Source organism: Pelodiscus sinensis, chromosome 3, assembly GCF_049634645.1.
Source record: "Pelodiscus sinensis isolate JC-2024 chromosome 3, ASM4963464v1, whole genome shotgun sequence".
Lineage (NCBI taxonomy): Eukaryota > Metazoa > Chordata > Testudines > Trionychidae > Pelodiscus > Pelodiscus sinensis.
Window position 1 is genome coordinate 38007407 of NC_134713.1, and position 72089 is coordinate 38079495.

The following is a 72089-nucleotide window of genomic DNA, read 5'->3' on the forward strand; positions in this document are numbered from 1 at the left end:
TTTCAACCATTTTACTTCTCTTTCGTGGGCTTGTTCACTGATTTCCCACCTCACTATGCAAAACAATCAGACAGTCTTCAGGCAGCAGTTCCTTCTCCCCAGAGCTGCCTTTATGAAAACGTATACAGAGTCCAAATGAAAACAGACCAGCATTAGAAAGATAAAAAAAACTTGTCTCCATACACAGAGTTCTGCCTGGATTCAACTGCTCCAGCTTTGTGGCTTGGTCTGCCAGCTAGATCACTATAGTTCTCCCCTCCCAAGGTGTCAAAAATCTTTCAGTACCCACTCTTCCAGGCAGTCCTTCCACTCCCTACCCCTTACTGTAGCCACTGCCAGTGGCTGATGAGAAAATATAGCTCTGACTTCATATTGTGGCTTCCATTCAAGGGCCCTTACAACAAGTAGTCAGGTTTGCACAGTCCTAACTCTTACATCTGTATCCCTGGGCTACTTCCTATCTTATCTTCTCCCTTCGGCTATGTCTAGACTGCAAGCCTCTTTCGAAAGAGGCTCTTTCGAAAGATACTTTCGAAAGAGCCTCTTTCGAAAGAGAGCGTCTAGACTGCACGTTGAACTTTCGAAAAAGCGGCTTGCTTTTTCGAAAGAAAGCATCCAGTGAGTCTGGATGCTCTCTTTCGAAGAAGCCCTATTTACATTGAAGAACGCCTTCTTTCTAAAGAGGAACTTTCGAAAGAAGGCGTTCTTCCTCGTGAAATGAGGTTTACCGCCATCGAAAGAAAAGCCGCGTTCTTTCGATTTAATTTCGAAAGAACGCGGCTGCAGTCTAGACGCAGGTGAGGTTTTTTCGAAAAAAGGCTATTTTTTTCGAAAAAACCCCTGAGTCTGGACACAGCCTTCCTGAGGGTGATTGTAGTTTCTTTTCTGCAGTGCCCCTCTTCTCTCACTTAGAACATAAGAACAGCCATATTGGGTCGGACCAAAGGTCTATCTAGCCCATTATCCTGTCTGCCAACAGTGGCGAATTCCAGATGCCCCAGAGGCTGTGAACACAGGTAATCATCATGTGATCCCTCCTGTCATCCATTTCCAGACAAACAGATGCTAAGACACCATTCCTATTCATCGTGGCTAATAACCTTTGATGGACCTAACTATGAAAGGTTAATGGTTTGTCAAGCCTAGAGGTTGAAGTCAAAGTTAGTTAGCCTGGTTGCCCCATCTCAAAAAACTTGTATTGGAATCAGAACATTTTCAGAAAAGGGGAGCAAAGTATGGAACAATGTCCATACGAGGAGAAATTAGTAAGAGCTAATTTACAGCTTGGGAAAGAGATGATTTAGGGGAGACATGAAAGAGATCTGTAAAATCATCACAGGTGTAAAGAAAGTAGATAAGGAAGTGCTATTACTCCTTTTCATAAACAAAAACTAGGGATGACAAATTGAAATGAATAAACAGCAGATTTAAAACAAACAAAAGGAAGGATTTCTCCACACAACCCACAGTCAATCTGTGGAACTTTTTACCAAAGGATGCTATGAAGGCTAAGACTATAATAGGCTTCAAAAAAGAACTAGATAATTCTGTGGAGGATAGGACCATCAGTGTCTTTTATCTAGGGTGGGCAGGGATGGTGTCCTTACTCTCTATTTGCCAGAAGCTGGGAATGATTGACAGAAAGTGGATCCCTTGATGATTACCTGTTTGTTCATGTCCTCTGGGACATTTGGCTTTTTGCCCCTGTCGGAAAAAAGAATACTGCTCTAAGTGGACCTTTAGTCTGACCCAGTATGGTCATTCTTATATTTTTATGGAGAGACTTACAAAACTTCCAAAGTAGTTAGGATCATCTAATATTTATAGACAAGTATTTTGAAAGGAAGCTTACAAGAATCAAGGGCTTGTACTAGCAACCTAGACACTGGCATTGAACATGTGTGTTCAGGAATGGCAGATTAGCGGGAAGCCCCTAACATTTCCTCTGGGGTCATGTTTCTATCATCCACTCCCATAATTCTGTGTGTGTATGTGTGTGACATCAGAATTTGCCCCTAGTTTTACTCCCTCTTTTTTAGTTGCTTTGAGGAAAGATCAATACAGATACTTTTAAAATATATATTCGAGTCTATTTTGAAATAGCTTATTTCAGAATTTTGCGCTGTCTATAGAGTGCCAAATTCTGAAATAAACTGCTATTTTGAGCCATCCCTTACTCCTTGCAGAATGAGGTTTACAGGGATGGAAAAATAGTTCATCCGCTATATTTCAAAACCGTGGGTGCATTCAAAAGATGTGGGGTATCCCCTAATAACCTTGCTGTGTAGACATACCCTAAGAAAATAAGTTTCCCTAAGATTCTCCATTTCAATACCAGAAACAATTCAGAGATATTGCCTTCAGCAAAATTCCAGAGAACTAGATGGACACTCCATTTAATAGGGTTTTCTATGTCAATCATCTCGTCTATTATGCACATTTCATATGCATTTCACTACACTCTCATCTGGCAGGGCAGTATTATTATTCCAATTTTAATGGTGAGAAAACTAATGAAGAAAGAGGTTTTAGGTGACTTTCCCCAGGACATCTCTAATGGCAGTGCTAGGAACAGAAACCAGTTCTCCTGCTTTACAATTCATTACCTTAACCATAAGACCATAAAAATTAAATAGTGTTCCTATAGTAAACAAATATTGAGTGCAATCCTGGCCTCACAGAAAACCACAGCAGCTCTACCACTTACTTCAATGAAGTCACGATGTATTAGTGTTGTATGGTTTCTATTAAAGTATTTGTTCATGTGGGGCATAGAGGTATTTAATATAAATAGAGAAAATAAAATAAAAAAGATTCCTCATAGTAGATGATGACAAAATGAATATACAGGCAGTCCCCGGGTTACGTACAAGATAGGGACTGTAGGTTTGTTCTTAAGTTGAATTTGTATGTAAGTCGGAACTGGTACATATTGTAGGGGAAACTCTAGCCAAATATTTCTCCAGAGCTCAGTTTTATTCTCCCACACCTCACTTCCCTCAGTACTTTATTCTCAAGCTGAGGAGTCTGCTGAGAAAAGCCGCTCCACGTCTCCCTGGTCTGCTGGGGGGGGGGGAGGGGTGCTAGCTTCCCGTCTCCCTGATCTGCTGGGGGGAAGCAGCTAGTGCGGGGTTGCCTCACCCCGTTTGTAAGTAGGGATCCGATGTAAGTCGGATCCATGTAACCCGGGGACTGCCTGTACTGTAAAGCTAAAAGTACCATGTACATCTGAATTTTTCTGACCATAGCTGAAAATATACTTTTGATTAATTTTTTCAACTTTAATAAATGAAATATTGATAGTGTTAAGTTGATTGTTATTCCAAACACTATTGTCCTTGTTGATTTTAGCTAAAACTCTCTTCTGCTGTCAAGATCAGTTTATATTCAAGTGTGTCATAAGATCTACTGACAAGTACAGACACTATTTAAAATATGTGCATTGTAATATAGTTTAAGCAACCAGTGACCTTGATTGAAGACTTGTCATCCTATCTATTTATTAATTTCCTTCCCTATTATCATTTCAAGTTTAAAGCAAATCAGGAATTGTTATTCCACCCACTATGAAATGTTCAGAACTGTGCTATGCTAGGTCTTTCTTACCATCCGTCTTTTCTTTTCAATGATGTGTATGCTTATGAAAGATGCTGGATTGACAGAACTGGGGGATTAGACTCTGTTTATCTATTAAACACAGCAAATACAACCCTGGCAGTGTTACTGCTCAGCTCTTATGTCTCTGTTTTGCTGTGTGGGTCCATACCTATATCTATGAGTGTGTTAGGGTCTCCAAACCATTCAACTCTTTATCTTTCTACAGAGACTGGCATCCAGGTATCAGTTCTGAGAATGTTATCTTTAATATTAATACCTCTTCAGTAGGAATTGAACAAGATATGACTGATTTATTTAGCATAGGCCAGAAAGAAGTTGGTAAGTTGTGGGTACTACTCTTCTGGGCTTTGCCATACATTGTGCAACAATATCTATCTATCTATCTCACTAGAGCTGGGGCCACAACTGTTGTGGAGACACCACCTTCCTATGCCCCTGCCAAAATTTAAATGGATAAATGGGGCACCTCCTGTCCCTCTGAGTGCCCCCCCCCCCTTGAACTTTCCTCCAGGTACCTGTCACGCCTGGTCCTAGATTCTGTAGCTATGCTGTTAATATGCAAGGTGTGAGTTTGGCAAATCTTACCCCCAGTAGGATGACATGGGGTTATAGTCACTGAAATCATGTCCTTGTTAGCTTCTCTGGCAGCTTTAGCATGGGAGGGGATTATCTGGCCTAATGATTCCAATAGTGCTTTAGCTAACATTTCAAAATGCTGATGTTTAGCTAGAGAGGATGGCTCAGTGGTTGCCAAGTGTCTAGGGACAGTTCCCTGGAATGACAGCCTCAAATCGAAGAAGAGCTGACTCTATCCTTTATTCTTTTCTTGTAGTTAAACCAAGTTCCATGAACTTTAATGCAGAGAAGTGTTTCAGCTAAGACACTGCATTCTCAGAATTAAAGATCATGTGTGTCTTTTTTTAAAAAATTATAACTCCACTATATTTTTATTCATGATGTCACACCAGATATCCAGAAGGGTGTCCAGATGCAGGTGAACTGATTCCTGTGTGTCATAAATGCTATAGGGTATGTCTAGATTGCAAGATTCTTTCAAAAGAAGCTTCTTTTGACAGAGAGCATCCACACCTCAAAACCGGATCTAAAAAGTGATCTGCTTTTTCGAAAGAGAGCATCCAGATTGCATGGACATTCTCTTGAAAGAAAGCCCTGATTGCTATTCACAGAATAGCCACCAGGGCAGCTGTGCTTTTTTCGATTGCCTCTTCTTTCAAAAAAAATATCCCTGTTCTGCATCCACACATGCCTTTTTTTTAAAGAGCTTTTTTGAAAAAGGTGTTCTTCCTCGTAATTTGAGGTTTATCAATGTTGAAAAACCCCGTGTTCTTTCAATTTAATTTTGAAAGAATGCGATTGCAGTGTGGATTGCTGGTGAAGTTTTTTTTTGAAGAAAGGGCAGTTTTTTAAAAAATACAATGTAGTCTAGACATACCCTTAGTTTCCTTTGGAATGGAAGGCACTATGTACATGTAGGCTACTGCTATAATGGGTACAACTGAGAAAATAACTTGTGGTTGGGGTAACTCATAAAGGGACACAAGACATTCATACTTCTCCTATGAATGAAGTGCCACACCAGCATGAATCAGAAACAAAGAAAAGGGCATTTGCTGTACCAAGTTATGATGAAGAGTGTTACCTGTTAAGACAAGTGTAACATCAGACTGTGATATATATTGATGTACAATTTTGAAAGTCTTAGCACTGACAGCTGCAGTTGTTTCATATCATGGAAAACATAAAAACTTCCAAAATAATAATCTAAAAGCTAAATCATATTACTGTATTTCATCATCTGATTTATTGTAGACACAGCTTTGCACATGCCTTTATCCAGTGCTTCACATTAAACATTAAAATTGGATGAAACATTTCTTATGTATCAATAAAAATCAAAATGAAGGCAAAGATACCTTTCTCTCTTTTAGATGCCTTAGAGAGTTTCCCAGCTTGAAGACTGCCTTTCCAGATGCACCCTCTGTTTTGACTAATTCTTATTATGCAAACACAATGTAATGAATATGCATTGCTTTTTAATAAGCACTGTGAAGGTCCCAGGGAGGAAAACTCATTCCTGATCTATGCAAGGTGCATTTAAGAGGATGACACTTTGTAGTCTCTTCAAATTGAACTTAAAAAAAAATCCTGCCTAAAGTAGTTTAAAAGGAGGGGGAGGGAGCAGTCAGCTAACAAATATGCTAAATCACCTAAGTCAGGAAGAGCTTAAGGGATCTCAGCAGGTATTGCAAGATTCTGTAATATATTACAGAGTTTCTATAGAATTCTTATGACCCAAATTCTGGAATTGATTTACACCTCATACAGTCTGACTATTATCACTGGGATTATATAGCATATAAATCAGTGCAGAGTTTGGCTTGTACAATTCTTCAATCTGGAGTGAAAATGTTTTCTGCTTGACATACCTTCCAATGGCTGCCACTGTCAGCTGAAATTGAATTACTTTTTTTTACTAAGTTACTCCGCTGACACACCTGACATACAAGTAATCTGCCAATTTGACCCATTTATCAGAAATAATGTGGCCTTCATGGGTAGCAACACGAATATAAAATGTCTTCTTGAGGGGGCACTAGCTAGCAGCTAGTAGCACTACCACAGCATGACAAAATGGAAAGATAGAGAGGAAGGAAACGTCATGTTCTCAGCTGCAAATGTGGAAGTAAGAGTACTAACAATGGAGTCCAGGGAAATTCTGCCTACCTATTACCTCAGTCTTCATTGACTTCAATGGAATTACTCCATATTTTCACCATTGTTAGAGATAATGGAATTTGCTCTATTGATTTACATAGGTTGAGACTGTCAAAGGAATTTAGCTTCCATTGTGAGTTAGATGCCTAAGTGCCTTTGAAGATTTATGGCAGAATCACAATTATTTTACCTATTATCTGATTGTGCATACCAGCTTGCCTTCTAATATTGCTGTGACTGTATATTTTGTTACTTATAAGCAGAAACAAATGCTTGTATGTTTGAGACAGAAGTTTTGTGTATATGTTTTGAAGTCTGTAATAAGTCCTGTCTGTATGGATTTGGTGGGAAGGGGGAAGGATCCTGAATATATGAGTGGAATCTGAGAGCAACTGCATGTTTTTATTGCATGTTAGTTAAGTATCTCTGATCACACCTGGTATTTATCTATTTCATGAAGCTTGAGCAGATGCAGACTAAACTGAGTGTTCCTGCAGTTAAGACAAAAATGCTGTGTCCTCCCTCTTGATATACTATAGCAAAGCCCCAACTTCTTATGAAGCATTGCAACTTAGAGATGATTTTACAGGCCACAGAGGTCTAGAGAATTCAGGTAAGCATTTGAATATTGACTGTTTACCCATCCCTATGTTTTTATGGGGTTTCATATGGATTAAGAGTTTTGTTGTCCTTTTATTTATTTTCTTCTTATATTTTTATTCCACTCCTTCTAAAGCACTTTTTAAATTATGGTTGCTTGGGTATGATGATTTTGAGTGTGAAATAGTCTTGGTTAGCTAAATAACTGATTCATGAATTAATGAATAATTCTACAGGACATTTCCCTGTTTTGCAATTGGATTAACTTAAAAGTCCCATATCTCTACTGCTCCGTCCAGATAGTGGGGCTATTTCGGGACACCAGAAGTATCCCGAAATAGCAATTCTGTATCTTTAAACATGCCCATAACGGGTGTGCTATTCTGGCATCCCTATAACACTCATTCCATGGGTATTTGTCGAAATAGCACTTTATTTCTTAATTTGGCGCTGTGTAGCCACTGCCAAATTTCAAAATAAGCTATTTTAAAATAACTTCAAAATAAGCTATGCAATTTGCATAACACAAATTACATAGCTTATTTCAAGGTAAGGGTGCTGTGTAAATGCACTCTATGTTACAGGCATGTGTCTATTCTTGGATATTTCCACTGGTGGTATTTCTATTTTAGGAATAAACCTTCCTTAAGATTTTATGCCATTGTTACTGTATATTTAGACCCAAATCATAATTTTTTGAAAACATGGGTGGTTGCATCTACTCTCAACAACAACAAAATTAATATAATTATACCAAAAAGCTGATGCTATGCACCTTTATTTTCTAAGGGATACAGATATACTGTGCTTTGCTTTAGAAATAGTTCTGGAGGAAAATAAGACTCTCCAAATTATAATCCTAATGTACTTTTCTCTCTCATATTGACAGACCTCAAATTCTCACAGGACAGCTGTCCAAACTGGGAAAAAAAACTCTAAAACTTTCATTTCACTGGCAACAAAAAGCTGTGATTTGAATAATAATTCAAAAGTGCAGAGTTTAAATTAATGGAAAGAATGCATTATTTACATATCAGAATATCTGATTTCTAATGATGTTGAGGATTTAATAGAGCAGATTGAAACAGGTGGCAGTAAACATTAACCTTGACAAACATATCAGTGCAAACCCAGCAAGGCTTTTTTGCTATGATTATGTTCTCACAAGTGGTGTCCAAAGATATATTAGAGAAATAATATATGTCATATCGTTATCTGTAATTAGTCCATGGCATCTCAGGAAGAAGTCAGATGAGAAAGAGTCACTGCATTAAGTGTTTTTGGAATTCAAGGGAAAATAATGAATTACTAAATGATCAGATAGTACATCTTTTTAAACGGTAAGTATCCGTGTTTGTTGCTCATGTTATTTTCACAATTTGCTATCCAAAATTTGGATATGATTGTGGTTCCTAAAGTTAGGTGCTTAACTGTCATCCTTCCCCACTGAGTGAAACCCAATCCTTCGTAGGTATCCTATGATTTTATTAAAACTGAAAACCAAAACACACAACACACAACTTCACCAGACATCACTAAAGAGCAAGTTGTGCTTCTGTCCATCTAATGAGAGAAGTTTAGACAACTCCATACACATCCAGTTTTCCAGAAGGCTATCAACCATGTCAGCTAACTAGACCAGATCCACCTACTAATTTCCACACATGTTAGTATACTTCTTCAGTGCCTCTTCATCAGAGTTGACTCCCAAAGGGGACATGATTCCCATAAACTATGTAGATGCATCACTGAATTCTACAAAACAATAATAAATATATGTCTCATTATTATTATTATGTAATGTATTTAATTTTTATAGGGCTTACATGGCAGCTCATTTGTTAACTTATATTACAAAGCAGTTTCCATTGCACTCCTGTATTTTCAAACTTAAACCTATCTGACATTTTTAAGTAGAGATTTTTCTAGACTTGGTCGCTTCTAGAGGGTAAAATGAATGGGAAAGTTTCAGCAAAATCCCTTTAGCCATATTTGAATTATAGAAAGGTGAAAATTGCGTAGATGCTTATGACCTGGATACATTCCATCAGGTCAGGAGATGGAAAAGATATGTTGTTGGTGACACTGATGGATGATCTTCTCTTGGCCATGGAGAAGGGCCACTAATGTGGGGACAAGGGCCACTAATGTGGCTGAACCTATCTGCAGCACCTGATATGGTTCACAATACAGTCCTGCTGTTTTGCCTTAGAGATAAGACATTGGTTAGGAAGATCACTTGCACTAGGCCAGAGGGGACCCATGATCTAGGGGGCAGAGAGGAACGGGAAGCAGCAACAGAGTGAGAGCACCCATCTTCAGCAATTAAAATCTAGGGGGACAATGACCCATCTAAGGGAATATGAAATGCTATATGAACTGCCCCACACATCAGCTATAAACTAGGCTATATCTAAATCTTGTTAATCTACTGAAACATTACTCTAATTGGATGCCTTCCTGTTGGGGAAGGGCAACCAATCAGAGATTCTTTTTCCCCTTCACCTCAGCACAGAGAATAGGAGTATTCTCTAGGCCTGTGATAGTTCTTGAAACATGAAATATGTTACTAAGTCAAGTTTTCTGCTCCCTTCTCCTCTCCAAGACCTAATTACAGTTGGGTTCCAGAGTGCCCCCTGATGAGGGAAAAGAGAGATTTCCCAGTTTAGTGTGTCTGAAGAGACTCCAAGGTATCCTCAATCTTCCTTGTGCTCACCTAATACCAGAGGAGAGGTCGAGGGTGACCGAGACACAGGAGTTGCCGGAGATATACATGAGGTTCAATGTTAAAGAGAAGAAGAGCAGTGAAGTCTGACTTGTAGTACTTAAGGAGAAAACCGCCTAGGGGGTATAGTAGTATTTTGCAATGCTTCCAGGGTCAGAACTGTTTAATTTGTGGAGAGAAAAAAAGGTGAGGGAATGGGGGAAACAAGAGACGGATTCAAAGTGGGGAAAGTGAGAAAATGGAAATCTCCCCGTTTTCTCTCGATGCTTCCTCCCAATTCTATTTGTCCCCTTTTGTTTTGTTATAAATTGGGAGGCACATGGATAAAGACAGCAACCTCTCACCAAAAAAGAAAAGAGACAGAACCTCTGCAAGACCCATCTGATTTATGCAAACAGAAATTAGAGTGCTCAGTGAAGGTATGCCAGCTTTCCAGATTTCTATCTCTAGTGTGATAGAGGAAGTACAAAGCATCTCCCCTCTAACTATATTGAGAGGACTTTTGGATAGGAAAAATAACTTGTAGATAGTTCAACTTGCATCATATTGATAATTTTAAAATGATTATTGTAGTATTCATGAAGTAGAAACCACAACAACAACAAATAATATATTTTGATAACACTTCAACCAAGTTGGGACCCCACTCTCCACCTTGCTAGGACAGGTAATGTACAAATATTTTGTAAATTAAGTATTATTGCAAGACTATATTTACTCGAAGGGGGATTGATCTACATTTGTGAATAGTAAATACAAATGTATGCCTTGATCCAGCAAAGATTTCCACTCAAACTTAGCTTTGAGACTACTCAGAGCACATCCAGTTACCCTTTTGCAAATTTGAGCCCTTAAAAATATCTCTATTCTCTATCTGTACACTACAATATATATTAATGTGAAAAATGAGCACTGGTTAAATTATGAAAAATATTAATAATCAATTTCACGACTGCTAGAAACAAATCACGTGCTACTTATTTCATTAATATTATTTGACTATCTATATTAGGGTATGTCTACACTAGCTTATTAATCTGAGCTAGGTAGGCAAATGAAGTGACCAGATTTGCAAATGAAGCCCAGGATTTAAATATCCCGGGCTTTATTTGCATGTTCCCATCTGGTCACCATTTTGAAATTTCACTAGCCCGAACTGCGCGGCTACAAGTGGCAGTGAAACATTAATTTGAACTAAGTCCTTAGTTCAAATTAACTGTTACTCCTTGTGGAATGAGGAGTAACAATTAATTCAAACTAAGGACTTAGTTCGAATTAATGTATCACTGCCGCGTATAGCCACGCGTCAGTAAGTTCAGGCTAGTGAAATTTCAAAATGGTGACCAGATGGGAACATGCAAATAAAGCCCGGGATATTTAAATCCTGGACTTCATTTGGAACTCCGGTCGCCTCATTTGCCTATCTAGCTCGAGTTAACAAGCTAGTGTAGACATACATTATTTGAAATTAAGTATTCATTTCTTAATCAGTTAGGGTATTTTACTACGGAAACAGAGAGTGGGAAAATTAAGTTCATTGTATATATTAGAGGATCTGCTCTTTAAACAAATCATTAAAGCTACAGGAATATTATTCCTTTAAAAAAAAGAAGGATCAAATCACTCTAAGTTGAATGTAGGTTAAGCAAAAATATTGGTAGAAAGTCAGCCATTGTTTCTGTGGTTATATGAAATCAGTACCTCAGAGAGCTCTTTAAATTCTCATGGCTTCTGCCTATACTTATAAGATGCACTCATGCTTACAAGTGTTCAGTGTTCAAAGCAGAGCAGTGGGATACAAGCTTGATTCTTATTCCTTATTTATCTTGAAGTAGAAACCTAACCTTTTACATATTTTCTTGTGTGAAGCAAGCACAGAAGCCGAAAGTTCTTTTAGTTTCTAGTGACAGCTCTTTGGTATGTCTGTACAGCATCCCTTATACTACGTTAACACACAGTTTGACAGAGGGTCTACAGTTTAATGGTGTTGTCCTCAGTCTTACAAGTTCAGTTCTTCGGCTCATCATCTGTATGCTTCAGAATTAACTGCAATATGTTGTCCCACTATTTGAAAACAGTTATGGACTAGTTTTTCTTCTTTTCAACCAACCTGAGCAAGGTCACAGGAATGACTTCTGTGTTTGGTCGACCTTGTGCATTTCTATAAAGAACTGTGCCTCAGAAGATTGTTAACTGAGGCCTTACAATGAGAGACAAAAGAAAGTGGAAACATTCTTAGAAAAACTTCCACATGTAACTGCATAACTTTTCCTTATAAGAAAACACCCCGAATAACATTTTGGATGTCTAGACACATTTCTAATTGAGCAATATTATAGGTTGAACCTCTCTAATCGGGCACCCTTAGGACCTGACCAGTTCCGAATGAGAGAACTTGTTTTTGTTAGTCATTCCGTAAACTCTGAAGGACATAACAAAAGGAGAATGATCACTTGTTGCTTGAAGCATAATCAAAACACCCATCAGATATTAAAATAACATCTTTTATTTCCATATGGCACTGTTCAATTAAACGTGTTGTGAATACATTTTTAAAATAATAGATAAGGCTGCCATAATTTATTCCTGTCATTTCTTTTCTCCGTTGATCCCCTCACCATTCTACTTAGTCTTTGTTCTCTTCCTCTTCCATACCAAGACACATTTTTGCCTTCATATTGTGCTATCATCTTTACTGCATGATCCTATAGCATTAATCAACTGGTAGTTTACAGATGACTTTGCTATAGTAGCAATTTGATACAGAAAAGTGCAGGAATGATTAAATATGGCACCGGTTGCCTAGCACAGAAGTTGCTTTCTATTGATTTATGCTGTTTAAGTTCAAATTAAGTGCTTAGTAACAAAATGACAAAAAATAGACAGTAAATCCCTTTCCCCACAATCATTTTCTATTTGCTTCCTTAACCTAGAGTGGACACCTTCTCTAGTAGAAGCTGTCTTTCTAATGAACCTTTGTACAGTGTGTAGTAAAATGGATTCCTGATCCATGAAAACATAATCCAAATAATAACAACTTATTGTGTTTTGGAGAAGAAAGCATTCAACCGAAGTGGGTTAGAGTTCATCTCCTGCTGTTTCTAGTGAGCTGCAGTGGATGAGAGAGGACAGAATTGATAACTCCAAGGCAGCAATTTCTAATGCAAAGGAAGCAGGGAAGAGTAGCAAAATGCAGCAGTACAAAAGAGGCCTTAAGGTATGTTGGATTCATTACACAAAGTGGGGGCCAGTTCTCATAAAATACAGGCTAGAATTGATCAGGAATATTATTTTGTGCTTTCTGGATTTCCTGACTTTAAGTGTTGTGTGCAGGCAGGGGAACTGACAGACTTGCCAGGACCCTGGGCAAGATGTGTGTGTGGGGGAGAGCTCAGTGTCATGCTCCCAGAAGGGGTGGGGCATTCGGTGGCAGGGACAGGGCCTTGGATGGAAGGGGTGGGCCTGAGAGCAACCAGCTGCCAGTGCCATCTGCATGTTCCACACTTGCCCATCCCCACCCTACAGTCACTCTGGAGAGATGTCTGGTGCACACTGTGCAGTGCTCCAGCACCAATTTAAAGAGCCCACGACCCTGACCCTGCCACCCAAGAAGACTAACAACATATTGGGGTTCATTAATAGGAGTATTGTCCCAGACCGAGGGAAGTGATTATTCCCTTTTATTCAGCACTGGTGAGACCACATCCAGAGTATTGTTTCCAATTCAAACCACCCATTACAGAAAGGATGTGAACACTTTAGAGAGCATCCAGTGAAGAGCACAAAAATGATTAGGAAGCTGGAGCATATGGTTTATGAGGCGAGGCAGAGGGATTTGGGTTTATTTAGTCTACAGGGCTACGTCTAGACTTTAAGCCTCTTTCGAAAGAGGCTTTTTCGACAGATACTTTCAAAAAAGCTTCTTTCGAAAACAAGCATCTAGACTACAATCAGTACTTTTGAAAAAGCAAGCTGCTTTTTCGAAAGAGAGCACCCAGGCATGGTGCTGAAGTCTTTATATCACACTTGAAGGGTAAAAACAAAGATGACATTGTGAAACAAGTTATCCTGGTCTGATTCCAGAGCAATGCAAAGATTAGAGGCAATTTATGCAGATTGTCATCACCTCTTTCTGATTTAAAAAAATGCCAGATTCATGTCTCTTGAATGAATCAGGCAATTTAAATGAAATTGCCCAGCTATCACTATTTGTTATATTTTGCGAGGTGAAATTTTAAAGGAAGAATTTTTGTGCTTAATACCTGCACAACACGTGAGATCATTTTGGAAAGGCTTTTTTGGGGGAAAAAGGTCTATATCTGCAAAAAGTAAACTTGCTTACAGATGGAGATCCCTCCATGACAGGGAAAGTGGAGGGCTTTGATTCATTTTTGGCAACCATACACCATACATTAAATAGATCTTATTATATCATTTAGCAGAATATCCTCCGTGGTAATTGTCTGGGGACTCAAAAAAATTGGTATTGTGATGAGATTAGTGGACTATATATCATCAACATTTTGCTTGCAATGCTGTCTTTTTAAAGTTTTCTTTAAAACTGAATACGGAGACAATCTGCAATGTAATTATGTTTGCTGGTTAAGTAGGAGGTTCATGCTGAAGAGGTTTTGTGCTCTTTAGAAATAAACAATAAAATTTCTTTCAAACCACGAGATTGAGTTCCTGGAATTTATGAATAATGTCTCTGCTATGTCACAGGAAGCTTTTCTATGTGTTATTACTGGCCACTTGAATTCCCCCAATTTACAGCTCCATGCCTTCACAAGCAGTGTCGGGAACTTGTTTGAAAAAGTGTTTCCCTTTCAGAGGAATCTTGTACTCTTTTAGGGTATGTCTACACTACAAAGTTAGTTCGAACTAACGGATGTTAGTTTGAACTAACTTTCATAGGTGCTACACTAGCGCTCCGCTAGTTCGAATTTGAATCGAACTAGCGGAGCGCTTAGTTCGAACTAGGTAAACCTCATTTTACGAGGACTAACGCCTAGTTCGAACTAGCTAGTTCGAACTAAGGGCTGTGTAGCCCTTTAGATCGAACTAGTGGGAGGCTAGCCCTCCCCAGGTTTCCCTGGTGGCCATTCTGGCCAACACCAGGGAAACTCTATGCCCCCCTCCCAGCCCCGGACCCCTTAAAGGGGCACGGGCTGGCTACGGTGCCCGTGCCAGGTGCAAGCCTGCCAGCACCCAGCTAGCAGACCCTGCACCTGGCACGGCACAGAGCCACCCACCCGATGCCCCCCAGCCCACCCCCTCTTCCCGGGACCAGGCTGGCGGCTCCCGGGAGCTTGCCCTGGACCGCAAGAGGCGGGCACCTTCCTGGGCTAGTGCGGACATCGTGGACCTCGTCCATGATCTCCGCACTAGGCACAGGAAAGTGGCCGTCTAGGGCAGGAGAGCTGCCAGCTTGGCCACCCAGGAGCAGGTGTGCATGAAAATCAAGGGGGTCCACTGAGACCCCCGACCCTGAGCCCTGAGCTTACAATGGCCATCCTGGGTCAGACCAAAGGTCCATCTAGCCCAGTAGCCTGTCTGCCGACAGTGGCCAACCCTAGGGACCCTGGAGGGGATGGACCGAAGACAGTGGCCAAGCCATTTGTCTCGTGCCATCCCTCTCCAGCCTTCCACAAACTTTGGGCAGGGGCACCACTCCTACCCCCTGGCTAATAGCACTCCATGGACCCAACCTCCATGACTTGATCTCACTTCCCTTTAAACTCTGTTCTAGTTCTATCCTTCATAGCCTCCTGCAGCAAGGAGTTCCGCAGGTTAACTATTTGCTTTGTGAAGAACAACAACTTTCTCTTACTAGTTTGAAGCCTGCTACCCATTCCTTTCCTTTGGTGTCCTCTAGTCCTTCTGTATGGGAACTCATGAAGAACTTTTCTGAATGCACCCTCTCCACTCCGGGCACTCCAAGCCAGGACTGCTTTGCAAGCGGGGCACCCCTGAGAACTGTCTGTCCGGGGTGGGGGTCGGTTTCTAGTTTTTTAGTCTGGATCCGTTAGTTCGAATTAGCTTAGTTCGAATTAACGTTGTAGTGTAGACATACCCTCAGTCCTTTATTCTCAAGCTGAGGTGTCTGCTGAGAAAAGCCACTCAATGTGGACATGCTAGTTCGAATTAGCAAAACGCTAATTTGAACTAGTTTTTAGTTCTAGACGCGTTAGTTCGAATTAGCTTAGTTCGAATTAACTAATTCAAACTAAGTTAGTTCGAACTAACTCTGTAGTGTAGACATACCCTCATTTCCTTAGAACAATTCATTTGTTATTGCAAAATTAAGTTGGGTGATAGCCTTAGGCTTACACTGTATGTGGTCTTACAGCTATTCTGGGTTGCTTCAGGCACCTGCTTCTGCCTTGCAGTCTGACCTGGAGGCACATCTTGATTCCAGTATCAGACAGAAATGTATTGCCTGCTCTCCCCATTTGCTTATTGGGTCCTTCATTTCTTCTCTGAACAGAAAATTCCTTGAGCTTTGTACACTCCTGCACATCCGTTAGATTGGCCCCCATAGCTTGATGCTGAATTTTACTGTACACCATTACATTTAGTATGTTTTTTCTTTTATTACCTAATTTGATTCTGCCAGCAGTTTGACATCTTGTACCAAGGGCATATTCACACTAGCCCAACTCTGAGATTCGGTTGCTCCTCAGTGAGTCCTGGCAGCAGCCAGCTGGATGACCTTGTTTCTTCTAAGTAGCTATGAGTTTGAGTTATTTCAGAGCTTGTGTCCCATGATGTGGGAATCAACAGTTGATTTGGGATATGAAGCAGATATTTAGTAATGAAATTTTACTTGACAGCTGTTGAGAAGCTATCAAGAAAATGTATATGCCATGATGAAGTAGTAATTCTTGAAGCAGAAACATGACAACTAGATGAAATGCAGCCAGACTGCGTGAAGATTTGAGACCAGTATGTATTCAGTGCTAACACAGATGAGTTTACAGTTTGACATTGTGATTTGATCCTTCCTACTTTATAGCTTAGAACTCCTACCTTTTCATAACAGACCTTTTACATCTGCACTTGAAAGGGAATCCTCTGAACTGTCATTCATGTTAAAATTCGACACTCTCCGAAAAGGAATGAACAAACACTCAAACTATCTTACCCATTACCAAGATAGCTTCCCCAATTATCACCTCTAATACCATTAGCTCACAGACATCCCACTCTCCCCACCTCTAATATCAACAATTCACAGACACTTACCTTCCTTCCTCCTGTTCTGAAATGTGATTTGTCCTTTTCAAATGTGTTCACTTTTTTAAATTGTATCCTTTGGTATATATGGTTGTGACTATTTTCTTCCACTATTTGATCTGAGGAAGTGGGTCTGGCCCACGAAAGCTCATCATCTAATAATCCATCTTGTTAGTCTTTAAATTGCTACATTGTCCTGCATTTTGCTTCAGCTACCCCAGACTAACACGGCTACATTTCTATCACTTTTCATAACACACATTTTCAGGATCCTTATGTGCTAAGATATAGATTTAAGTAATGAAACTAGAATAAAAAATTTCTTGATCACACTGCATACTATGTGCAACCTTTGGACCACATCCTATAGATCCTGGTGAGTTGGACGAAATGTGGGTCACAGCAAAATTAAGTTGAGTGATAGCCTTAATCTCAGGTGCTGATCTCTTCCCTTCTTCCCATTCTCTCCACCAACTGGGCATCACTTTCAGTTCTCAGTGTCACATCATCACCTCTCTTTTTACAGTAACAATAGTGGTACAATGCCATGAGTTTAGGATATCTCAACAAAGCAGTACCACTGCATGAAACCAGGTAGCTATTAAAGGCTTTGTTATTTATAGACATTAGAGCCTTTTGCAATTTCTTAGGTGTAGGAATTTCCCAGGTTTCATTACTGAAAATTCCCTCTTTCACTGAGAATGTATGCTGATTGGTTGCTTCTTTCCTTCCTAAGATTTGTTGCAGTTTTGTGGCTCTGTGTCTGTGTGTGTGTGTGTGTGTGTGTACACAAAACACACACACACACACACACACACACACACACACAGTGATACCAACTACAGCAAACTCTAGGAGGGAGTCTCAGTAAACTCACAAATATATATGTATAATTAAATCATTTCAGAACAAAGGTGCTATTAGAGAAAACTTGCTTAATTAGAACCCTGGCCACATCTGCTAATTATTGGTAAAAGCAGCTGCCTGCTTTTGAATGAAGCAGGCAGTGGGCAAACACATGGGAGTGGTGTCTGCAAATATACTGCCAGATGCTTCCTGAGACTCATATGGCAATTTCCTGCAATATCGTAGCCAAATCATACTGAATTAAGTTAAATATTATTGAATTAAGTTTCTGTATTTTGGAGTTCATTATATTAAAATGCAATGAGTATGTGTTATTATGAGATTGAATGTAAAATCTCAAGGGAGGGGATATGGCTAATGTAAGCACTGGGAAGTTTATGAGCTTGAAGGGATTCTGAAACAATCTGCTAGACAAAATTAAATGGGATGTATAAAAATACTTGGGCAAAAAGGAGAGCAATTTCTCACCTCTGAACCCATCTTTTTGAAACTATGACCAGAGAACCCCACTGATTGCTGGTGAAATCTTTATTTAGGTGGGGTATATCAGAATGGTATTGACATAAACCAGTTCCTGTCCAACATTATAATATGTTAAACAAGGGCCAGGATTTGCTACACAGAGACCAATGTCTGCTTAGTGCCATGGCAAACATATAATTACAAACTTTTAAACCCTTTACTACTGTGGCGGGCTCCCCAGCCCCGCCCTCTTCTCCCCAAGGTCAAAGCAGGCCCTGAGGCCTAGTCCACGGTCAAAGCAAGCCCTGAGGCCTAGTCCAGCACAAACGCAGGCCCTGAGGCCCAGTCCACGCTCTGAGGGGATTGGGTAGGGAGGTCCGGGCCCTCCCTCTCCACTGGACCCCAACCCAGGGCCCTATTAGTGGTGGGTGGTTCCCACCACCAGCGCGGCGGGGAGTTCGCCCCAAAACGAGCTGAGCCCACCGGGAGGTTCCCTGCCCCTTGTCCTGGGTTGCTTCCTACCCCAGCCCTGTGGCAGAAGGAGACCACGCCTGCAGAAGCTGGGCTGGCGGTGGCTGCGATGTTGGCAGGTCCCATGTCTGGGGCAGCCTCAAAGGGGTTGTTCACTGCTCGACCCGGGGATTGTAGCAGCAACAGCAGCGGTCCCGGCAGCTCTTGCTCCAGCGGAAGGTCCGGCTGTGGATCTGGAGGTTAGGCAGGAGCCAGAGTTCTTGTTGTTGTTTTTTAGTGATTTCTGGTAAGCTTCTTAATACGCATGTAGGTGCTTTTTATTGTTTGAATATATTTTCCTTACATATGCTTGCTTAGAAAGGTCCATATGTAATTATGTCCTTTAATAGCCTCTGAGAAAAGAAGACCTGCTGTGGCAGTCTGTCATGCTGGGAAATGTGCAATGTAGGCAAGAAGCTGTGAAGCTTGGAAACACTTCAGTCAGTGGGGAGATGACATTTGTCTCCACCCAAGAGAGGTGATAGCTGGGGAGTCAAAAGTCTAAGAATAGGGTGCCCTTACTGGACCACACAGGATGGAAATATAGGTGCATTCCTGGAAACAAAATGTCCTTTCTGCAGTGTGGGCTGAGGTTTGGGAGCATTCTATGTCTCCTTCCATTGCTTGCTTCTCTTATCCCGCACATCCACTTTAATCTTACCATAAAAAGACTATTGCCATGAGCTACACTCCTGCATAAGAAGGTGGCTAAAATGGCTTTTATCTTACATGTATTGTTACCACAACCAGTTGCCACTGTTACCAAAGGGTGGAAAGAATAGTAGAACAGGTGAGTAGGTAGCGAAGTACCTTTCTTCACATCCTAGAAGCAGGAGCCATGACTACAGATACTTTATTTGGGTATGTCTAGACTACATGCCTCTATCTGACATAGTCAATGAAGTGGGGATTTAAATATCCCCGGCTTCATTAAAATAAAAATGGCCGCCATGCTGTGCTGGCTCAGCTGATTGTCGGCACAGCGCGCACGTCAAGACCCAGATCGGTCAACAAAGGAAGCCTTATGCCTTGTGAAATGAGGTTTACAGGAGCGGTCGACCAAAGCTTCCCTTGTTGACCGATCCACATCTTGACTTGCATACTATGCCAATGATCAGCTGAACCAGCACAGCGTGGCGGCCATTTTATTTTAATGAAGCTGGGGATATTTAAATCCCTGCTTCATTGACTATGTCAGGTAGCCTATTTTACATGCTTCAGCGTATGTCTACACTACAAAGTTAGTTCGAACTAATGGACGTTAGTTCGAACTAACTTTCATAGGCGCTACACTAACGCTCTGTTAGTTCGAATTTAATTCGAACTAACAGAGCGCTTAGTTCGAACTAGGTAATCCTCATTCCATGAGGATTAAGCCTAGTTCGAACTTACTAGTTCGAATTAAGGACTGTGTAGACCCTTAATTCGAACTAGTGGGAGGCTAGCCCTCCCCAGGTTTCCCTGGTGGCCACTCTGGCCAACACCAGAGAAACTCTACTGCCCCCCCCTCCCGGCACCGGACCCCTTAAAGGGGCACGGGCTGGCTACGGTGCCCGTGCCAGGTGCAAGCCTGCCAGCACCCAGCCAGCAGACCCTGCACCTGGCACGGATCGAGCCACCCACCCGATGCCCCCCAGCCCTCCCCTCTTCCCGGGACCAGGCTGGCGGCTCCCGGGAGCTTGCCCGGGACCGCAAGAGGTGGGCACCAGCCTGGGCTAGTGCGGACATCGTGGACCTCGTCCACGACCTCTGCACTAGGCACAGGAAAGTGGACGGCTAGGCCAGGAGAGCTGCCAGCCTGGCCACCCAGGAGCAGGTGTGCATGAAAATCAAGGTGGTCCACTGAGACCCCCAACCCTGAGCCCTGAGCTTACAATGGCCATCCTGGGTCAGACCAAAGGTCCATCTAGCCCAGTAGCCTGTCTGCTGACAGTGGCCCACCCTAGGGACCCTGGAGGGGATGGACCGAAGACAGTGACCAAGCCATTTGTCTCATGCCATCCCTCTCCAGCCTTCCACAAACCTTGGGCAGGGGCACCACTCCTACCCCCTGGCTAATAGCACTCCGTGGACCCAACCTCCATGACTTGATCTCACGTCCCTTTAAACTCTGTTCTAGTTGTAGCTTTCACAGCCTCCTGCAGCAAGGAGTTTCACAGGTTGACTCATTGCTTTGTGAAGAACAACTTTCTGTTACTAGTTTGAAGCCTGCTATCCATTCCTTTCCTTTGGTGTCCTCTAGTCCTTCTTTATGGGAACTAATGAAGAACTTTTCTGTATGCACCCTCTCCACCCAACTCCTGCTTTTAGAGACCTCTATCCTGTCCCCCCTCTGTCTCCTCTTTTCTAAGCTGAAAAGTCCCAGTCTCTTTAGCCTCTCTTCATATGGGACCTGTTCCCAACCCCTGATCATTGTAGTTGCCCTCCCCTCTCCCAGCCTTTCTCTTCCCCTCTCCCACCACCTTTTCCCAGTCTCCCCCAAGTTTTGTTCAATAAAGACAGATTCCATTTTTGAACACAATTGTCCTTTATTTTGTACATCAAGAAGAGGGGCTAGATAAGGCTAAGTGAAAGGAGGTGAGGGAGGAATGGGGTACGTGCCCCCGATGGGGAGGACTGGGCTGGCTCTGTAGGCTTCTGGGGGTGGAATCTCTCCTACAGCCCCCCAATTGCCTCCTCTCCCCAGATGGTAGCCTGCGGCAAGTGCAGCCGGTCTGATGGCCGAGTGCTGTGATGTGCCCAGTGTGGGTACCCCGGGCAATCCAAGCCAGGACTGCTTTGCAAGTGGGCCACGCCTGAGAACTGTCTGTCCAGGGTGGGGTTTGGGACCCTTTAAGCACAGCCTTTGGCTAGCCTGAGACAGCATCTCCACGCTTTAAGTCCTCCTCTGATGCCCTGCTGGCACTGCTTCCGGCCATTCTTAAGCTTGGTTCTGGGTCCACTTAATGTGGACATGCTAGTTTGAATTAGCAAAACGCTAATTCGAACTAGTTTTTTAGTCTGGATCCGTTAGTTCGAATTAGCTTAGTTCGAATTAACTAATTCGAACTAAGTTAGTTCGAATTAACGTTGTAGTGTAGACGTACCCTTAGTCAGCAGAAGCATGTAGTCTAGACATATGCTTTCTGTGTTCTCTTCTGGTTCCCATTTCACAACTCTGGCTTTTCCTAGTGTTAGTTTCCTGCCTCTTTCCTACATGCAATCATCCAATGAGTGATACATCCCTTGTAACCTATACATCTAACCTAGGGCTTTTTTACTGTGACTCATCACTATGGTATCTGTGGATTTTTCACATAAAATCAGCTCCAACAGCAAAGTTCCTAGTAGTCTTCAAAGAGTCTATGGAACTTCTACCTTTTGGGAGTAAAAACTCTACAGAGTTTTTTTTGTTTTTTTTTTTTTGTTTGTTTTTTGCTGGGGAGGGTGTGTCTTATTGAGCAGAAGGGTGCTTCAGAGTTGTACTGAAGAGGAATGTTTGGTACCTATCTTGTGTAGGGTCATTTGCTACGTCATGTAGGTAAGTTAGCAATAACTTATAGCCAACAGTGTCAAAGCCCGCAGAGAGTAAAGCAGCATGACCTTTGGGATTTTTCCTGAGTTTATGACCATGAGCAGGTACTCTTTTTAGTGTCATCTGCATGGTGTACCTTTGTCTGGATCCTAATTGTGAGGCATCCAGGATACTGGTGAATGTCACTTTCTGTTGGAATTTTGTGACTGCTACTTTCTAAATAATTTTGCCTAGGACTGGGAGGCTGGAACTGGATTGGTAATCAAAGAGGTCTTCAGTGTTTGCTTCTTGAGGATTGGGCAAAGTATTGCATTTTTCACGAAGCTTACTGGATGTAAGTCTCAAAGGATATAGCCGTTACTAGTGGGCATAGTTGTTCCTTGCTAGATTTCCTCAGATAGGCTGTAGTTCTACTGTTTTTCAGAGTTCCTTGAGCTTCAGCATATAAAATGGGACCAGGCTCAACGACAGCTCCCAGGGTGGGGGCAGGGGAAGCAAGACTCCCACCAACAACTCTGTGCTCCCCAGGTGAATGCCGTATCCCCTACGACCCTCTAAAACCCATCTATCTCTCTTCTTTCAGGGTGTCCCTTATCCTGCTTTCCTAATGCATACTATGATGTAGAGAAATAAAACCTTTTTTCCCTATTTTCTGTAAATGTATTCAATTAAACTTACCAGCAAAATATGCTGACAACTCTTCAAAGCTGTCATCGAGTGTTTAGGTTATGCAATCTGGATTGAGTGCCCTGGGAATTTCTTCTGTGGTAGATCCTCCATGAATGATGATAATTTTCTCAAAGTGGGCTGGAGTGACCAGTTTGAATTCAAAGAATAGACATCAGGTGACACTACTGTTGTATCTCACTGCTTCTTTTCCATTGTACTTTGGTGGCTTTTTGTCCTAGGTAGGCCAAAAACCTAGAGATTTCAAGAGTCTTAGGAGCAGACCTGCTTTTATTCTTTATTACCCTGATGTGAAAAGAAGGTTCTGATCTTTCTCTATCAATGTGTAGTTTAATTATTATTTTTTAACTGAGAATATAATCTATCTCATGCCCACTGTGGGCGTGGTGGCAGGTGTTCTAAATATGATTAATTACATAAACAAAGTTCTATTAATTTTCTTATGTTTTAATTGATGAAGAAATCTCCAATTATACTTGTAAGCAAAACCATGTCTGTGGTTTTGAAACCATCTGGGCCACAACCTATGTAGAGGTGATATAAATAGTGATGAAAATCAGACCTCTCTGGGTTTCAGATAGACCAGGTCTACTCAACATGGACCACATGTGGCCGCAGCCCATTTGTTTGAAGCCCAAGGTGAGGTTTGGGTTTACGTGGGGCTCAACACCTGGCCTGCAGGTGGGATCCTTTGAATATGATCCTTTGAATATGAACACACTTCACAATGGGGAGGCATCTCCCAAGCAGAGTGAGCATTGATAGATGCAGGCAGATTAGCTGGTTGGAACAGAAGAGGGCAGGGTGTGGACATTTCTAGCCCCAGAGAGGAGGTGCTGGCAGTGCCAGGGCATTGTGGGAAGTGTTTTTTATTCATGGCCATCAGTGTTTTGCATTTATATGCAACCACACTTAAATTGCAGCCCTCGGCATGTGCTATGAGTAACATTGTGACCCCCGGGGCTTCCAAAGTTGAGTAATCCTGAATTAGACACTGTCAGAGTTGATCCCCATTCTGACACTCTATGTCTACACTACCACCCTAGTTCGAACTAGGGTGGTTAATATAGGCAACCGAAGTTGCAAATGAAGCCCGGGATTTAAATATCCCGGGCTTTATTTGCATCTTGCCGGGTGCCGCCATTTTTAAATCCCCGGTAGTTCAGACTCCGTGAATGGGAGAGGAGAGGCATAGATTTACAGAGTAGTTCAAACCAAACCACAAAATAAAGAAAAAATATCCTGATCACAACTAGATTCACTTTTTCCCTTTTATTTACTCACAGTCTTCTCTTGATTCAATTCACTTCCATGCCCCAAATTCCCTGGAGGCATGGTAGTACGGTCTGGGTTTAAATCATTGTGTGTCTCAACTTCTGGTTTAACTCTCCTACCCAAAGAAAGCAGGAAAGATATCTATATGCAATTCAAATTTCAGGACTCTATCCCAAATGGTTCTTCTGGCTCCCTCCCTTGCTAGCCACCTGAGTTTAACTACTTAGTCACCGGGTGCTGGCCGGCAATCCTCCTAGTCATTACAGACACAAAGGACCTTACTCTCATCTTATTTACACTAGTGTCAGTCTTAAGTACCAGTAATTCCATTATTTTGATTATAATTACATGGTGCAACTGAGTTTAGATTCCAGTCTTATGGAAGCCCTGTAGCAAGAAAAGAAATGAACAGCAGAATCTGTAACTGTAATCAATATATAAGATACCTAGATCTGGAATTTTTATTTTTGTCCATCTGTAATATATAAGTTGTAGTCTTACACATTTCATTACAATGAAATGGAAGTTCTGAAGTTTTCCATCAGGAAAACTAGTGACACGTCTCAAAATTGCAGGTGATTTATGACATAAATTCATTACCCTTCTTATTTCAGTATCATTTTCTTTCTGTAAGAATCCTGTGAGACTTTTCTCACTCAAAAATAGGAATTCAATAGTACTGGATTCCACTTACAGAAGAGGAAAGAATATACCAGCAAGACAAACAGCATTTTAATTTTCACTGAACTGTCAGTTTGTTGCAATCCAAAATGTATATTGTGGGTATGCACACTGCAAAACTTTGCACACATTTGTACTACTCCCTCTAGGATTAAACTAAACTATCAATGTGATCACATTAACATTCTTAGTGACATTTAATTAAAATACCAAACATGTTGTGCATTACTCTGTAATACTGCACACCCCATGGTACTGATACATAGTTTTGCTTAACTTTTTTTTACATATTTCAAATATTACTTTCATGTTATGCCAACCAGAAAATCTGGTTTTATAAGAATTTATACATCCAACAATCTACCCCCACTCCCAAATTGTCATGATATTTAACTGCTTCTGCTTTCATGCCTAATGGCCACCTGGAAGTACAGGTGCACAAGCAATGCAAAAAAAAAGATACCATTAACCAAGCTGTAAGCTAGTTGTGACAAGAAATATACAGAAAGTGTACATAGCCCAAACCTACTGCCTGCCTTACATTTGGATTTATCGGTAACAACAATAACAGTAATGGAACATAAATCTAAGCTATATTAGTTTGGCTGTGCCTAGGTTTTCCCTGCAGGACTTCTGCTGTTTTAGTTACTACTTCTTTTTGTCCCTGAAGCAAGCCCCCCAACTCTTCTTATGTGCTGGTTCAACATTAACAAGATGTAGTTGCGAATACAGCTCAACAATAATTACTCTGCAGTATCTAGTAGGAGTCAGGCTTCTGACAAGATGACCCAACAGAAGAGCCCTGCTTCCCTGTGGAGAGTCCAATTGTGTTATACAAACTTTTTTGGTGTGTTGAGGCCGATGTTTGATTTGAGTTTGGTTACTGAATTCGATTAGGGGAAGGTCTAAGAAAGTTGTGAACTGAGCCTGTGTGCTCATTCCTAAGAGAATTTCTGTGCTATCACTCTTTCAGTAATTATATTTGACAGTGTGCTCACAGGTACACAATAATATACATATTACTTTCTCTCATGAGTGACATACATTTCCAGCTTGAACATTTCTTTAAAGTGGGGAAATATTTGGATTTTAGTGATGCAGACACATTTGCAGATGACTTTCAGCGCACTTCATTTTAATTCAATACATGGCCTCTGATTCTCTTGTAAACAGGGGAAAAGATTAAAAACAGTTTTAAGGGAATGATAGAGCTTTGAAAAGATTGATTCTTTTTATAATTTATAAACTCAAGTTACTGTTGGAATTAATTTATTTTGCCTGAAGTGTACGAAAACAACCTACATTTATTTCTCTTTCTTGAAAGCAATTCTTTAAATGCCTGGTACAGGTTTTTTTTTTTTTTTTTTAGCTTTCTAATACGAAAGCAGTTGTTCAGGGTTTTCTCTATTTTTGTTCTTCTTTTACTTAAAAGGAAAATGATACATTTTAGACAACACTTCTTCATATGGCCTAAAGAATATTAGATCTTAGCACTATTCGGAGGTTATGTCTACACTACACATTTCTTGCGCAAAAACTTCTTGTGCAAGAGCGCGTCCACACCACAAAAGTCCATCGCTTTTGCACAAGAGTGCATCCACACTCATTGGAGGCTCTCTCGCATATAAAACCACTTGGAACTGGTCCTAGATGGGCTTTAGGTCACCAGTTGCTCTCGAGTGCTGTTGCCAGAGCCCTGCAGAGACATGCACTTAAAGAGATCCCCCTCGACAGCTGTTTCTCTGTTTCTGCTGCTTGCTTGTGGACCTCTGTTAAGGGACGGCAAAGCATCAGCAGTGCCTGCTGTGGTTGCACTGTTCGTTTTGGGGATGCCTGTTGTGTGCCATGGAGCTGGAGCTGCCCTGGGCAGGCAATGGCACCACATGGCCCACATGTAGGCTTCCAGCAGCCTACATGTTTATGCTGGATGTAGACTCGAAACTCCTCCTTATTACCCTCTGCGTGACTGCGGCTGCTCCACTCTGGCTGCTGCACCCCACCATACACTGGTGGGACTGGCTGGTCATAGAGTGGTGAGATGACGAGCAGTGGATGCACAACTTGTGAATGAGGAAGGCCTTTGTCCTCGAGCTCTGTGCCTGGCTTGCCCCTGACCTCCAGAGATGTGACACCCACCTGCAGCCCGCCATCCTCCAGCAGAAGCAAGTCAGAATCACCTTCTGGAAGCTGGCCACCCCAGAAAGCTACCAGTTGGTGGCCAGCCGGTTTGGGGTGTGGAAGTCCACCATCTGGGCCCTGCTTATGTAGGTAAGGAGGTCATGGGCTGCATTCCCTGCACAGGAGGGGAGGGGGGAAGAGTGTTGGATAAGGGGACCCTTGACGGGGGGGCTGGAGACTCTAGGGAGTGGACTGGGGGTGGGGGGAAAGCTCTGGCCCTGGGGGTTTGTGCTGTCTCACCCTTACACAGCACTGGTGCTGAGGGGGGGAGGGCATAGGCTCATAGGGGGTGGCTCCTGAGGCACTGGGGAGCAGAGGAGGAAAGGGGGATGGGCACCTCCCAAGGCACCTCTCATTCTCTGTTTTGTGTGTTTCTTTGTCTCTTTCTGCAGGTCATCAGGGCCACCAACTCCCTGCTGCTGTGCAGAGTCGTCCGTCTCAAGGACCTGGATGCAACCATAGCTAGATTTCTGCCCTGGGATTCCCCAACTGTGGGGGAGCCATTAACAGCACACACATCCCGATCTGGGCCCCGGACCATCAAGTGGCCCAGTTCATCAACCACAAGGTCTACTTTTCTATAGTCCTGCAGGCCCTCGTGGACCACCAGGGCCACTTTACAAACATTTATGGGGGGTGGTCGGGCAGTGCACAAGATGTCCGAGTTTTTAGAAATTCCAGCCTGTGCGCCAAGCTGGAGGCGAGCAACTTTTTCCCCCCGCCAGGACTTTGCAGTGGGTGACCAGAACATGCCAGTGTGCATAGTGGGGTACACAGCATACCCACTCATGCCCTGGCTGATGAAGCCACACACTAGCCACCTCAATCCCTGCAAGGACCTTTTCAATGCCCGCCTCAACTGAGCCCAGATGCAGGTGGAGTGTGCCTTCAGGTGCCTCAAGGGACACTTCCACTGCCTCCTCACCTGCCTGGATGTTGGGGAGCAAAATACCGTCAAGGAAGTGGCGGCGTGCTGTGTGCTCCACAATCTTGTGGAGTACAAGGGAAAGGCCTTCCTCCCAAGGTGGGGGGCAGAAGCTGGCTGTTAAGGCTATGCATTTGAGCAACTCTGGACAGCTGCCACCCACCATGCCCATCAGTTGGGGGTGCACATCCGGGAGGCCCTGAGGGAGAGGTTCTCTCAGGCCCCCCAGTAACTCTCTCCAGGGACTCCCCAACAGGGGCTTCTGCCTTTCCACTCTCTCCCTTTCCCCTCTTACCTCCTCCTCTTGCCCCTTCCCTGACCTCCTAATAAACACACCTGTTTGGTTTGAACAAAAAAGGAGTGTCTCTTTATTGAACATGAGGAGAAGGTGGGCAGGGGGAGAGAGATATCTGAACTGTGAGGGGGGATTGATCAGAGCTGGAAGGTGATCAGACCTCTTCAGGGTTCGGTAGGTCTGGGGACCAGAAAGGGAAAGGCAGGAAGGGTGGCTAGAGTGGGTCAGAGTTGGCAGGGGGGTCAGGAGGAAGGGCCATAGGAATCACTTGGGGAGGGGGCATGGACATTGGTAAGGGAGGTAGCAGAGTCTTGGCATGGGATAGGATCAGAGGCATAGCATGGTGGGCACATGGACGGGCAATGGCCATGGGGGGGGGGGGCGCAGGAAGGTGGAAGGCAGGAGCAGCAGCATCCAAGTGGATGTTCCCCCAGGCAGGACATGATGCCGCACACGGTGTCACACCATGCCATCATATCACTCCAAGCATGCTCTCGCCATTCCAGGTCGACGTTGAGCCTGCGGGACAGGGTATTGTGTATGTTGCACAGGACACCGATGTGTTGTCTCATGAGGTCCTCTGGCACCCTGGCTTATCTGTGGGTTCCCCTGACTCTAGCAGCTGGCTGTGGTGGTGGTGTGGCTCAGCCCTCTGTCCCAGCTTCTCTGGCTGTGGAGAACACACAAGAGGGAGAGGCCATCAATCATCCCTGCACACACATTCCCTGAAGTCGTGCCCTCCTTTTTGAGTGGCAACTGCAGCAGTCCACATCCCAGGAGGGGGATGTCCTGGGTACAAGACTATGTGTGGCCTGCACAGCACACCCTGTATCAAAGGGGCCCCAATGTGGCCAGTGGACCATGGTGCCCTTTTTCCCCCCTTCCCCTACAGGCAGGCAGGCAGGCAAGGGAAGTGTGCGGCCACAGTGGGATACCCTCATGGGCAGCAGAGGAGCTGCTAGCAGTGTGGCCCTCCCTGGGGTCTGCACTCACAGTTGCGGCTTGCTGTGTTGTGTGAGAGAGCAGCTGCTTCCTTGCATGTGCAGGCATGCCTGTGTGCTATTCACAGTACTTTGGGGTGTGGGTGAGGTCGTGCCTGCACCCTTGCAGCTAACCTGCTTACAGCTGGGTGCACATTCCTCCTTCCTGGGGGCAGTACGTGTGTGCCCACGCATGAGGCTGGCAGCAGGATCCCGGCCCTGTTCTGGGGCTGTCTGCTGTGACCGAGTGCTGCACCCTTCCAGAGCACATGGTTGCACGTGCACAGACTGCAGTACCATGTGCTGCCTGAGCAGCCCAAGCTACACTATGCCACCCACTCCCTGTGCTCCCACTTCCCCCGCTGTGTGTGTGTGCGCGTGTATGTGTGTGTGTGCCAATTCTCTTGAAGATCCCTCCCAGGTATCCGAGGAGACCTGGGACATGTTCTGGCTGGCAGGGACTGGCCCGAGGGACAGGGTGATGGTCCCTGGCTCCTGCTTCTCCTCCTCCTCCAGCTGGGGCTGGCCCTGGCCCTCTGGCTCCTCCTCGGAGGTGACCTCTGGGCAGGCGACTACCGGGGTGTCCAGGCTGGAGTCCACCATGATGGGAGAGGGGGAAAATGTTTCCCCACACCTCCAACATGTGGTGGAGCTCCTGATAGCAGGGGCAGGTGTAGGGTCCTGCCCCTGAATGTGCACTGTGCTCCGTGGCCCTCATGTACCACTGACAGAGCTTCTTCACCTTTGCCTGGACTTGCACCATGGGCTGGGCAGGGTGACCTTGCTCCTCCAGGGATACAACCATGTGGAAGAAGTTCTCTGCATTGAAGCGCTTGGCCCGGGGATCCTGGAGTGACTCCTCCTTGCCCCTCAATCCGAGGAGGGTCATAATCTCCAGGACACTCCAGGTTGGGGCACACCTTTTTGTCCCTCTGGGGTGGTCCTGGGACCACTGGACTGCTCCTGGAAGGTCCAAGGGGGGGGTATCGGGGAGCTTGCTGGTTGGCCATTGTGGCTGAAGCAGCGCCGCATGGTGAAGGGACCTGCTCTTTGCAACTTTCTGCCACAAGGCTTTCTGCCAAGAGGCCACCTGTTTTTGGGTTTTTTTTTTGCTGGAGGCCAATTCTTGCACATAAACTCCTGCTGCCCCTCCACAAATACCTTATTGCACAAGAGCTCTTGCATTAAAGGAGTTATTCCTCATAGAAAGAATACCTATATCACAAAAAGCCCTCTGTTCTGTTGATTGACTGTAAATTTACTTGTGCAAAAACAAGCCCAAGGTGTGGACGCTCCACGGCTACGTCTAGACTGGTCCCTATTCCAAAATAGCCATGCTAATTTCCAACTTTGGAATAGGGAAATCCGTGGGGGATTTAAATATCCCCCGCGGGATTTAAATAAACATGTCCGCCGCTTTTTTCCCGGCTTGGGGAAAAGCCGGAAAAAAGCGTCTAGACTGGCGCGATCCTCCGGAATAAAGCCCTTTTCCGGAGGATCTCTTATTCCTACTTTCAGGTGTGCTAAGCATTACCCGAGTATCTTTTCCATAATTGCTCTTAGATTTAATCCTACGTGTTGTTACAGCTTCTCTCTGAGCTCCTTTAGTTACAACTTTCTGTAACTTTTAATGATTACAGACCTTTGTCCTCTCTGACTGCCAGCCACCTCCTCTCTGAGATCCTGCAGTCATTATTTGCATACCTAAGTATATAATTTAATGACTCTTTGTCCTTACATTGCAAGAGTAGGACCCACCTTACAACACTCCAGTGATTCAATGGGCTACTCTTCTATAAGCCAGCAGAACTCAACCTATAATGATGAATTCTATCCTTAGTTACCCATGTACAAGCACATATACTTTTATTAGATGTCAGTATTTTAATTAAGGGCAGAATTAGGTTAACTATGCCAGCAGCAAACTTTGGCAACTTAATTGGCATTAGTTACAATCAGAGTAATTTCTGAGGCCTGGATTCTGACAATCTCATATGTGCTAAATCCTTCACTGTGCATGTAATTTCAGTAGCAGACCGAAGCCCTCAGTTAATTTTACAAGCCATATCTAAGTGAATTTCATAAGCAAGATATATGTTATCAGCAGCATATGGATGATAAAAATTAAGAGAAGCTGGAAAGAAATTCTCAAATCCCTAAAATTCCTATTTGCACCAGCACATTTAGTTTTATTTGTTTTGGAAGAATAAAAAGGAAGTTTTTTCCTTTGTCTTTTTACAGCAGGAGAACTGGAGACATATGGTAATTGGGGAACTACAGGTTAGACCTCATTGGTCTGGTACCCTTGGGACCTGATTGGTCCTGAAAGAGGGATTTGCTGAGCCAGGGAATGTTCCTCCCCTTCTGGCCTGTGCTGCCATTGGGTTAGGGCTCCAGCCTGTCCCCCTCCCCCCCAGGGATCTGTAAATACTGCAAGCACCGCTGCTTCCAGGGCAGAGCACTATGATCGGAGCTCTGATATCAGGGCAGAGTTCCTTAACCACCTGCTTCTGCAACCGGGGCTGAACCTGTGCAGCCAGGGCCAGAGCTGCTAAGCCAGGGCAGAACTCAGCAGCCACTTGGCTCCATGGCCAGGGCCAGAGCTGCACTCCTGGGGCCCGGGGTGGAAGGCCGGAATCAGAGCTCCAGGGCCACTGCTGGGGCTAGAGCTCCATGACCTCTGCTGGGGTCAGAACTCCCCGCAGTGTCGCCTGTTCCCACCCACACACTCTGTTGCCGGTGCCCCATAACACACTGGTTTGCCGGTGCCTCTTGCCCTACTGCCAGACTTCCCTTTTCCTGGACTCTGTGGTCCAGGAACATCTATGACGACCCACTGATGTAGCTGGACCAGGGAGTCCCAGTTTAGAGAGTTATAACCTGTTTAAAGAGAACACAACAAACAAAATGAAGAGACATGGTGCAAAGGTGGGAAGGGATGGAAAGAAGTCAGCTTTTAAATAAATGTTTGATTCAATACATACAGAAATGTAAGTGAATGTATATATATATATATATATATATATAAATGCATGAGCTAGTGAGCTAGTGATCTGAGCACAGAACAAAGAAAGAGGAATTCGTCCTGTATCATAGCCATGCTTGTGCTACCAACTCACCTTTGTGGATTAGGGTAAATCACTTTGGGTAAAATTCACTACGCCTGCACAAAGCCTGAGTATTTAAATTGTATGTGACTGGAATGTAGAAGGTGTTAGGCATACAACTTGATTGCAACTTTAGCTTCTGGGCTGGATCTGTGGCCACACACCATTTATTGCAGTGGTTTAGGGACACTTGAATCAAATAATTGTTGTGCCATTGGATAATTCTTTCCCATTTTAGTCTTTTTCCTTAGCCTACAGGCGGGGAGGGGAATCAGTGTGGTAACCTTTCCTGTGATGAATAAGGAGTGCTTAGGTACCCATCCTACAATTGTCCATACATCCCACAGGCAGGATGTAATTGGTGTGGGGGTCCTTGTGCTGTCCCTTTTTGTCACAAAGGCAATTAGTCTTCCATTTTCATGCCTCAATTTTTCCTCCAAAAATAATAACACTTTGGGTATGTCTACAGAGAACAGTTATTTCAAAATAACAGCCCTTATTTGTAAATAACTTTCCTAGCATCTAAACAGCCAAACCGCTATTTTGAAATAAATTTGAAATAGCCGAGCGCTTATTTCAAATGTAGTAAACCTCATTCCACAAGGAATAACACCAAATTTGAAATAGCTATTTCAAAATAAGTGCTGTGTAGACACTTATTTCGAAATAGGGGGCCTCCAGCCTTCCCAGGGTGCCTTGGTGGACACTCCAGCCTCAACCAAGAACACTTCTCTCCCTCCCCCCTCCTCAGAGTCCTTAAAGGGGTAGACTCTGGCCACAGTGCCTGTGCCAGCTCCATGCCTGCCAGCCCAGAGCCAGCAGTCACTGCCCCTGACCCAGAGGCCCCAAAACATGAGCCAGCAAGCCACTGGCAGCCAGCCCTCCACCGCTCCCCAGGAGCAGTCTACCAGCTCTCAGGAGCCTGCCAGGGCCTGGAGAAGGTGAGTGCCTTCCTGGTCCAGGGTGGAGATCATGGACCTTATTCAGGTTTGGGGAGAATGCCCCCAACGTCCATGATCTCCACACTAGATGGAAGAATGGGACTGTCTATGGCAGGATAGCTGCCAGCCTGGCCACCAAAGGCCATATGCGAACCCAGAAGCAAGGTCACATGAAAATCAAGTTGGTCCGGCGAGACCCCCCCCCCCACCCCTGAGCCCTAAGCTTCCCCTCCCCCTTCTTCCCTTCCAGCTCCCTCCTCCCAGTTTTCCCCCTCCCCTCTCCTAGGTTCTCTCCTCCCCTCTCCTGCCTCCTTTCCCCAGTCTCACCAGAGTTTCATTCCCCCCCCCCCTCCAGTTTTGTTAAATAAAGACAGCTTTATGAAAAACCGTGGAAGGGGGCGGGAGAGGGGTAAGTGGAAGGACATGAGAGAGGAATGAGGCACAAGCCCCCAGTGGGTCAGGCCAGGGACACTGTTAGTGCTCCTCAGGGTGGAAGCTCTCTCGCAGGGCCTCCTGGATACAGACAGCCCCCCGATGGACCTCCCAGATGGCAGCCTGCAGAAAGTGCAGCCAGGCTCGCAGCAATGCATCCAAGAAAAGCACCAGAGTGCCCAGGGTCAGCTCCGGCTCCATTTTGCAGAGTGCTGTGGTGTCCTGAGTGAGGGTAACCAGAGTACGCAGAGACAAAATGCTTTGCTGTCCCTCATCAAGGTAGGTAAGCAAGCAGGGAAAGCTGATAACCAGCTGTCTGGGGGTGGGAGGGGTGTCCATTTAAGCACAGGCCTCAGATAGCCTCAGGCAGCAGCCACACAAAGTAACTCCTGACCTGATGCCCTGCCGGACCTGGTTCCGGCCATCCTTAAATGCGATTCAGCGTCCACTCAGTGTAGATGTGCTATTTCAAAATAGCAAAACGCTATTTTGAAATGCATTTTGTGTGTAGATGTGTTATTTCAAAATAAGCTATTTTGAATTAACTATTTCAAAATAGCTTATTTCAAAATAACGGTGTAGTTAGACATACCCTTTGTGTAAAATCAATCTCATTTTAGTGCTATTAACAGAATAAAACAGAACTTTCCAATTCTTTCACCATAAGAAACCCCTTTATCTAAAAGCTCTCAGCGGCTATAACTGCTTTCTCTCTAGCATTCCTGATTCTCTTTCAGCTCCTTTCAGTTTGTTCAGAAGTAACTGTAGGTAAAATAATCTTTCTTGACTACTGCTCATTCATGTAATTTTCCTCTTTGGATCCTTCTAATAGCTTCCTCTCATCTACCATGTCTAGTGTCTCTGCATCTTCAAGACTAGATCATTCTGTTCCTATCCACATTTCTGCACTCATTTCCTACCATTTCTTTATTGTTCTGCTCCAATAACGTATGGGAATATCTCTTTGTCTTCTTTCACTAAAATAATGCCATCCTCCATGCTGCTATCCACATTTTGAAGTCCCTCTTTAGTTCATCAACCAGGTAATTGGCTTCTCTCCTTACAAAGAAATCCCTCCTCAAATTACCCCTTTGCTCCCAAACGCAAACCCACATAAGCAGCGACACTGTCATTCATCACTTACAAAACCACTTTGAGATCCCCAAAAGGCAAGAACTTAAATATGATATATTGTCCCTTACAGTTTCAGTTATAGAGAAGACTCACTAATCTGATTCTAAATCTGAGTATTTACTGAAAAACTTAAAACCATATTTAATCAGAAGGGACTGATTGTATTGATTTAATCCATATTGCCATTTATATCTCTTTTAGTGCAAAGTTCTCATAGAATTCGATTTGAATGAGTTCCATAAATCTGATGTTTTTTACCATTAGATGTGGAACAAAACATTTAGTCATAGAAAGTATGGGCACTCAAGTGGTTGGCTTGTGAAAGGCTTAAATGTGTAATCTGTTTTTTCTACATAAAATAATCTATGTCCTAAGAAGATTTAGGAAAGCAGAAACCAACTGCAGCATGTACTCTGCAGGGATTCCTAGATTTCCCTTCCCCTTGTCATCTATCCTTGTCCTAAAATAATAGAGCCTTTGGTATTTTTAAAAGGAAAAGGGCATTGGTAATATAGCAATGTTGTCTGATATTAGTTAGATTTCATTTTAAATCAGATGGCAGGAGTTGACTGGCCAGAACCTAGTGATGGTGGTGCGATAAGGCCTTAAGCAAGCTTGTTCTAATGCTGCGAGACGCTCTCAAGTTTCATAGCTCAGTTACAAGTTTTCAGTACTTCTAAGATATGTATGTAATTTAAGAGTGTATTACTGTCCCAGGGCTATACACCTTAATTTACATTTGCTTAGATATCTGTTTGCCACAGGAACTTGCTCCAGTGTAGGAGTTTAGTTTAGCTCTGATGTTTGCTTTAGCTTAAAGAATTTATCCCATTCATGTCAACAGGAGGATTCTGAAGAGCTGTAGTGGACACCTTTTCTGCCCTTGATAAGAGGAATTGTAAAAAAGGGAATTCTAGACCTTATGAAGAGCTATTGCAATTTGGTAGCTCAAGGACACGTTTCCTGTGGGCCCTTAAAATAAAATTTTTCTAAATTTTAATGAACTGACTTTTCTGCTCTCTGTTCCTTCAGTGCACTCATGAGCATTTTACCCAGAGTATGCATGCAACAGAGTGACAAGATCCGAAACAATTCTATTTTAGGTATTCCTATCTTACCATTTCCTAATGGAGTCCTTGGTCTTCTGTCATTATGATAATTATAGATTGAATGGAACAGATCCCACAATCTGACTGACTGGTTGTAACAGATAATAATTCTTGAAATATGCCTGCTGCATAGAAAGTGATTGATGGTGACATTACGTGCTGCTATTAAGTCAAAGTGAAAGGAAGAAATATGCAGACTAACAGCAATATCAAATTTGGTTTACAGAATCTTTTGTGGATCAATGAATTTAGTGGTGCTTTTGCCTGGGCTGTTGGTAAAATCTCCCTCTGGGGAGTCTCACTCCCTGTCCTGTCTTTTCCAACCTTAGTTCTGTAGGGTGGCAGCAGCTGTGCTGGGGTCAGGGAGGCTAAGCCTTCCTTGACCTTTTATACCCACCACCTATGGTGCTTAGCTATGTCTCTTGCCCTGTGTTCCTCATAAATAATGATCAGGGTTGGGAGGGGCAGGGTTGGGTCTTTTAAAAGTCATTAGTATTGTGTAAATAACACTCAAAAGGCACTGAAATGAATTCTGCCTTAGTGATGACTTCTTGTATAATATAAAAATGTGATGTTTGAAGTGTTCAGCCATGCATAGTATTATTCAGCTTCTTTGTTAAACTATGAAAATCCCCAAAGATGGCAGTTAAACTCACATTTATGTACATAAACTGCACCCTGAGAAAATAAAAAGAATGAAGATTTATAAATGTACAAATATTTATAAATGTATGTCTGGGTATGTCTACACAGTAAGGCATACCTCAAAATAAACTATGCAATTTAAAATACACAAATTGCGTAGTTTATTTCAAAATAGTTTATTTCAAAGTAGCTTATTTCGAAATTTGGCGCTGTCTACACAGCACTTACTTTGAAATAAATCAATATTCCGCTGACTTCCTTAATCTTCATACAACAAGGTTTACAGTAAGTCGGACTAAGAAGGCCATTATTTTGAATTTATTTTGAAATAACAAGCTTCTTGTGTAGACAGTATATAATGTTATTTCAGAATAACAGACTTTATTCCAAAGTAACTCTGCTGTGTGGATGTCCCCTCTGTGTATATAGTGTGCATGTGTGTGTAATAAATGTGGGTATGTCTACACTACCCCGCTAGTTCGAACTAGCGGGGTAATGTAGGCATACCACACTTGCAAATGAAGCCCAGGATTTGAATTTCCCAGGCTTCATTTGCATAAGCGGGGCTCCGCCATTTTTAAAACCCCACTCGTTCGAACCCTGTGCCGCGCAGCTACACGGGGCACGAACTAGGTAGTTCGAACTAGGAAGCCTAGTTCAAACTACCTAGTTCATGCCCCGTGTAGCCGCGCTGCACGGGGTTCGAACCAGCAGGGTTTTAAAAATGGTGGCTCCCCGCTTATGCAAATGAAGCCCGGGAAATTCAAATCCCGGGCTTCATTTGCAAGTGCGGTATGCCTACATTACCCTCCTAGTTCGAACTAGGAGGGTAGTGTAGACATACCCAGAGACATTTGAATCAGGATTTCCCCTGTCCTGAAAAAGTACTCTATCCACTAGATTATAGTTTATAAAGGATGGCCTTCTTCCTCCTCACTATTTTCTATGAATTTACCTGAGGGGTCTGATCTGATAGATGTGCTCAGAGGGCATCTACCAGACTGGGCCATTACATGTGAACTGTATCTTTCTTGGTTTGTGAATCACTACAGAGATTAGTTGGGTGATAGGTACATACAATGGAGAGCACACATCCAAAGGCAAAAAACTAAACTACCAAATCTAATTAGGCACCTGTTTTGGAGGATCACAGTGGTGTCTAAAAACAGGACTTTGGCACATAAGTACCTTTCCAGATCTTACCCTTATGGCACATCTAAATAGCAAGGCTTACCTCAAAATAAGCTCCGCAAATTGAGCTACGTCAATTGCGTAGCTTATTTCAAAATAACTTATTTCAAGTTTTGGTGCTGTCTAGACAGCACTTATTTCGAAATAGATCACTCTTCCTCCAACTTTCCTAACTCCTCATAAAATGAGGGTTACAGGAGTCAGAGTAGGAAGTCATCCAGCTTAACAGTATTTTGACATTATGTCAAAATAAGTACCAACTGTGTAGAAGTGGACTATGTTATTTAGAAATAATGCTAGTTATTTCAAGATAATGTAGCTGTGTTGACATAGCCATAGTGATGATGAAAAAAATTTCAGGAATGGAAGAAAGCAATTTAAAGATGAAGAAAAAGAAGACCAAAAGGAAAACCTCCACACTGTACATTCAGATCTTTGTCTTCTGATTAGTGTTTCAGTATATGTCAGATTTCAAGAGCAGCAGAGTAACCTGTTTTACAATGAATTGCTCTGGCAAGGTCAGTAAAAATACGCATAAGTTGACTCTATTTAAGCACATTTTCCTCTAATCTTCCCTCACCTGTTACCTAGAGGTATCTGTGTCCCAGAGGGTGTCCCTCAGACCACCTAGGGTCTCATCATTGGAACCGACACCTGTGCTTACTAGTAATCCTAACTACTCCGAGATCCCTTTTTCCTGACACCTCGCGTGCTCACCCTGCGACCTAAGTCCAATATTAAGGTCCCTTGATCCTCAGCCCCTGGTTTGACGTACCCGGTTAGCCGGAGAGAGGTCATCAGCGTTGGAGGGGAGAGGGACTTGGGCCCGCCCTCACTCCAGGTCCCAGCCCATGACCCTAAGAACAGGTGCTCCTCACTTGTTTGGTTGGTGGGGGTTTGTCTCTTAACTCACCAGCCTGTGGGCACTCCTGGGCTCGGTCCTGGGCCGCTTCCTCCTCTCTGCCTGACTTAACTCTTCGGGGCATCTGCCAAGCCCCCCGGCTCTTCTGTCCAGTCCCGCAGCTCTTCGGGCCAGCCCCTTGGCTGCTTTGGTCAGCTCAGCATCCTCTCATCCACCCTACCGTTCAGCTCCTCCCTCCTCTTTGGTGTCCAGCACTCTCATTTTGAAGAGCCTGCATCTGATTGCTCCTCTGCTGCCCAGCCCCCCCACACTTGCAGAGATGCCGGGAGGCTTTGCCTGCCAGTGGGAGCCTCTGCACTTGCACAGAGAACCGCACCTGAACAAGCCCCACACTGTCGCCGCCGCCGCCACCGCCTCCGTCTCTGTGGGGCTATCTTGCTCCGCCGAATGCCTCTGCAGCGTCTTGGCAGGTGCAGGCAGCGGCAGGATCTTGAGGCAGGGAGCTCGCTGCCCCATCACAATCTGGAACATTCTGCCAGCATATACCTGGGACAGTAATCATCAGTCAAAATCCTCTTTTGTCCCTATCCCTAACCCTAAATGATAATTCAGTAAGTCTATGTCTACATTGTAGCACTATTCTGGGATACCAGATGTATCCCAAAATAGATATTCTTCATCTTTCAAGAGTGCCCATTATTTCGAAATATAAGAGACTCACTATTCTGGCGTGCCCATAAACCTCATTCCACGAGGAGTAACGGTAGTTCGAACTAGGAAGCCTAGTTCGAACTACCTAGTTTGTGCCCCGTGTAGCCGCGCTGCACGGGGTTCGAACGAGCGGGGTTTTAAAAATGGCGGAGCCCCGCTTATGCGAATGAAGCCCGGGAAATTCAAATCCCGGGCTTCATTTGCAAGTGCGGTATGTCTACATTACCCCGCTAGTTCGAACTAGCGGGGTAGTGTAGACATACCCTCTCTTCCTGGGAGTGAAATGCTTAACATACACGTCCCTTTCATTAACTCCCAATCAACTTACTCACATGACTAAATTCATTAACTTCACTCAAAGACTACGTCTAGACTGGCATGATTTTCTGCAAATGCTTTTAACGGAAAAGTTTTCCGTTAAAAGCAGTTGCGGAAAAGAGCGTCTAGATTGGCACGGACGCTTTTCCGCGAAAGCACTTTTGGCGGAAAAGCGTCCGTGCCAATCTAGACGCGCTTTTCTGCAAAAAAGCTCCAATCACCATTTTTGTGATTAGGGCTTTTTGGGGCAAAACAAATCTGAGCTGTCTACACTGGCCCTTTTGTGCAAAAGCTTTGAGCAAAAGGACTTTTGCTCGAACTGGAGCAGCATAGTATTTCTGCAAGAAGCACTGATTTCAGACAGTATGAAGTCAGTGTTCTTGTGGAAATTCAAGCAACCAGTGTAGATAGCTGGCAAGTTTTTCCGCAAAAGCAAATGCTTTTGCGCAAAAACTTGCCAGTCTAGACGCAGCCAAAGTGTTTCTTGAACTCTCCAGCAAGCATTTTTAGAGTACTGGGAAACAACAACTGGATGCGGTTCACATTTCCATGAGTGAGGTCAGGAAATTTAGAAGGAAGATAGCATATGGAAAATTTAGCTAGTAAGAAGTTTTAAGTCATATATGTGACGGATTTGTGCGGGTGCGAGCTTCTCGCGCCCTCCCCCATCAGCCCCCGAGCAAGTCTGGAGGGGAGGGTGGGGCCCTGCGAACCCACCGTCTGGGTTTGTCTCTTTGGCCCCTACCTTGGATCCTATGCTTGGTGTCCGGGTGAGGGGGCGATCACCCCTCAGCCCCTAACGACTGAGGGGGTTCGGCGGCCCCTTCGTCGGGCCCCCCCTCCTCGGCTTTGAGGGGGGAGGAGGGGACGCTGCGTCGGCGCGGGGCCTGACCTTGGACCAATGTGCTCCTGCGGTCTTGGCCGCGCTGGTTTGAGGATTCCAGGGAATTGCTTGTGGATAGTGCTGGTGCGGGGAAAGGGGAGTGGGAGACCCGGGCCCTCCCTCTCCTCCGGGTCCCAGCCCGAGGCCCTAAGTGGATGTTGGCGACCAGCTGTCACCCTCCACGGCGGACGGGGCTGCTGCCTTCAACTCGCTCGCCCACGGGCGCCAAAAGGGCCCTACCTCGGGCTCCTTCCACTCCCCGCTGACTTGCCCCAGTAGCGGGGTAAGGCTGGGGTCACTCACCACGCCGAAGTCACCGGGCGCGTCCCAAGGCGAGCCGCCAACTGCCGAGCCCGCCTCTCCTTGCTGCCCGGGGGGTCGGGGTTCTGGTGCTCTTGGACTCCAGGGCGTCTCCTGCTGCACTTCAATCAAGAGCGCATGATTTGACTCTAGGCATTTTCACTTCTTTCCAAACTGACACTCATTTTAAATAAACAGTTCAGATGTTGCCTTCATTATTAATGTGGACAAATAACAATACTCTAAAGATGGGCTCTGCATTTTTTTCTCTCAGTGGAGTATTTTATATTTGCAGTGTCTCAATAAGACTCTTTCATTCCTTGTGTTTACTGACAATTTTTAAAATTTGTGAAATGTCATTTATAAATCTGAATATAGGTTTGCTTATTGGAAAAGGCAAGTCAAGATAATTGAGATCATCGCCTTTGGGAATTTTTGCAACCTAACACACCCTTCCATTTCATCTGCAGTTTTCCCCACTATAAAGTTCACTATTGATTTTACTTTCTTAAAGTTTCTTATTCTTTTAAATTTTAGTTTTTAAAAACTCTAATGGAAGCCATGGTAATAGGAGTCAATCCTACAGCTGCCCAAGACCATTTCTACCCCATAGATAATTTTATACATGGGAAAGTGGTTAAGAGTAATTAATCATAATTCTTGGGCCCCACTAAGCATAAAATATCATCAGTTACTTCCTTTCTGAAAGGGATTTCCATTTCTTTTTTACTGAAAAAATAAAAAGTGGAATGAGGATACCGATATATGTCCCCTTGAAAGCCATGTTTCACCCTATACAGTCACATAAGAATGACCACACTGAATTATAATGATTCATCTAGGCATGTCTTCCAATAGTGGCTGGTGCCAAATGTTTCAGAGGGAATTAAAAGAACAGGGTAAATTATCATGTGATCTATTTCCTATCATCTAGTTCTAGCTTCTGGATACTGGAGATTTAGGGACACACTGAGCATGGAATTGCACACTTGATCATATTGGCTATTGGCCAATAGCTATTAATGGACCTAGCCTCCATGAACACATCTTGTTCTTTTTTGAAGCCACTAATATTTTTGGTTTTTACAGCATCTCCTGGCAGTGAGTTCTATTGTTTCAGGAAATACTTCCTTATGTTTGATTTAATCCTGCTGCCTATTCATTTCCTTGAATGGCTCCTGGTTCTTGTGTTTTGTGAAAAGGTAAACAATTCCTCCTTATTCACTTTATAAAATTTGTAAATTGATAGGCAACTGTCATATTACCCCGTTGTCATTGTTTTTCTAATCTGAACAATCCCAGTCTTTTTAATCTCTACTCACATGGAAGCTTTTCCATTTCCGTAATAAATTTGTTCTGATTACTTTTTTCCAGTTCTAATATACCTTTATTTTAGATGGCGCAACAAGAATTGCATGCAGAATTCAAAGCATGGGTAAACCATGGATTTATATAGTGGCATTATGATATTTTCTCACTCATTATCTATCCCTTTCCTAATGATTCCTAATATTCTGTTAGCTTTTTAACTGTCACTGCGCATTGAGCAAATGTTTTCAGGATCCATCCACAATGACTCCCTGATGTCTTTCTTGAGTGGTGACAGCTAATTTAGAACCCATCATTTTGTTTTCATAATTGGAGTTTTGTTTTCCAATGTCTATTTCTTGGCATTTATCAACATTGGATTGCATCTGACATTTTGTTGTCCAAACAGGCCTTTCAAAAGATGAACCTGTGTGCATAAATTCATAACTTTGTAGATAGTAGAAATCACGGTCTTAATAAAGGATCTATGGGTTATTACAACAATCTGTAAATCTGGTCAACACTAGGGAGTTATTTCAAAATAACCCCCTTATTTTGAAATAATAAGTGGAGCATCCATACTACCAAGTCCTTTATTTCAAAGTAAGGGTATGGTTATTTTGAAATCTGTACGTTCCTGCTTTCCTCGGGGAATAACGCTTTCCTTAGGGAATAACACTTATTTCAAAATAGTTATTTCAAAATAGCATTAGTGTGGACACTCTGTTGCTGCTATTTTGAAATAACTACTCCCCAGATTAATTTGTAGTAATTACTCTCCAGTGCTTCCTGGGTCTCTAAGTTGAGGTTGTACAACCACAGTAATGGAGCCAGCCTTGTACTAATTTTGAGGCTCCCCCTTAGTGGGGACACACTATTTGATTTTGTTATTTCTGGAGTTATTATTTCTAAATAATTTCCTAGTGTAGATATGCCCTGATTAACTAATCCTCCTTTTTGTCCTATGACTAAAAGGTGTTAATGGGCTACTTCATCTGGAGTGGTGCTGTAAAATATGTACTAACTACTTATGCTAAACTATTTGTTAATTGGTATATAGTTGACATTCTAAGGGTATGTCTACACTTGCTCCCTAGTTCAAGCTGGGGATGCAAATGTAGCCTACCAAAATTGCTAATGAAGCAGGGATTTAAATATCCCATGCTTCATTAGCATAATCTTGCCCACGCGTTATTCCACTCAACAGCTGATTCGAACCAGGAAGTACGCTCTGGGACGCGTTAGTTCAAATCAAACCCCTTGGTTCAAACTAACGTTACTTCTCTCCAATATATAGTGTTTATCTATGTATCTAATCATTCTGGGTATGTCTACACTACCCCGCTAGTTCGAACTAGCGGGGTAATGTATGCATACCGCACTTGCTAATGAAGCCCGGGATTTGAATTTCCCGGGCTTCATTAGCATAAGCGGGGAGCCGCCATTTTTAAATCCCTGCTGCTTCGAACCCCGTGCAGTGCCTATTCCGAACTACCGGTGCACCTCATTTCACAAGGAGTAACGGTAGTTCGGAATAGGAACCTAGTCCGAACTACCTAGTTCGAGCCCCGTGTAGCAGCGCTGCACGGGGTTCGAAGCAGCGGGGATTTAAAAATGGCGGCTCCCCGCTTATGCTAATGAAGCCCAGGAAATTCAAATCCCGGGCTTCATTAACAAGTGCGGTATGCATACATTACCCCGCTAGTTCGAACTAGCGAGGTAGTGTAGACATACCCTCTGTTCTTTACAACAGTTTCAAGTGATGTGCCTGATACTAAAGTTAGACTACTGAACTTGTAATTGCCAGGATTGACTCCAAAAACTTTTTTTTAAATCTGACCAGAAGCTGATTTAAATGATAGGTTACATATCACAGCTTTTAGATCTGCAATTTCATATTTGAGTCTCCTCAGAACTATTGAGTTAATACCATATTTTCCTGGTAACTTATAACTAATTCTTTAATTCATTAGTTTTGTTTTCAAACCTCCTCTATTAACACCTCAGTCTGAGACAATTCTTCAGATTTGTCATCTATTTAGAACTGCTCTGTGGTGAAAATTTTCCACATCTTTTGCAGTGAAGACCAATACAAAGAATTCATTCATTCAATGGCCTTGTCTTCCAAAAGTGCTTCTTTATAACCTTCATTATTCAGTGGCCCCATCGATTGTTTGGCAGGCTCCTTGTTTTTGATGTACTTAAAAATCACTGTTAATTTTTTGTATCTTTTTTCTAGTTCTTCAAATTCTTTTTTGGCCTGCGTAATTATACTTTTACACTTGAACTGCCAGAATGTATGTTTCTTTATATTTTCTTCAGCAGTATTTGATGTCCAACTTTTAAAAGATGCCTCTTGATCTCTAACCACTTCTTTTACTCTGTTATTTAGCAATGGTAGCATTTTTAAAAATCATCTTACTATTACATTTACTTTCCTTAAAATGTTTATATCTGTCCTAGTCTACTATATTAAAGTACTTGACATCAAAAAATACAATTACATACTTAATTTCTGGTTAATCTAATTTCCAGTCTTGCAACATTCTCTTGTCTCTTGTCTAATAAATCTGGGATCTTCTCAACTTGAGATATTTTAGTTCCTCCTTGCTTAATTATAGTAGGGAAGAGTTTCAAAGGGACATATGGCATTTAGCCCCTAACAGTTCATTGAAAATCAATGGGAGTTTGGTGCCATTTATTCTTTCTTACAATCTACACTGCTATGAATAACATATTTTTGTTGTCTAAAAAGCCAAATTTTAACTTCCAGGACCCTTCTTCTACATTCCCTTATATCACAGGTGCTAATCGGAACCACTACTTTCAATATTCCATCTAGTATTATTGTTTACTCAGACCTCTCTCAAGGTCCTTACATTCAGGCTATGTCTAAGTTTAATTGATTCTTTCTACATAATTTTTCTATGATATGGCCTTTTTAACCATACCACAAGCAAAACTCTTTCCAGATTCTCATCGTATTATGTCTCAGTTTCTGGAACATTATCTTTCGGCCTTTGCAAATACAAGTTTGCCCCCTTCTATCCACTCAGAACACTGCTGGAAAAATCATTCTGTTCCGCCACTTCGATCATGTTATCCCTCTGTTTGCAACCCACCATTAGCTTTGTCTTCACTATTACAACAAATGTGAGTGTTTTCACTTACAAGGCCCCTTAATGGCCATGCCCTCTCTTCCTGTCATCAATCAGGAAAATCAGATTCAACCTCCATTCAGTCCATAATGTCAGCCACTATCTCCCACCTCATACACTTTCCAGTAAGGACCTTCATATTTTCTTCCACCCTGCACATCACGCTTGGGAAGCAAAGACTGAAAACATAAAGAAATCTAATGAATTATCCTCCTTCAAAATCCTACTTTCTATGATGTCTACAAATTACTTGGCAATGGCTGGAATGCCAAGGACGATAAAGCCATTGCGGAGAAACTAAATGATTTCTTTGCTTCAGTCTTCACGGCTGAGGACGTTGGGGAGATTCCTGAATCTGCACCGTCCTTTGTGGGTGATGAATCTGAGGAACTGTCCCGGATTGAAGTGTCATTAGAGGAGGTTTTGGAACAAATAGAAAAACTTAATGTTAACAAATCTCCGGGACCGGATGGCATTCATCCAAGGGTTCTAAAAGAACTTAAATGGGAAATTTCTAAGCTATTATCTGTGGTTTGTAACCTATCCTTTAAATCGGCTTCCGTACCTAATGACTGGAAGGTAGCCAACGTGACACCAATATTTAAAAAGGGCTCTAGAGGTGATCCTGGCAATTACAGACCGGTAAGTCTAACTTCAGTACCGGGCAAATTAGTCGAAACAATAGTAAAGAATAAAATTGTGAAGCATGTAGAAGAACATAATTTGTTGGACAAAAGTCAACATGGTTTCTGTAAAGGGAAATCCTGTCTTACTAATCTGTTAGAGTTTTTTGAAGGGGTTAACAAACATGCGGACAAGGGGGATCCAGTAGATATAGTATACTTGGATATTCAGAAAGCCTTTGACAAGGTCCCTCAGCAAAGGCTCTTGTGTAAATTACATGGCCATGGGATAAGAGGGAAGGTCCTTTCTTGGATTGAGAACTGGTTAAAAGACAGGAAACAAAGGGTAGGAATAAATGGTAAATTTTCAGATTGGAGAGGGGTAACTAGTTGTGTACCTCAAAGGTCAGTCCTGGGACCAATCATTTTCAACTTATTCATAAATAATCTGGAGAAAGGGGTAAGCAGTGAGGTAGTAAAGTTTGCAGATGATACCAAACTGTTTAGGATAGTCAAGACAGAAGCAGACTGTGAGGGACTCCAAGAAGATCTCACCAAACTGAGTGATTGGGCAACAAAAATGGCAAATGAAATTTAATGTGGATAAGTAATGCACATTGGGAAAAATAACCCCAACTATACGTACAGTATGATGGGGGCTAATTTGGCTACGAGAAATCAGGAAAGAGATCTTGGAGTTATACTGGACAGTTCTCTGACAACCTCCACACAGAGTGCAGTGGTGGTCAAAAAGGCAAATAGGATGCTAGGAATTATTAGGAAAGGGATAGAAAATAAGACCCAGAATATCTTAGGGTATGTCTACACTACCCCCCTAGTTCAAACTAGGGGGGTAATGTATGCATACCGAACTTGCTAATGAAGCCCAGGATTTGAATTTCCTGGGCTTCATTAGCATAAAGCCGGCTCCGCCATTTTTAAAAGCCGGCTTGTTCGAACCCCGTGCCGCGCGGCTACACGCGGCACGGGCTAGATAGTTTGAACTATGTAGCCATTCCGATCTATCTGTACGCCTCGTGGAAAATCCCGGGCTTCATTAGCAAGTTCGGTATGCATACATTACCCCCCTAGTTCGAACTAAGGGGGTAGTGTAGACATACCCTTACTGCCCCTGTATAAAAATATGGTATGCCCACATCTTGAATACTGTGTACAGATGTGGTCTCCTCACCTCAAAAAAGATATTTTGGCCTTGGAAAGGGTTCAGAAAAGGGCAACTAAAATGATTAGGGGTTTGGAACGGGTCCCATATGAGGAGAGGTTAAAGCGACTGGGACTTTTCAGTTTAGAAAAGAGGAGACTGAGGGGGGATACGATAAAGGTCTATAAAATCATGAGTGGTGTGGAGAGGGCTGATAAAGAAAAGTCATTTATTAGTTCCCATAATAGAAGAACTAGAGGACACCAAATGAAATTAATGGGGAGCAGGTTTAAAACTAATAAAAGAAAGTTCTTCTTCACACAGCGTGTAGTCAACCTGTGGAACTCCTTGCCAGAGGAGTCTGTGAAGGCTAGGACTATAATAGAGTTTAAAGAGAAGCTGGATAAATTCATGGAGGTTAGGTCCATAAAAGGCTATTAGCCAGGGGATAAAATGGTGTCCTTGGCCTCTGTTTGTCAGAGGCTGGAGAGGGATGGCAGGAGACAAATCGCTTGATCATTGTCTTTGGTCCACCCTCTCTGGGGCACCTGGTGCTGGCCACTGTCGGTAGACAGGATACTGGGCTAGATGGACCTTTGGTCTGACCCAGTACGGCCGTTCTTATGTTCTTACGTTATGTTCTTATGCTAGTGCTCTGAGAACACCGTCTATCATGTGAATAATCTTTTTGGTTTCTTGTGCTTCTGTCAGTTTATCTGTATCCATCTGTTGTCTCTTATCTTATATTTAAGTTGTAAGATTCTTGGAGCAAGGACCATCTTTTTGTTCCCTGTTTGTTCAGAACCTAGCCTAATGAGATCGTGGTCCATGACAAAGTCTTTTGGGTGCTATGGAAATAGAAATAATAGATAATACTAAAGTACAGTATACAATGTTCTCTTTCTTGCACCCTTTACTCAGAGCAAAGTGAAATATGGCAGTTTCATCTAGCTCTATTTACAGAGAATGCTTAATTTAGTGTTATTAGTATCTCCATTATCTGGTCATACCCTTTTGGATAAATCATTCTCCCTTAAAAATAAAATTTGTGTATGCTATCTTTTCAGAATCCTTTGTCTTTATTGTTCTGTTTTTTGTCATTTGAAAATTGGGAAGCCTAATTTTACTTTATGCCATTTCTCTCTGTATTCTAATATACTTGCTAGCCCCATAAATATTAACATATCACTCTAGCAGGGACATTGGCTAATAGTATACTCACTTGGGGTATTACTCCAAATGATAGAGCAATTGGCAGAGAAGCATGTAATGTTGGTTGTGAAATTTCATGCTGTAGATTAAATTAGCTTGTTATCACAACCACTCCTGCAGTTTCAGTTGGATGAATAATACTGCTGGTGCTAGTGGACACATTTATGTTTAAAAGACATCATCTGTATGCCTCATTCTCCCCGCACAATAGTTTTAAACCAGTGTTACTCCATTAACATCAGTGACCTTACTCCTGATTTATGTTATGAGATGAGAGTCATACATGTAGTCTTGAAATAGAGTAATGGGGTATTTTTAACTTTCTCTTCTGGTATCATTGGAACCATTGAGTATGTATGTGCATGAAAGTGTGTGCGAATGTGTATGTGTGTGTGTATGTGTGTGTATAATGTGGTGAAAGATAAATGTTCATGTGTATATATGAATATTAAAATAAGTGTATGTATATGCATTCATTAATCTAGAACAGAGAGAGAGAAAAAAAGTCAGAGAGGCAGGGTGGGCCACAAAGTAGAGAACAAGGGTGGTATTTAGGATATGTGTTTTATTCCTAAATCTTTCAGTGCCTTGCTGTGTGAGCTTTGAAGGCACCTATGAAAAGCAGGCCACTTCATGTGCGCATAAATATAGATTTAGCTAGACTGTAGTCACTTAGGGTATGTCTAGACTACATGGCTCTGTCGACGGAGCCATGTAGATTTGTTTTTTTGGCAAAGGCAAACGAAGCCGCGATTTAAATGATCGCCGCTTCATTTACATTTACATGGCTGCCACGCTGAGCCGACAAACAGCTGATCAGCTGTTTGTCCGCTCAGCGCGCTAGTCTGGATGCTCCCCTGCCGACATCAAAGCCCTTTGTTGGCAGCCCCGGTAAACCTCATCCCACGAGGAATAACGGGGCTGCTGACAAAGGGCTTTGATGTCGGCAGGGGAGCGTCCAGACTAGTGCGCTGAGCGGACAAACAGCTAATCAGCTGTTTGTCGGCTCAGCGCGGCAGCCATGTAAATGTAAATGAAGCCGCGATCATTTAAATCACGGCTTCATTTGCCTTTGCCTATAACCCTAATCTACATGGCTCCATCGATGGAGCCATGTAGTCTAGACATAGCCTTGAGTTGACCTTAACGTTTGTACATTCTTCATCCCCATGTTCAGAATAAAAATAACTATACTTATATTTGAAATCATTTGGCTAATTGTAAATAAAAGACATTATACATGTATATATTTAAAACTGGGTACTTTCTGAGTTGGCAGTATTGTACAATCTTCTTGTGTTCCCTTTTACATAAAAAATAAATAACTATACAAAATGTAAGCAATGGAGAATGAAGCAAGCTGTGGTTTAAGAAGTGGACATTTTTGTTACTATTGTAAATAATCAGCTAACCTGAGAGCTGTTCAAGATTCAGTAAAGAAATCACTTTTTGTTTTTAATTCTCACTATAGTTTTGTGTTTTTTCTTTTGATATATTATAATAGGTATATATAATTACCTAGAATGACTTAAGAAGGGTTTCAATTGGTTGAAAAGAACTGCATTCTGAATAGTTAATGGGGCAAGTTAACTAGGTTTTTTTAATATTATTTTGATTTCTTGGGAGAATAAATTTCATGACCGATGCTGAATCCAGATAATAAGCTTTGAGTAAAATTTTTAAAAAAAGATGTGAAATGTATAGCCTATACCACTTAGCCTTAGAAATAAAATATTTTTTTCTGTCATGAAAAGCCTCCATAGCAGCTACAGGATTTTCCCTTTACTATATTTTTCTGTGATTGATTATCAGTTATTAAAGGATTAGAAATGCAATTAGTTGTACATTATAACACTATGTAGGCAGTAGTTGCCAAAGCAAAAGCTGACAAATGTTGTGGAGACCTAAAACATATGATACGTTTCTAGATGATATGCATTTCTCAATGGTCTTCAATATCTCATCTTTTAAGTGGAGGGTAGGTAAGAACTTCTTTGAGTTAAGAAATTGTTTGAGTTAAGACGATATTATTTATATAATGAAAAATAAATAAGATGGAAAAGGAAGTGCTTTCATATGTTTCATTGTCAAGTGCTGTGTAATTCATAAAAGCTCGTCTCATTATTCCGAGGATCAGCATGTATCTATATGCACGTCGCAGTGTTCTTTTTTTAAAAATTTCCTCTATACATCCTCACTATTTTAAACTAACAACTATATAGGCCAAATACTGCCTCAGTAAAATTCACGTAACCTATTCAGGTTTAACTAAGATAAGATCTGATTTTAATAGGATTACAGCAGTTTCAGGATAAAATTCAACAGCTATATGAATAGTGAGAGAAATTGCATGCATGTAAAGTGGTCATAAAATAAGTGATAATGTACTAAATCTTGGACTAATTTGGCATTTATTGGGTGTGTAGAACAAGAAGAACTTACATGCTGAGAGGGAGGATGGCAGTTTACTAGAATAAATAACAAATAGGCAAGGGAACTATTTATGAGGGATTGGGGGCAGTAGCCCTTCCTCCTGCAACTCGAATCCTTCGATTTCATACTTGAGGTCTGCTTAAAGCTGAATGCCATGACTCCAGAGGCAGGTCTTAACTGCAACAGAGTTTTAGCTGCTTGCAGCTTTGCTTTTGGGGCAGGGAGTTTGTTATCAAAAAGAGATAGTCAGGTAATTAAGAATAACAAAAGCCTGGGTTTTCAAGTAATAAAAGGATTATTAGATCATCATGAAAACATTGCCTGGTACTCCACTTAAATATAGGGAGGGAGTAGGAATGAGTGTTGTGCTGCTGGTATTTGTATTTGGATTGCTGTGTTAAATTTATAAATATTCTTGAAAAAGAGGTGAACAGGGACTAACTCAAAGTTGACTGCAAAGAGTTACAAAGGGATTCCCCAACTGGGTGATTGGGTAACACAAAGGCAGATGGAATTCCATATTTATAAGTACAAAGTAATGCATATGGAAAAATATAATCCAAACTATAGCTACAAAATAGCTGTTACTGCTCAAGAAAGAGATCTTAAAATCATTATGGATAGTTCCCTGAAACTATCTGTTCAGTGTGAGGTGGCAGTCTAAAAACTAAAACAGCTAACAGAATATTGGGAATCATTAAGAAACAAATAGACAAAATACCATATCACCTCTAAAGAAAGTCTTGTATGCCCACATCTTGAATACTGTATGCAGATCTGGTAACGCCAAATAAAAAAGATAAATTGTATTTGGAAAAGGTATAGAAAAAGGCAACAGAAATGATGAGGGATAAGGGAAAGCTTCCATCTGAGGAGAGATTAACAAGACTGGGACTGACTAAAGGATGAGAGGATATGTTAGATGTCTAGAAAATCATTAATGGTACCGAAAAACAGAATAAGGAAATGTTATTTATGCCTTCAGTAATGTAATGCAAGAAGGTGACACAATTAAATTTATAGGCAGCAGATTTAAAACAAACAAAATAAATTATTTTTTCACAATCAACTTGTGGAACTCTTTGCCGGGAGATGGTGGAAAGGCCCAAACCATAATAAGGTTCCAATAAGAACAAAATAAGTTCAAGGAAGATTCGTCCATCAAAGCCTAGTAGCCAGAATGGGCAGGGATGGTACTCCTAGTCTCTGTTTGCCAGAAGCTGGGAATGGGCAACAGGGATAGATCATGATGATTGCCTCTTCTGTTTATTCCTTCTGAAGCACCTGGCATTGGCCATTATTGGAAGAGAGGCTACAGGGCTAGAAGGACCATTGCTCTGATCCAGAATGGCCATTTTGATGTTCTTATATGTAGCTGAAATGTATCTGTCCCTTCGCTGTAACTCATTAGATTCCACTCTACTTCCAAAGCTGAGATAGAGCCAAGGAGTCCTGATGAGGTTTCTCTCTCCATAGAGTTAGTAACAAAGTAAGAATATACATTAAATTTTAAGGATAACCAGTGCCCCTTAAGTGGCTTGCCACAAGCTGTCAGACTATGTCCGTGTTAGAACTGAGTGGGTCTAATATTTATTTTTCCCTTTCATACAGGAATTAGATACAGTGTTCCTGTCAGCTAACTGCTAAGTTGTCCACCAAAAAAGCAGACCCTGGATAGAGGTGATGTGTGGCGGAGAGGGTGGGGAAGCGGGTAGTGGAAGAGGAGGGTGGATGGGGTTGGTTCCCCACTTCCCCATTTGGTGCTTGGCTTGTACTGAGCATGCTCAGTAAAACTGCTGAAGCCTTTGTCCTCAGTCCACAGCCTCCCATCATGGCATGCAGAGGTCACCCCACCTCCCTTACCAAAATCTGAAATGGTGCCCCTGCTAAGAGGAGATTAAACAAAAGTAGAATTCCTAATGTATCCTACCCAACAGCAAATTCTTTTTTTCTGTACCTCCCTTCTTATATTTTGACATCTCAGTGACACTTGTTCTATATACCCACCGAATCCTTCCCCATATCACCAATGGTTTCCTTCTGTCTTAGCCCCATGGATAGGCCCAGTTGCTTCAAAATGCACAAAAATGAATACTGAGGCTTGACAGGAAGGCTTGTGATATGCTGAAATGTTCTGTAGATGACTGTTTGCCATTTCCTATACAGTCATCTATTGAAAATGAAACTTCAGAGTCAATTTTCCCACCTATGATATGAAGATTGAAGGAGTTAGTTTTATATTAATTTATCTATGGGCAATCTTTATTTATATTATGTATTACATTTTAATATATGTAACAGGTGGAAGTGTCACAAACATTTTTATGCATGAATACATAAATGATGGACCAGCTCAGCTATTTCAAAAACAGCTAGGTTAGGTGAGTTCATATTCCTTCCCCAGTCATTCACCCATCATTAATTTTCTAGAATTCATATATAAATATCCTTTCCTGAGAATTCTTTATTTAACTTTTTTAGGGAGTGAACATATGGACATAAATGTTTAGACCACAACACTACAAAGGCTGACTTCAGAGTGACTTCATGTGGATTTAATGGGTTGCCTGTATGCATATGGTTGATGAATCAGGGCTAGAGCTGAATAGCTTCAATATATATATACTGTATTTCTTGGTCATTTTAATGGGAAGTTATATTTCATAATTGTAACATAACCACAATAAGTAATTAAAAAGAAAATTTTAAATTAAAATTAAAAGTAGTTGTAATGAAGAATATTTGTGCAGACAGAAGGTTTAAATGTGGCTTATCTGAAGTACCTTCACATTTTAATTAGCATTTTAAAAGCTTAATTGGTAACTGTAACAACTCCTAATTTAGCATTCAGATTAAAAATTAACTATTAAAGCAAGCTCTGGGTAAGCATTGCTGAAACCGCTGACAGAAGAAACATGAATATAAATTCTCAAACTACTAAAGGGCTGCCAGCTGACTGTTTTTTCAGAGACAAAGGATGGGAAATTATGTGTATGGGTGGCATTCTTATATTCTTTTGAAGGTTTATTAAATATGTGAATTCAGATGAATTTATGCCTCAAGATGCACCAATATGACTTCATGGCAAAATGTCTAATTCAAAGATTGCAAGGCTAAGGTAGATATTACACTTCTTGGTGATGTATAATTAATATTATAATATATAATACCTTTATTTGATGTAATATCTAGCTAACTAGCTCTCTATCTATCTATCCAGCCTAATTCTCCTTTAATTCTCACCTGTTTTACAGGGGGTAACACCTCTGACTTTAATGGAGTGACTCCTGAGTTACCCCCATGTGAAAGGAGTATTATAGCCAATGGAGATGCATCCCATAGGCCTAGTTGTATTGTCCATTCCACAGAGCTATGCCCCAAGGAGAGGTCTGGTACCATGTAAACCAGGTACCCTGAACATCCCTGGAAATCTGACATGTTTGGAATTGGGACTTTCCAGAAAGGATTTGACAAATCCTACGTCCATAATGTTATCATCAGGGAAGATCTTCATGAGGAGATTCTCATAGGAATTCCCTATTCAGATCCTGCTCATGTGGATATATTCCAAAGCATTGAAATAATACAATAAACATGTCTAATAGAAACTTATACCCTAAATTCTTAACCATTCCCCATTTTTTATTCTTTCATGTTTCTTTTCTTAGAAGCTTCTCATTTATTTTCCATATGATTTCAGTTATATTTTATAGAAGATTTTGAAGTTGTTCCTTACACGTCTCAAAATGTATGCTTTATTCCTACTGTCATAGTATATTTCAGAACTTTGAAGGTACGGACTGGCAGCATTCATTTTTTTCTTCTTGAAAAGATTCTCACCTCCATCAGCTCTTCTGAAAGACTGTTTAGTTGGGCTACGAGAATGAAGTCTTTCTTGACTTCAAATATTACAACTCTTTTTTACCCTTGGTGCTGCTGAAATTTTCTCTCTGTTTCTGAGATCTTGAAATAGTAGCTATAATTGCCTTTCTTATTGTGGTTTGTATCTCCAGTTGTATTTTTTATTTTATTACAAGGGAATTGCTCCAAATTTACACTACAGGCAGTCCCCGGGTTACGTACAAGATAGGGACTGTAGGTTTGTTCTTAAGTTGAATTTGTATGTAAGTCGGAACTGGTACATATTGTAGGGGAAACTCTAGCCAAACATTTCTCCAGTGCTCAGTTTTATTCTCCCACACTTCACTTCCCTCAGGGTATGTCTACACTACAAAGTTAGTTCGAACTAACAGATGTTAGTTCGAACTAACTTTCATAGGCGCTACACTAGCGCTCCGTTAGTTTGAATTTAATTCGAACTAACGGAGCGCTTAGCTCGAACTAAGTAAGCTTCATTCCACGAGGATTGAGCCTAGTTCGAACTTACTAGTTCGAATTAAGGGCTGTGTAGACCCTTAATTCGAACTAGTGGGAGGCTAGCCCTCCCCAGGTTTCCCTGGTGGCCACTCTGGCCAACACCAGGGAAACTCTTCTGCCCCCCTCCCGGCCCCGGATCCCTTAAAGGGGCAGGGGCTGGCTACGGTGCCCGAGCCAGGTGCAAGCCTGCCAGGACCCAGCCAGCAGACCCTGCACCTGGCACGGATCGAGCCACCCACCCGATGCCCACCAGCCCTCCCCCTCTTCCCGGGACCAGGCTTGCAGCTCCCGGGAGCTTGCCCGGGACCACAAGAGGCGGGCACCCGCTTGGTCTAGTGCGGACATCGTGGACCTCGTCCACGACCTCCGCACTAGGCACAGGAAAGTGGCTGTCTAGGGCAGGAGAGCTGCCAGTCTGGCCACCCAGGAGCAGGAGTGCATGAAAATCAAGGTGGTCCACTGAGACCCCTGACCCTGAGCCCTGAGCTTACAATGGCCGTCCTGGGTCAGACTAAAGGTCCATCTAGCCCCGTAGCCTGTCTGCCGACAGTGGCCAACACTGGGGACCCTGGAGGGGATGGACCAAAGACAGTGACCAAGCCATTTGTCTCATGCCATCCCTCTCCATCCTTCCACAAACCTTGGGCAGGGTCACCACTCCTACCCCCTGGCTAAGACTACTCCATGGACCCAACCTCCATGACTTGATCTCACGTCCCTTTAAACTCTGTTCTGGTTGTAGCCTTCACAGCCTCCTGCAGCAAGGAGTTCCACAGGTTGACTTTTTGCTTTGTGAAGAACAACTTTCTGTTACTAGTTTGAAGCCTGCTACCCATTCCTTTCCTTTGGTGTCCTCTAGTCCTTCTTTATGGGAACTAATGAAGAACTTTTCTGTATGCACCCTCTCCACCCAACTCCTGCTTTTAGAGACTTCTATCCTGTCCCCCCTCTGTCTCCTCTTTTCTAAGCTGAGAAGTCCCAGTCTCTTTAGCCTCTCTTCATATGGGACCTGTTCCCAAACCCTGATCATTTTTGTTGTCCTCCCCTCTCCCACCCTCTCTCTTCCCCTCTCCCACCTCCTTTTCCCAGTCTCCCACAGTTTTGTTCAATAAAGACAGATTCCATTTTTGAACACAATTGTCCTTTATTTTGTACATCAAGAAGAGGGGCTAGGGAAGGGTAAGTGGAAGGAGGTAAGGGAGGAATGGGGCATGAGCCCCCGATGGGGAGGACTGGGCTGGCTCTGCAGGCTTTTGGGGGTGAAAGCTCTGCTGCAGCCCCCCAATTGTCCCCTCTCCCCAGATTGCAGCCTGCGGCAAGTGCAGCTGGTCTGATGGCCGAGTGATGTGATGTGCCCAGTGTGGGTAGTCTGGGCAATCCAAGCCAGGACTGCTTTGCAAGTGGGGCACCCCTGAGAACTGTCTGTCCGGGGTGGGGGTCGGTTTCTAGTTTTTTAGTCTGGATCCGTTAGTTCGAATTAGCTTAGTTCGAATTAACGTTGTAGTGTAGATGTACCCTCAGTCCTTTATTCTCAAGCTGAGGTGTCTGCTGAGAAAAGCCACTCCGCGTCTTCCTGGTCTGCTGGGAGGGGCGCTAGCTTCGCGTCTCCCTGGTCTGCTGGGAGGAAGCAGCTACTGTGGGGTTGCCTCACCCCGTTTGTAAGTAGAGATCCGATGTAAGTCGGATCCATGTAACCCGGGGACTGCCTGTATACTGAAATCAGGATCTGGCTTCCAGTTTTCTTCCCTTCCCTCCTGCTTTCTACAATCAAACCCCTTTCCCCCTCTTCCTCCTCTTCCCCTCTCCCCTCCCCCCAGAGTTGACTAACTTTTTCTCTCCACTTTCATATTTTCCTCTCCATTTCAGGGTAGGCTGCATGAGCTAATGATCTTTTCAGGTCTTAAAATCTATAAACCTATCAATCGCCTTCTTCCCCTCTATAATTCCAGTTCTTATATTATTTTAATCTACTTCATACTCCCTGAATGATTTCCCACTACCGAGGTTAGACTCTTTCATTGCAAATTATGTGCCTTGTTTTACTTCATCTAAATAGAATTTATGAAGTCAAATCACTCCACTAGTTTTTACACAGAATTCCCTATTGAAGTCATAGACATCATCTGTCCCCAAACTTTTTTTTGTCATCAGTTTATTTCCTGGATCTTATACTTAGTCTCAAAACTGTGGATTAGATTTATATCACATCTACTCATTCAGGTTACGTGCTTTTAAGGCTTTGACAGTGAGTTGAGAGTGCAGACAGTACCAGGCTTCTGCCCATTACTTTAAAATAACTTTCAACCGATATTTTAATTGATTTCTTAGTATAATGGTTTGATTGTTAAGATTGCCAGGAGCTTTGTGAATATCAATATTTTTGCTGGATAAGAAATATGAAAAATTCCACATTAGAGTTGGAAATGAAAGTGGTGTGTTATCACTTTTGTGACTACAGAAGAACATTTCAGCAGAATACTTAGGAACATCAGGATGGATCACATAAAGAATTAAGTTTAAGAAATATGAGTTCATTGGGAATCTGGATGACATGATGAGCTTTGAGGATTACTTAGTTAATACATTAGTGAAATCAGGAGTGGCCCTAGACGAGCTGCTGGCAACTGGCACCCTAGCTGAAACGCATGATGGGTGCACGATCGGCCTCCAGAGCCCTCAACGACCATTTCTCTTGGTGCCCTAGGTGACCACCTAGTTCGCCTGTATTGATGGGCTTTCACTGAGTGAGATGTAAAATTGCCTTCATTTCACAAATTTTAGAATGGAAGGATTTCAATAGAAGGGGCTGTTTTCTTTACATCCACATTTATTAATATTGCTTGATAAACATTATACAAAGAGCTTGAAATAATTATCAGAAAACTGATTGTAAGATGTAATAACTGTTGAGTCAAAGTGGGATATCCAGAGATGAAAACATCATGTTGCAGAAAACTATAGAAAGAAAAGAAAAATCAGAAATACATCAATATTGCGAGTAACTTTTTTTGTATTTGATACATGCTTTTCAAACTAGATATCTGAGGTGAAGAGTTTGGCTTTTGTGGATAGGGAGCCTTTAGAGGAATAGGTTCATTATGAGCAAGTCTTCTTTTACTTCAAACTTACATATTTTTTACATTAGCAATGAGCAAAACAGCCCATGGAGCATAAACTTTTTAAGTCCCAAGAAGATGTAAAACTGAAACAGGATAACAAAGCATGATAAATAAAAAACAGAATAATAAACGAATAAGTTGAAGATCCACATCAGGTGTAAATCAGTTCCTTCCATTGCTCCCATCCTTGATGATATAGCAATGGAATGGATATTTAAAAATAGGAAGATAAGGTTTATATTTAAAATAGAATGGAAACCTACCAAAGGTTTGACTCTACCTTACAGTTCCAACAAAAAATGTAGAAGTGGAACAGATGGTTTGTCCCAAACAATGATGAGTGTGATTTTTGACAATATAATGAGACCTATTGTCATGCAATGGATGAAGCAAGCCTAAACAGATAATGATGAAACAGTATGAATAATGGAAATTATATACCACTCTATGAAGGTTAATTTGAATACAAGTTTCATGTCATGCATGAACTTTTCCTGACTGAACTGCTAATCTGTCAAACAGGACATCCTTTACGGAGTCAGTTGAAAAAAAAAAAAAAAGCCCTGTTATGATCACAAGTTGGAACTCTTATTTATAAATCTTCTTATCTTTCTACACAGACAGGGAAATATTCCTTTTCAGTGATATTTGTGGCAAGGTGGCAATATCACATGCAAAAGATAAGCTCTCCTAAAGCTTTCCAGCTTGCTCAACTGGATGATATTTGCTTAAAGTTAGGAAACAATTTGAATTTCCAACCAGAAGGAGTTACCATAATAAAAGAAGAAACAAACAACAAAAAGAGAGAGCATTGTTGTTGAAGGATCAGAAGAAAACAATTATGCCTTAATGTTTAGAGACTAAATAATTAAACTAATGCCCCAGGCAATAATCCATTAGTCTTTAGAGTAAGGAATAGTTATCCTTGCAAGGGTATTAACAGAAAAAATTAGGAAAGAAGAGAGAGTTGAAGAGTATTCCATAGCCTTATTCAGTTTGATTTGTGGATTGGAACAGATTTGAGGCAGTCCTTTCAACCTGGGAAACTATAAAAATATTTCGTCTTTTCCCTGACACACAAATTATGATCCAGTATGTTTCTGAATCAAAAAATTTGTCATGCAGTCTTGATAATGCCCTTATTTCTCAGTGGACCATCTGGTTCTTTTGACTTAAATATGTGGAATCTGCAAGGTTTTTGCTCAGAAACTGAGAGTTAAATCATGCCACTCTAAATACCATTTCAAATAGAAAGATAAAAATGTAGATTAATGTATTTCAAATTGTGCAATTTCTTCACTTCTGCATGATTTATTCTCCCATAGCATGAAATGGAGAAAAAAAATGTTTTTTTTTAAACACAAAGCCAAAAAAAATTAAAACTAATCATTTGCCAGCTTTATTCTAACATAAAAAACATTAAAGTTCCTAACAGTCATTATATATTTTCCTTTGTTTTTACAAAGATTCTCTACAAAAGATCTCTAAAATAAAATAATGTTAACATTTTGTATAAGAATCGGTTAATTTTTAAATGAAGGAGCAGATTGTAAAACCAGTAGTGTATTCTGCTCCTTCACATAAAAACACTTTGCTGCTTCTCAGCAACTTTAGTAAGACACATTCCTATTTTTTGTTGTAAAACTGGATTGGATAATATGCTTATGAGTAGAATCAGTTCTGACTGGCTGTTTACTTAGTTCTAGCTAGTACTAAAGTTTCTGGAAATCATATTTTCTCAGGAAAAACTACACTACTGTTAATTCATTGCCTTTATGGGACAGGAAAAACTGTGGGTTCAGTACACTTTTCATTGGTTATGATTCGGTAACCCTATTATTGTGCTAGCTGGATCTGGGTGTGTGACACATCCACATGTGGTACCTAAACAGTGTGGCTTCATCTCCCTGAGGAGATGGACCCCTGACTTCTGATGTAATCTGGAGAGGATGATCTGTGGAGGGCTACTTCCTGCCCAGGGAAAGTGAAGGTGATAATGGAATTAGCATCACCAGCAGCAGAGGCTGAGTGGCTTTTGTCACATCTGCTAGAAATGAGCTCATTCCTGTATCATAATTCCTGGGGAACTGCCTTCTGTGCACAGAGATACACACAGGTTTTTGGGGCAAAATCTGAAACTGAGCTACCACCTTTACATAGTTGTGGACATGCTGAAACAGAGAGGATGCAGGAGAAGTAACCCACCCTCTACACCAAGTCACAAGATCATGTGGTACTCTTCCCCTCAGTCCCATATTGGATGGTCCCGGCTATGCTAACCCTTAAGGAGACTGCAAGGCCACACACCAGTATTCTTAGAAGCTTTGGCTGAGTAAGAACTGCCATATATAGTCCATATTAACTCTCATTGTTTTGAACGAGGATTGGAAAGAGCAAAAGGACCAGTAAGGCTTGGCGAATCATAGTACCACCTTCAGAATTGTTGTGAAATAGCTTTAATTTGAGGTTCTCAGACTAACTACTTTTGTAATGAATATCTTAACTTCTTCCAAAACATACAAGGGACACATTTTCAGAAGGACTAAGTCAGAGCCTTCCTTTCTCCAAGTGCAATATTAGCTTTCTCCAATTAATTAGGGGAAGATTCTCATGACATGTACAGTCAGAATGAAGAATGGACATGAAGAATAGACAGAATGACAGTAGAAAGCATAGAAATGTCAGGGGTCATATTTCACCTTACCCTCTCAAGAATTCTTCCAGGGAATCTCTACTCCTATGAAGAGCTTCCTGTAGTTTGTCCATTCTGCTCTTTTGATTTTTTTTTTACATTTATTTAATGTTTCTAACACTCTCTTTAGAGACACATTCAAAATACAATTTTTAGATAGAAATAGTTAAAAAAGAAAAGCTACCCATATTATATTAAAAATAACTTTGAACCCACAGTCTTGGAAGAAGCTTTGTATTTTATCCTGGAGGTTAGCAAACGCAAGTGTCATGATAAGAATGTGAAGTTAATTCCAAAGTCAAGGGTATAAGAATACTCTTCCTGGACCCCAAGGATGTGGGGATAATTAGAATGAAGTCCCACTCCACAGATCAGCAGCAGTGCTATGAAATCTGGCCTTGTCCCCAGAGTCCTGATTGGCAAAAGCATGAGGAAACAGGAGAAATTAGTCTCTACACACTCACAGAGCTCTTGGATGGCCCAAGAGAAGGCAAAAAATTCCACTCCTACTTTCTGCTGCCAACTGTACTGCAACTGGACAAGGAATTGTGAGCGTAAAAATGAAGTGGTTGCTGTTTCTGGAACACAACAAGCCAGGAATCTGGGTTTGAGGATAGACCATAGTTTAAGTTTCCCTGTGAGCACGTACCTCATCACACCACATATTTGGATCAACCAGAGTCTAAATAGATGGAATTCCCTTTTGAATAGCCAATGTTTAGGGGTGCTGTGACAGTATGCCAATAAATCTGATGTGTTTATTACTGGTTCAGGTGTAAGAGTGGTTTCGGAGTAACTTCCAGCTTCCCCAAAGTCTGCAGGAGAGGCCTTTACTATAAGGAAATGAGTAGAATTTTCAAAATAAATATATGTAAAGGGGATCCCTAGAACAATTAGCTGGAGTGCTATGATAAGTTATAAAGGCAAATGTCTCATCTGGTATCTAAAACACACATTACAAGGAGTTATATAGAATTAAACCCTATAAATATTTAAGTGAACACAGGAATGAATTGGAAACCAGTGCAGTGTCTGATTCACATGAGTAATATGCTCCACTAGTAAAACTCTGCTAAGAAGTCCGCCACCATATTCTGAAGTATAATGCTACCATATTCTGAAATATAATGCTTTTCACTCCATAGAATGCCTCGTAGATACACAGGTAACACTCATGTTGAATGTACTGATGTCTTCATATAATGGGAAATGTCCAAACATCCAGAATTAATAAAAGATGAAGTAGGAATCGTAGATTGTAAATCCAAATGACAAAAGGCAGGCGTGTTCCCTCAGACAAATGATCAAAGATCACCTTTGTCACATCTTTTATTTGCTTCGTCCAATACACCATCACCACTTCTCTCTTATCTGGATTGAAACTCATGCTAAACCCAGACTTTTGTAAACAAAGAGTCAATCAAATAGTCACATCACCTGGGCCAAATGAAATACACAGAAAGTCAAGTATCATTAGCAAATAGCTAGCTCTTAGAGACAAACAATTGTAATGTATCTACAAGTGATCATGAATACACTTTAATGTAGTTCACCTTTCATCTGTTCCTGTAGTTGTTACTCTTGTCTCATTGATGTATCCGTATTTTATGCTCTCCTTTTCATTGGCTCCAAATCTCCAAGTGTTCCAGTGAGTATTGTTAATGCTTTTCTTTATTTCAATGATAGCCAATTGTACTTCCTGCCTTTTCCACAGTTCATATTTTTTTGTTTTATTTAGATGGTCACATTCAATAGGGTGAAGTGATAAATGTATTACACTATTAAACAATACACTTATTTTTAGTCCAGTCATAGTAACTGGTGCTTAGTATAGACATCAATAATGTGATTATGATCACTTGGAAAAGCTGAGTTCTCCAGCACAGCACAAGGAATTTGGGATATAAAACACCATTCTCTCCAATATATAACTCCCTTCATAAAAATACAGAAAACATGTAGAATTGGGTGAGAGGCTGACAGTCAAAGACTTACTTTAAACTATGAGTTTTCCTTTAAATCTGTGGCAGGTCCACAGTCACTGTGATCATTACCAGTCTACAGCTGTTTGGTGGTCTATATCTTAGCTGATCTCAGTTCTGTTACTAGCATATCCATCATATAAAAGCAAACAAAACAAAACAAAACAAAACAAAACAAAACAAAAAAGCAACCACATATCATAGTTGGATCATCTTGACAGGTTAGGATTCTCAATAAATTAGACACGGACATTAAAATAACCTTGAAACAGTAATAGAAGGAAGTGTGGAACATCATCGTAATAGAGAATGACCAGCAAGGAGATATATGGATGACTTGTGATAAAGTACTGGAAGATCATCTGCTAAATGCTATATTTATCAATTAGCAATATCTCATGAAGGCTTTAGAAAATTATGCTATGATGTCACTGATATTCAGATATGAGGCAATTAATTTACTTACCATCTCCAGGACTGAAAAACAGTCATCTCTCATAAACTTTTAATAAAATTTAGAATGCAAACCAAATGGGAAGAATATTGTTGACTATAATCTAGTATTTACAATTATCTTATGTATGTCTAGTAGCTGAAATTGCAAAGTGTTGGTTAGTATAAGCAAACAAGCACTCAAATGTGTGAAAACAATCATTGTACTCTGAAGGACCTTTTACTCATTTTCTTCAGTTGAATGTCATAATACATAGGCCACCATCTAATAACTATCAAAGGAAGTAATAGCTACAAATTTTAATTATCTTGATGTTCACCAGCAAGTATTAAGTTATATGAAATAAATATAAATATAAATATAACTTAATACTTGCTGGTGAACATCAAGATAAGATGCCAAACTAATCTGATAGCTTTCTTTGATAGGATAACGAGCCTTGTGGATAAGGGAGAAGCGGTGGATGTCATATACTTAGATTTTAGTAAGGCATTTGATACGGTCTCGCATGATATTCTTATTGATAAACTAGGCAAATATAACTTAGATAGGGCCATGATAAGGTGGGTGCATAATTGGCTGGATAACCGTAGTCAGAGAGTTGTTAACGGTGCTAAATCCTGCTGTAAAGGGATAACAAGTGGAGTTCCGCAAGGGTCTGTTTTGGGACCCGTACTGTTCAATATCTTCATCAATGATGTAGATATAGGGATAGAGAGTACGCTTATTAAGTGTGCAGATGATACCAAACTGGGTGGGGTTGCAACTTCCTTGGAGGATAGGGACATAATTCAAAATGACCTTAGCAAGTTAGAGAAATGGTCAGAGGTAAACAGGATGAGGTTTAATAAAGAGAAATGCAAAGTGCTCCACTTAGGAAGGAACAATCAGTTCCATACATACAAGATGGGAAGCGACTGTCTAGGAAGGAGTATGGCGAAAAGGGATCTGGGGGTCATAGTGGACCACAAGTTGAATATGAGTCAACAGTGTGATGCTGTTGCAAAAAAAGCAAATATGATTCTAGGTTGTATCAACAGGTGTGTTGTAAGCAAAACTCGTGAAGTCATTCTGCCGCTCTACTCTGCACTAGTTAGGCCTCAGCTGGAGTACTGTGTCCAGTTCTGGGCACCACATTTCAAGAAAGATGTGGAGAAATTGGAAAGGGTACAGAGAAGAGCGACAAGACTGATTAAAGGTTTAGAGAACATGACCTATGAAGCCAGGCTTCATGAACTGGGCTTATTTAGTTTGGAAAAAAGAAGATTAAAGGGGGACATGATAGCGGTTTTCAAATATCTAAAAGGGTGTCACAAGGAGGAAGGAGAAAATTTGTTTCTCTTGGTTTCTGAGGACAGGACAAGGAGTAATGGGCTTAAAGTGCAGCAGGGGAGGTTTAGATTGGACATTAGGAAAAAATTCCTAACTGTCAAGGTGGTCAAATATTGGAATAAATTGCCAAGGGAGGTGGTAGAATCTCCCTCTCTGGAGATATTTAAGAACAGGTTAGATAGACATCTGTCAGGGATGGTGTAGATGGAGCTTGGTCCTGCCTTGAGGGTGGGGGGCTGGACTCGATGACCTCTTGAGGTCCCTTCCAGTCCTATTATTCTATGATTCTATGAAACGCGGGATATTTAAATCCCCGCTTCATTGACTATTTCTAATGCCTGCATTTTCATCCCTAGTTCGAACTAGGGTGCAAGTGTAGACATACCCTCAGTGTTATACCTTGTTACAAATATCACCAATGGATTATTTGTTCCCTTTTATATAAAACTACTTGGTTTGGTAATACTAAATTGAGGGAAAATGTAATAGTCACACACTACACAATGCAACCTGGGCATGGAACACCAACATAATTTTAATAACGACCACATTATAATAATACATGGAAGGGTGCCAGCTTCTTATATTCTTGCATGCTGATAAAGAATAAATATTCAATATGGAACAACCCTGCAATGGAATAAGCCAGTATTTAGTATTAAAGAACAAACCAATAATCTCATAACTCTTGCTGCCTTTCTCTTAAGCTTCTTTCAGAATTCATTTAAATTATTAAAGGGAAAATGTGACCAGCCACTCCACATGTTTGCAAGATGGAGCCTACCTCATATGTAATTTGCTTCTTATAGGGAATGGACATAATCTCAGTTCTTGTTGGAGCATAGGTGCTCAGATATCATGGTGATGGAGTTGGTTTAAGAACCTAAACAGAGGAGGAGTGGGAGGAGAGAAGAACTGCCTCACTTGAACACAGGAGTTTTGCAAGATTAACAGGGACAGTAACACAACCCATCCAATCAGAATGAGAAGTCACAGGAAGAAGGTGGAGGCCAGGTTCTTCTTCAGCACTATATAGAGTTAACTGGTCAAATATTAAAATATACTATGGTAGCCATGTTGGTACATAGTAGAGCCATGGAGATAGGAGAACTCCAGAAGGCACAATGGCCTCTAAAGTTGACTCTGAGATTATGTGAATTCATGTTATGGCCCAATGCCCTATAGGTTGTTTTTTCCCAAAAACGTGCTCCAAGACTGAACCTTCAAAAGCACAGAAGAGTAAACACAACTCAAGTCCAAGAAGGTAAGTGTAATAAGAGTGATCCAGAGGTATGCCCATTTAAAACAAGCACCCTGAAGCTATTATTGGATTGCTTCAAAGTTCAACTCAGCCAAATCCCAGGTTTAACTTGGGCTCTTCCCAGGTGCAATAGTCCAACAACATGCATTACAATTGGGGTGTACACAATAAGTAGAGACTAATAGTGCCTACAATCCTAATCTTTATTTAATTAAAACCCTCGCTGTCTTCAATACAAATTCTGCCTAAGTAAGCAGAGCAGCATTATGGCCCAAAGTGTTTGGAAAATACAAAGAAATTGTAAAATTCATTTCTGTTCACTGTAGAAAAACATATGATAAATGGAATTATTAATTATTAATGTTTTGTTCTCTTCTAGTAACATCTGTTTGATATCCATTTCTCCATGTACATACCATTAACGCATGAAAAAAGCCAATAAAAACAGCTAATTGGTTTTAGCTGAGCATAGGAAAATCTTGCTTTTTAATTCAATTACCCTTTTCCTAAAACATAAAAAAACATTAATCATCTCTCTTTCATAGCAGTAAAAGCTGATGCAGTGTAGAATACTATTAAGTTTTAAAACAAATTGAAAATTATATTTTAACAGTGTAATGCCTCTACAATTTTTCTAACCTTAACTGCTGTTTTAGTAATTTTGTAAGAAAGAAAATATCCTATCACACCTTCAAGCTGGCTGAATAAAAAATATCGATCAGATGTCAGTACTGGGGTTCCCAATGAAGATGGAAAAGAACTGTGTTCAGAACACTGGTATGGATACGTTTGAGTGTACAACCATTTCGTTAAGAGTGTTCTTTTGTACGTGTCTCATTGTATATGATATTCTTCCAAATGCTAGGTTCTAAATCAAGGGTTTTCAAATGCTGGGTTGTGGTATGTAAGGGCAAATTGCTAGTTAGCCACAAGATGCTTTATTTATGAGCAATTGCAGCTTTTGGCCATAGATCACCAATCCTGGCCAATGGCAGTTGTGGGAAGCAGTGTCCTGGTCCACACCTCCCCTCTCAGATCCCGTTGGCCACTTTCACGTGAAAAGGGAACAGAAAGATTGAGAACGATTAGACTGAAAACAACTTAGGACAATTCCACTCTTTTATAATAAGAGAATGGGGCTGGGGGTATATAATGAAGCGGAAAGGCAACACATTTGAAATTTATAAGAAGGAATACTTTTTTACACAACTGTAAGTTACAATTAGAAAGATATGACATTCACATGGATGACGAGAATATCTGTAGATAGGATAAAATGTTTAAGGGATATGAAACCTCAGTCTTCAGGGCAGAAGCCAATCTTTCAGTGAAAGAGTTAGAAAGAAAGTTATTCTATGATGGGTTAGAGAGTTACTCTATGATGGGTTTTCTTGCATATACCTGTAAAGTGGATCCTATTAATATATTCCTGAATCATAAAAGCCAACACACAACATTGTCCAAGACCAGTGATTTTTGTTGCCCAACATGAGACAGGTTTTATGTGTGATTTAGTGGTTGGTGCTCTAAACTTTCAGAAAATCAGACCCTTTCAGATGGAATTCCCAGATATTGAGGCACCCTTGGTCAGGTCACTTTGAAAATCTTGGCAAGAAAAAATGAGGATTCAGTTTTATCCATTTTAAGGCTAGCAGGGACAATTGTGATAATTTAGTATGACCTCTTACATAACATATATTGTGGAATTTTACCCTTTGATTTTGTTGACTTTACCAAGAAAATATTGTAACAAATAAAACGCATACATCCTGCAAACATGTTTGCATACATCCTGCAAACTTCTAGGCCTTCTAATAAGCCTCTTTCTTTTCCTATCTCTTTTGCCCTTCCCTTCATGTAGGTCTTTAATTCCCTTTTCCTCACATTTACTACAATTTATATACACTGTGATTCCAAATGGAGTTGTGAGGTAAAACTCAAACTTTGCCAGATAAATAATCAGCACAAAAGAAAGTATATGACAGTTATTCTGGGATGAGACCTCCTGACTTGTAGGAAGTGAAGAGGAACTGGACTTGAAAGGAATACAAATCAAGAAGTAAATATGTCAAAGACTTTGGCTACGTCTACACTGGCCCCTTCTCTGGAAGAGGCATGCTAATTTCGAACTTTGTAATAGGGAAATCCGTGGGGGATTTAAATATCCCCCGTGGGATTTAAATAAACATGGCCGCCACTTTTTTTCCGGCTTATTCAAGTAGGAATAAGAGATCCTCTGGAAAAGGGCTTTATTCCGGAGGATCGCACCAGTCTAGAAGCTCTTTTCCTGCTTTTCCCCAAGCCAGAAAAAAGGCGGCGGCCATGTTTATTTAAATCCCGCGGGGGATATTTAAATCCTCCACGGATTTCCCTATTCCAAAGTTCGAAATTAGCATGCCTCTTCCAGAGAAGGGGCCAGTGTAGATGTAGCCTTTCACTTTTTATCAACCAGTTTCTCATTCAGTAGAGTCACACAAGAACAGCCATACAGGGTCAGACCAATGATCCATCTAGCCCAGTATCCTGTCTGCCAACAGTGGTCAATACTAGATGCCCTAGAAGAAGGGAACACAACCTGTAATCATCATGTGATCCCTTTCCTGTCATCCATTTCCAGACAAACAGAGGCTAGGGACACCATTCCTACCCATCCTGGCTAATAGCTATTGATTAATCTAACCTCCATGAATCTATCTAGCTCTTTTTGGAACCCTGTTGAAGTCCTAGGGTACGTCTACACTTGCACCCTAGTTCAAACTAGGGATGCAAATGTAGGCGACTGAAATTGCTAAGGAAGTGGGGATTTAAATATCCCACGCTTCATTCGCATGATCTCGCCGGTGCGTTACTTCAAATGCCAGCTGTTTCAAAAGTGAAAGTGCGTGCTGGGATGCATTAGTTCGAACCAAACCCCTTGGTTCAAACTAACGTTACTCCTTATTTTTTTATTTTTGGATTCTCTTCTCACTGACAAGCTTTTCAATGTTTGGAGTGGTACTTGATAATACACAACGAATATCATTGATGCAAATGGCAAAAGAAATCTGACTGCGTTTGCTGACAGATTTGGGTCATGCTGGCCCAAAATTTCTCTACGGTAGACTGCTGGTACACGTCTTGAGCTGCAAAATCATTTTTCAGATCCAAGAATTCCTCCTGCAGATCCTCTGGAACATCTGTTGTAAATGGATTCCTGATGAAAGATAATCCATCCCTTGTCCTGTCTACCTCCAGAAAGTATCATTGGAATTCGTCTCGTAGTTTCTGTAAACGATCAAGTATTTGTGCCCAAATGGCTTCCTTTTCCCCGAGCATGGCATCCACATATGGAAATTGAACCAAATTATTGACTTCGACTCTTACGATCCAGAGTTCCAATTTTTCAAGAAAAGCATTGATGATGCTTTGGTGAGAGAACAGATTTGCACTTTTCCCTTGCAGCTGAAGATTCAGTTTGTTCAAGATTACAAAAATATCTACAAGATACGCAAGTTCTAAATTTGACTGTGCCAGCACATTTCGGAATTCCTCTTTTTCTTGAGCCTGGAGAAATAAATCCAACTCCTCTCTCAATTGAAAAACTCTGTTGAGTATGTTCCCTGCTGACAACCACCGTACAGAAGTGTAAAACAGCAACACATCAAAGTCAGAACCCATGTCCAGGCAAAATCTTTCGAACAGCCTGGTGTACAGAGCCAATGATTTGATGTGATTCACCACTTTCACCAATCCCTTGAAAATGACATTCAGTTGATCAGGCAATGTTTTTGATGCCAAAGCTTCCCTATGAATGAAGCAATGAACTCCAGTTACCATTGGAGCATGCTGTTTCTCCAGCGTTTGAAAGCCTGATCTTGAGCCCAGCATGGCAGGTGCACCATCAGTGGTGACATCCACAAGATTTACCCAGTTCAGACCATGTACCTTCAAATAAATTGTTAACAATTTCCATCACATCCTGGGCCTTTGTGGTGGTATCAAGAGTCTTACAAAAAAGAAACTCTTCTTTGAAGTTTCCCTCAACCATGTATCACGCGAACACCAATATCTGAGAGCACAATGCGACGTTGGTTGATTCATCCAATTGTATGGCCAACAATGGAGACTTATTTATTTCATCCACAACTTGTTCACTGTTGTTCTGTGATATCTTATTTATCTGTCTTGATACTGTGTCGTTAGAGACAGATATATCATTCAGCTTCCTTGCTGCTTCCTCACCAAGAATAAGCCGCACCATCTCTTTTGCACAGGGGAGCACAAGTTGCTCTACAATAGTATGAGGCTTCTTGGCCTGTGCAACTCTGTATGCAACAATGTAGGAAGCATGCACTGCATTGTTTGTCTTATTGTAGAATACACTTGTTGAGTCGAGGCACTGCCATTTCAGACCTGATAACCGCCACTCAAAATAATCTTCATCCTTTTGCGAAAAGTTGGGGTGATACTTTTTGAGATGGAGTTTCAGCATAGCCGGCTTCATTGAGTCATTTCCCAAGACTTTGAAACAAATAACACATTGTGGCATATCCACACCTCCTTTTTCTTGACAAGTGAAGCCGAATTTGATGTAATCCTTGACATTTCTTGTAGCTTGGCATTTCTTCCTGTCATTGCCATTATAAACAAACTACACCACACCTGTAAAACAGCACATGTAGCACAGGACAAAAGACACAGCAACCGCTCAGCAAGACAGCAGCAACTACACTGACGGAAGTTACTGGTGACACAATGCGGTTGCATCCTTCGTGATGCTATGGATGACGCGCCGCGTGCTTGTGAACACGGCATAAAACAGCCTAACGGTGGCGCCTGCTCATGCTGTGTGACTTTGAACAATGTTCCTGTGGACCACCGAAAAAGTCACCATGGACCACCAGTGGTCTATGGACCACCAGCTGAGACCCACAGCTCTAGTTGTTATATTGTGGGAATAAGTAAATAACTTTTCCTTATTCACTTTTTTCACACTAATCATGATTTTATATACCTCTACCATATCCCCCCTTAGTCTCCTCTTTTCTTAGCTCTAAAGTCCACGTCTTCTTAATCTCTCTTCATATAGGACCCGTTCCAAATCCCTAATCATTTTGGGTGTGTCTAGACAGCAAAGTTATTTTGGAATAACAATCATTATTGCAAAATAACTTTGTGAGCATCTACACAGCAATTCCATTATTTCAAAATAATTTCAAAATAATGGATGGCTTATTCTGACTTCTGTAAACCTCAGTCTAGTAGGAATAATGCCTATTCCAAACTAGCTATTTCGAAATAAGGCCTGTATAGATGATCCACTTCTATTTCAAAATAGCCCCTCACCAGGGACTTTCTAAATTGTTCATTCCCACTGCCTCCTAGGGCTCTAAATCCAAGATAGCATCTATATTAGGGATGCCTGACTTGGACTAATTTTGAGGCTTCCCTGCAGTATAGACATGCTATTTCGAAATTAGCTATTTTGGAATAACTATTCCAGATTAGTTTATTGTGAAATAACTGTACAGTATAGATGTAGTCTTTTGTTGGCTGTCCTAATTGTCTTTGACATTTAGGACTTTTTAACATGTTCTTGCAGGTAATATTGAATCTTTCCATTTCAACTGAAGGACTTTGAGATGCTGAGACATCTTTGTTGATTGTAAATATTCAGGGTAGAGGAGCTATTCAGGACATATGGATTACAGCAGCTAATCAGAGTAAATGGATCTGCATATTCACAGCATGATAACCAAGCAATAACTGTGCAATGATTATGCAAATTCTTGCAATCTTACTACCTACTAATGGCCCTCAATTAGGCAGAGTTGATGGCAACTGGAGATTAGGACAATATTATCCTTGATGGACATTTTAAATTGCTGGTGCACTTCTCAGTTTGTATGGGCAATTTCCCTCATACACAATGGATTATTCTAAAAGATCTAACTATGAATGAATGTGTGAAATCACCCTTATGTACGTTCAATTATCAGATTCTGTGGGCATTTAAATTTATGTAATTAAGGATCTCTATTGTTTGCTGTGCCATTGTCAAAGGAGCAAGAAATT